Source organism: Cupressus sempervirens, chromosome 4, assembly GCF_028749045.1.
Source record: "Cupressus sempervirens isolate cs-2001-9-10 chromosome 4, ASM2874904v1, whole genome shotgun sequence".
Lineage (NCBI taxonomy): Eukaryota > Viridiplantae > Streptophyta > Pinopsida > Cupressales > Cupressaceae > Cupressus > Cupressus sempervirens.
Window position 1 is genome coordinate 777,141 of NC_143121.1, and position 72,089 is coordinate 849,229.

Sequence of the window (72,089 nt, forward strand, 5' to 3'; positions counted from 1 at the left end):
GATTTCTCAATCAACAAGTTGAAGATTCATCTATCTGCGAGATGCTCAAAGTATCCTCCCCACCTACAAGGAATTCATCTTAGAGAGGAGTTTCACTAGGAACCCACTCCCTCAAGATCCATGAATAGTGTTCATGGGGCCTAATTACTATGTGTGTACAAATGTTAATTCTAAAATGCAAATCTATCCAAAAGTAGTCAAAGAGCACAAGGTGGTATACTTAATGCTTTAACTAATGTGAAGTGAGTCCAAAGATGTGGAACATTTAATCCCTCACACAAGCCAAAACGAGTCCACAACTCAAAAACTAGTGAGTTTTAGAAAGCACAAAAGGGTTTCCTAGTGGAGCATTTAACGCTTCTTTCCTGTAGACCCCTCCCCTTTAACGTGGTGCTGATCTTGAAACCACAAGGTGAAATGAGGGGCCGATGGATTAGTGAGTCCAATAACCCAAGATAGCTAATTAGATCTATCACTAGTAACTAAGCCTGCTAGATGAAACTAATAGAGATCACAACCTTGTATCAAATTATGCATGTGTTGTAAAATAAGAACATGGAAGGAAACACACACAAGCTTGACATGAGAGATGTTCATTATAGGTCCAAATGAAGTGTTATCAGTAAAAGAGAATTAATTGGTAATCCTCGCAACGCGCTTAGTAGATGTTTTACCTATTTTTAGCAACTTTATCATGCTTTTTCAATTGTCTCGCAAACTGCTGTTATGTCGTTCCAAAAAATCAAAAAAATAGAAAAACCAAAAACAATGAGTAGTTAGTAGAAAAACAAAAAAAATATGAAAATCAATGCAAAAAATAGCATCTATCAGCAGAGTTTCGCACGAAATTCCTAACAGTCTACGTGAAGAAGTTTTACGACCTGCACAAAATTCTATTACGGCCCGCACGAAGAAACAGGTGTTGCAAGAAGTTTCGCGTGCTTAGGCACATTCTGGTGTGATACAGAAAGAATCTTCATGTGAAGATTTTGGATCCTCACACGAAAATGAAAAGTCTCACGTGAAGATTCTCGAATCTGTACAGAACACTATGGACAGAGAACAAAAAAAATGATTTAAAAAATGTAGAAAGAGGCTAGAAAAATTAATTTTCTATGCCCTACGGTGGGCGCCAGAAATGTATATATGAAAATGCAGCCTATGCTAACACACACACTTCAACATGGTCCTTATTTGCGGATTCATCCCGAGATGAACATTGGATTGTTCATCCAAAAATTAGTTGGCAAGTCGACCTATTGCCTTCTATCTAAAGGGAATTGCTTGTTAGATATCCTCAGATTTGAGGTGTTTAAGCAACCAGACCCTCTAAGAACTAAGAATTTAAGAAATGAAATTAATCTATATAATTGTGTAGATTAATCTACAATGAGAAATGCATTCTAATCTAAGAACAAGTAAAGGAAACTAGATTAATCATATGCATATTATGCTAAATGAAATTAAGCTAAGGATGCAAATGTATATAAAATATGAAAAAATGTGAGCAAATGTGAGTATGAATTGTAGCAGCAATTTGATGCAAATTCTCAATTCATCCTCCCTCAAAATGAAGAGATGAGGGTCTCTTAAATAGAGTTTCCTAGAATCCATCAACGGTTGAGATCAATTTCAAGCAACAGTCAGGATTAAAGGTGAAGTTCAATCATAAAGGAAAATTTCCAAATTAAAGGGAGTTAATTGATTTAATTTGAGTAGAATAATGAGTTAACTAATTTAATTCTTTTTTGATCAACAGTGAACTGGGAATTTCCTTTTTTGAACTGAAGAGAGATTTTGATGAGATATTTAATTTAATAGCTCAGGTTAACATGGAAGAAGTCGCTCAAGGTGTTGAGCAACCAAATACTATGTTAGAAAGCTTGTATGCTAAGGAATGGATTTATTTTCTCCTAGGATCATCCCATGCATAGACATGAATTCCCATATTTTCAAAGATACATACAACTTTTTCTAAGATGCAATTGTACTAGAGACTAATGACAATGAGTTATTCTTGTATTTCTACAACAATAGGTTTGAGAAACCACCAATCTGCAACCATTGGATCATAAACTTTTGTAAAGTTAATCATGCCATAGGTAATAGTGGATGTAGACCTGGTAAAATCCCTGATAAAGTCATATAATCCTACAACTCATGGATTTCAAAGGAAAGGTATGAATCTACTATGTACCTTGGACAAGGAGACATTCATAGAGGTCTTTGACCTTGGAGTACCAATGACAAGGCTCATTGAACAAGAGAAGATGAATGAGACATTCAAGAATCAAAATAATTTCTTCACTAGAAGGGTTATGTGAAAACATATCCCTAAGTCCAAGAAAAAGAAGTGCAATCTCCCTAAGAAGGTAGGAGACCTCATGTCTCTAGAATTCTTCAGCAGGTACTTCTAGTAGATTATCTTTGGAGTGGATAAAGTTATTGGATTGGATGGTATGATGAATGCTCCTAGCTATATATACATCATGACCCTAGGCATACAGGACCCACACCATAATGTAGGGTATGATTTTGTGAACCACATTATAAATGTAATGCATAATAAGATTATTGTTTTTTAGAGGGGAGAGATGGGAAATTTCAAATTGCACCACTACTCATTATTGATGCACATCATCCTCTACAAAAATATAGGGCATATTAGTCCTAATTTCATTGAAGGGATAGAGGAGAATGGAAAAAACTTACTGATGCAGCTTTAGACGAGGTTTTGGAAAAGGCTTTATCCCTATTCCAATGTTATTGCTTTCTATAATTATTTTATGTTTTCAATTTCTAATATGCTATCAAATATAACAAAAAGGGTTTCTAGGGGGGTTATAATGCTAATAAGACTTTCTACATGCCCTAATGAGAATAGGAGACTAGGCCATGATTGGGCTAGTTTTTTTCTTTTTGAAAAAAAATCTTTAATAAGAGTTTATGGATGCCCCCAACCCCCTCATGTATTTCCCAAGTACATCCCAAAGAGAATGGGGATTGCTGAATTTTTTTGGTAACTAATAATGATGAACAAGGAATTCATAGGTCCTATAATAAAGAAGAGTTATTTTGTCCCTAGAAATATCAAAATATTATATTTTTTCATAGGCAAACATGCTACTAAAGAAATAGATGGATTCATGAGTGAATTCTTATTGCATGTTGCTCTTGCTAAAACCTATGATCTTAATGACCTAGTTAGGAATTCCCTAAAGAAAATGAGGAAGTTCACTCTCCCAAGCAGCAAAACATTTTGGGAAGAGGATGTAGTAATGAATTGTTTAAATATAGAGGATTATAGAGATAGGACTCTCAAATGGAGAGAGATTATGAGGATAGAAGAGAAGATGAAGAGAATTGATCCCTCATTTAAGGGCTTCTACCATGAGGAGAGGTACTTGGATAGGTACACTAAATGCATCAGAAATTTTGATGCTATAATGTCTCAAGTACCTACTAATATAAGAGACAAAGTAGAGCCTCCATCCCCTAGGCATGATGATGATATTGAAATTGAGGTTGAAGATGATCAACTAAAGAGTTTGGCATGGGCCTAAGGTGGAAAAAAGAAACAAAAGTTGATAGAGGTCCCAAATAAATCAAGGGAGAAGGCACTATAGATCCTATTGAGGAGCGCAAAATGATTTGATGATATTAGGCACAATTTCCTAATAAGGCAAGCGAGCCAAAATGAATGAATCCCTAAAAAGACTGAGCTTCAAATAAGGATGTTGGATGAAAGGATAATCCAAGCTCAAGAGTTAATGAAGGATGGTGACTTTATGAATTCAGAGGAATTCAAGTCATTCCTATTTAAAATTAAATAGAATAAACTTACTCTTCAAATACAGCTAGAAGACTCCCAGGAAAAAAATGTTGAGTTCGTATAGAAATTGCAAGTGTATGACCCAAGTAATGAGACTCTCACTATGGATGAATCCAGAGAGCTCATAAAAAGAAGTGGGATGTCGCTCTTCCCTAGATGGGAGCTCAACTCATCCTTTATGCTTGACCAAATCAAAAGGCAAGATAAATCTATCTCATTTGAGGAGACAGATATTACAGGAGAGTTATAGGGGTTTGGATTCGATGTGGATTCCAAGATAATGGCAGTATGGAGTATGGTCCTTGAATCTGACAAGCCAACTCTAATAGAAGTAAGAGACTCACCCCAAGGAAATGTGATACTTTAGAATGTCACTATTACTTCAAATGACTAGATTCACAATTTGATGAACATTGGATCACTAATGGGGAAGAGTAAAATGGGTATGCTAGAAGAGCAATTATATCAAACTTATAGTATATCCATTGATGCAAGGAAGAAATACAAGGAGGAAGTCAAAAGAACATATGTATTGGACTAGAGAGTGGCTACCCTCGAGAATGAGGTAAGGACTCTAAGAAATGTAACCAGGCCTATCATAGAGGTCAAGGATCAAGAGACCCAAACTAAATTTATACAAAAAATATGGGTACAGATCAACAGATGGATTTGTATGAGCTAGAAGATGGAAAAGAAACAAAGATCAAAAAAATGAAGAGAATGATCTCACACAAAATAAGTGTTCTAAAATTGGATTCTCAAAATCTTCACAGTAGCTACATCACATTATAGGGAATAGAGTACCAATGTATAGAGGCATTATCCATTCTTTCTCGCTTATTTACTAAATGGGGCCCTTGCATACCATTTTTTGATAGGTTGGTCCCAATTTTTCCCCAAAAGAAATAATTTCCCAAAGAAACCATTATTTCCACAAGGAAAATGCTACATAAGGTAAGATATTTAAATGCACTCTTTTCTAGAAAGTTACAGGCAATAAGTAATAAAATGAAGGTCATTGGAAAACACCTGATTTTATACCTAAGATAATTGATGATGAGAATAAGATAAGGGATTGACAGGAGTGGTCAAAATCCTTTGATAATATTTTGAAATACAAGAGGTTTATTTGCCTACATTAATGGAGAAATAGATATAGCAATAGTTTTTGATATTGTTGATCTTCTATACAAGCTGGAGCAGATATGAATAAAACAGTTGCAGAGGTTCTAGCTCTAACTGATGCAAAATGGAATAAAGGCCTAAATGAAATGAATACAATTAGGGGAGACACCTAGCCAGATGAGGAATTAGATATTATCATCTAGAAGGTGATAGCTAATATAAAGGCAATTCCATTTGGATATAGTGACTAAACATGCATAAAAAAGTCAAAGAAAATCAAGAGGGAGGAAAAATACCTTATAGAGACACCTTATCTTTATGGGTTACCTATTGTGGGTGTGCTCTCATTACAAATTATAGAGTTGGTCCTAAACATCAGAACTAATAGCTATTCAAATTTTGGCTATCTCCAACATTCTTTTTGTAATTGTTTTGTCTCATATAAAAAAGTTTTTGTAACTGAATTTTGAACTTGTCTCCTCCCATCTAAAGCTTGTTGCAATCCTTATTCTATAAAAGGATTCTAAGATGTTGATTAAACATTAGAGATTGATTTTTTTGAACTAAGTTTTGTTCATGTTTTTATTTGGTCCATTCATACTATAATTTGGTTCCAAAATTGAACAGAAAGCTAACAGTTGTTGGTCTATTTGAGTTGTTTTTTAATAAAGGATGGTCATTGAATTGTATACAATTTCAAAGAAGTTAATACAAAATTCAAAAAGCTAATTGTTCATCCTAGATCTTGTCTCTTCTTTTATCTACATTCTATTATCTGAGATGTAATGGAAAAATTTATTAAATTTTAGTTGTAATTCATTTGAGTTATATTTCAATTTGCTTTTGCTAATAATCTAATGGGTTATGTAATTTCTTAATGTAAACTGGAAGAACTTTATGGTTTTCGTTGAAGATTTTTATAAGTATGTGAATTGGAATGAAAATTGATAATATTTTTACAAACTATTAAGATAAATCCAGAAGTAGATGTCTAATTCATGTTAGTTAATAGCCCAATAGATAAGGCACTGGTCATGCTTTGACTCTGATCTAGTTGGAATATCTTATATGGTACAAAATTAATATAAATTAATCATTTTAATATTTTGTTGTTTAAGTTGTAAATGTCAACATGTATTTGATTCATGGAGTTTAGGGTTTGATAAAATAGTCACTTATCATCTCTTTTGCTGTCTTAGAATTAGAAGAATTGAGGCTAAATCATCTATTATTTTGGAATTCATGTTGAAATTTTGAATTTAAAGTGAATAAGAATGAATTCTTAGGTAAATCCACCTGAATCCTATAGAATTCAAAGTGGAGAAGACATCAATGTCATGTTAGTTGGTCCTCTTATTTCGTTCCTCAAAATGCCCACTGTGGTCTCTAGCAAATTCCTAAGTATTTTGATCCTGTAAGATGTTAAAATTCTATCAAATCAAAAGCCTGTAGAACCTTCCTATAATTATTAAGTGCTTAATTATTTTGCAAAGATGAGAAATAATTATATATGAAAATATTATTAGTCCAAGGTTCATGTGGAAATTGAGAAAGGTTTTATGTACAAGGCAATCAGTAGATGAAGTATGAGGACATAAAGAAATCATTTCTTATAGTTTTTGCTAGTTTCAACTAGTTCTTCAATTAACTTGCTATGATTTCAACCCAATCAAGATATTGTTTCCCTTCCAAGACAATTTGAATGAAATCGAACATCCAGTCTTCAAAATAGTTTTCTTTGATTGAACCTCTAATTCTATGTAGCAAGACCACTAGATCATGAATATGAGGTTTCATATGATCTTTACTTAGGGATCTAGGAAGTCTTGAACCTCCTTTGTAGAAATTTTTAGTCCAATGTCAAGCTATTAATGAGAAATTCTTTTTAGAGTTATCATTGAACTTGATGAGGGAATAAGTTGGAGTGAAAGAAACAAAGGTTTCATTAGGAATTTTAAAAATAGAGGGAATGGTATCTCAATCTGCAAAGAGAAGAACACTTTCATAATTTGTCCTAATGTAACAGGACATTATGTCATAATATTCGGCACATTCTTGAACTAGTTCATGTTTTTTCATGACTTGGGGAAAAGTTGCAGCCTGTGGAATCCCACTATCTAAAATTTCTCTCATGAATTCAAGTTCTACATTTGACTAGACTTTATCATAAATTTTATCAATACTAACCCCGATTAGGTTAGTATCACCTATCACTGGACCCTTACAATCCATGCTTAAACAATTCCTGAAGAAATGCATAGATGATTTAATTTCTAAACTCAAGTGAGATATGCCAAAAACTTAATCAAACCCAAAAGGAAATCCTACAGGAAACCCAAACTTAGAAAATTATGAAAGAGTTACCTTTTTTTTATAGTCATGACTTACTGAGCTTCTGGCCTTCAACACTTCTTCACAGCTATTTTTTGCGAATGACAATAGATTGACTATTTATAACATATCAAAACCATAGAGGGTTTCAAGAATGATTAACATGAGTGGTAATATATAAGCCAAATTTATACAAATTCCAAAAAGGTACGATAAAGATTATGTAAATAAATACCATAAATGAATTTCTTTTCACATTTTTTCCATTTACTTTATCATGTTTTTCATGACATGCAAGTGACTTGCTTGATTTAGTGGACCTCTATTTGTTAATACTCACCATTTAATTAGTTTAAAACATATATTTGACCCACAATAATTTATTTTTTTCCCTTTCTCTAGGGTTCAGCCGCCGCTTTCACTTACCCCTTACATCAGAAAAATATTATTGGGCCTACCTCTTCTTTACCAAAACCAACTTTCAAAGCATTGAACTATTCTAAATCAATTTGAACTTGGTTTGAAATGGCTCAAAATGTACAAAATGGTTTAAGAGGTTCAAAGGTTTTGTTGGAGTTTTGAAAAACTACTAAGCAACAAAATACTCAATACCAAAATGATATCACTCACACAATCTAAGGATTAGCCAATTCCTATTAACAATTATGTGTGCAAACCATTAGGACCCAACTTAAACAAAACCAAAGTTGGTTTTCTACTCTTTAGGCTTTGCAAAACTAGGGTGGGTATACCTAGGGATGATTCAAGGCTGGGAAACACTGTATGAGAATTATTTTAGTTTCATTCTGATTCTCATCTCAAATCCTCAAATACATGCATAATTCTTGACAATTTGATAAACACATCCCATATAACAGATCTGGCCAAAATTCTTCTATAGATCTACACAATTTCTCAGCAATAGTGGCTAACTAAAGCTAAAACATTTCATGCAAACAAACACTAGCCAACTTTGAAGATCTACACGAAATAAAAGTAAAATTGATTATAATTCTGCATTTGAAAACCATTTATGACATATTTCTCTTCCAGCTGAATCAATTTGACCAGTGCCTAATCTATTAGGGCTCAGAGTCTACAACAAATCCTTAGATCTAATTTGTTGCCTTACAACAAATATTATCAGAATTTCTTATCAGAATTCATCATTCAAAAATTCCTCTTACTACTATAGCAACCTTATCAAATTCATCAAAGCTTTTACTTAATCCATTGAACTAATAGCAGTGATGAACAGATATACAACCTAACTGGATTGCATTCAATTACACAAGCCTATACTCATACAACATCAAGATAACCAAGTAATCAAAAGGAGACAAAATTCAGAAAGAACTGATATGGGGATAGCTCATAATTTGCATTCATTTTCTTTGAAAATTGTATACATTTGTAGTGAACTCTAAATTAACTTAAGAAGAAACACAGATATCATTCTATATTCATGTATTCTCAAGAACTAATAGAGAAAATAAATCACAAACTTGCTCAAATATTGGACCGAGAACAAACTAAGTATATCACCTAGAAACAATAGAAATCGGACCCTTCTCTAGCCCTAGCATCTCACTTATATAGTGTGCGATGCAACAAGCTTCAGGCTAAGAGAAATTAGCAGGTGTCCTTTACAAGAAAAATTTACATACACCTATCACAAGATGACAAAAATGTGGCTAAGAAAATATGTCCAAATCAAAACATTCATTTTGGTGTGTCCACTTCTATCACATCCTCTATTGTTGTTGATTTGGCTGCTATTCTAATCTCTCTTTGTATGCAACTGCCAAGCTAGCCAATGATGAAGATTGTTCTGATGATTGCACATTAATCTCCACCTGTGGGTTTTCACCATCTTTATCCTGTATGGTGGGAGTAACTTCTACCTTTTTCTCTTCTTTAGTTGTATTAGCATCCTGTGGTCCCAGGCCTACAACTGAAAGTGACTGATTATTCTTGTCTTCTTCTTCTAGTTGGGCCTGAGTAGTGATGATGTGAATGATTTGGATCTCCTCACCTTGCACCTCATCACTATCAGTTTCATCTTCATCAAACTATTCACCAGGAGCTATTTTTGCCATCCACTTGTCAAATAATGTATCATCTGGCCAATTGAATTGCAAAACATCCCTCTGTCTTTTTAATTTATAATCAGCCTCATTATCAATAGCAACAAATTCCTATTTTAAAGAATCAAAGAATATTTGGGCCTTCACCATTTCTTCTGTTGTGGTAGCCCACCATGCATGCCCTATTTCATTTATAACTTCATTCATTCTTAAATAGAATAAATCATCAAGTTCCTTTGCTCATTCATCTTTGTTTTTTAAATTATTTTTCTTATCTAGGGCACGAGGAAACAAACTAAATTTTTGGCTCTTGTATTTGTTCAAGTAGCCTATTATTATTCTCTATAAATTAATCCTTTTGTTGTCAAAATCAGAAAGATGAGAAACAATATCAAAGGTTTTTTCAATTTGATCATAAGAATTATTTATGACAGAGAAACACAAAAATGTCATTTCTTTCTCCCTTCTTACCCATTTATTCACGATAGGCTTTAAAGTGTCATCATTGGCTTCCAACTCCTCCCAGATACTGATCACTCTAGCCAAATGATCATGAATTAGTGGCCATTCAACTTTGTCCCCCAAATATGTGAGAGCTTTTCTTAGTTTATCTTCATATTTTGACTCCAACTCTACATGTAAGGCCCACAGTTTACCCTTTTCTTCTTCAAAATCCTCAGCAATGTAGTACTATGGCCTTTGGGGAGTATCTGGTATTTCTATGAGGGGGGTGGATCTGAAGGGTTCAACTGGGGGGCGAGGGTATGTTATTCTTAGCCTAGTGGATTTTCCCAATAGCTTGCTCTCAAGCTCAATTCTCTTTTTTACTTCTTTATTGTAGGCATCCACAACTACCTCATATTTATTCTATAACTCAAACATAGGCTATTCCTCCTTCTTAGCAATGGCCAAAAGAAACTTGGAAGAATCCACATTCCAATGTGCTACATGCACATGTGAGGTATCAGCAACTCTTCTCACAATCATGCTTCCCATCAATCTAAACTCATCTAGTTGTGATGATGCGGCTCTAGATCCTCTTCTCAATGATCAACTGACCAATGTAGCTTGATATTCAATGAATGCAATGCCATGGAAATCCCCTTTAATTTGATCTTGCAAAGTCATTTTATTTGAAACAGAACTAAAAACTAAGGCATCAGCAATATCCCAATTTGGTAACAATAAATGTTAGATGCCTTCACCATTTTCCTTCCATCCTCAGGGCTTATATTCTAAAATTGTTTTATCATCTCTTCTTTTGTTTGGTTCTGGATGGAAGCTTCATTCATTTTTGGATGCTCTATTTTTAAATTTTAATATTTTTCCTCAAAAATATTCATGTTTGCCCTCCATGCAAACTACTGAAAAGCCCTAGATTTCACAAAACTGTCATCAGCCAAAAATTGATGACTTTCCTATTCTAACATAGGGTCCAATTCCCTACCTCTATAGTCATCTAATATTAAGTCCAGACTTGGGAGGGGAGGTTCTAGAGGGTTACCTTCATCCAATTCTGCTTGAGTAATAAAAATGTCTCCCTGTGATCCCATCTACTCAATTTTCTCACCTGTGAGCTATTCTTCTCCAATCCTCAAAGGGGATTGAGTAGGTGAATATTCCTCAACTTGAGGTATCTCCTCTTTCATTACCTTCTACCACTTGGGACTAGGCTCATTAGGTCTCTCCTCTAGGGCTATACTGGTGGATCACATTATTTGCTTGCCCTTATCTATAGGAGCCCTTTTATTTTGAATTATAATGTAACCAGGCTTCTTCTGTACAATTATTTGACCAATTCCTATATTAGGAGTAAAATCCAATCTCCTCATGACCTCTTTGGCCTTATCAAGATAAGAATCAATAAAAAATTGTTTCTTCTCATTCATAGCTTCCATTATTTTAGGAAAGTTACTCATGAGCTTATTTATTCTATCAGCCTATGTATTAGCATTATCTAAAGGACTATATTTTTGATCAAAACAATGAATGAATTTTAGGACCCGAGAGTAAACTCTCCATTTTTTATTTTTTAGTTTATTGTTCCTGCAATGAGAATTCATTCCTTATAATGTCCTCTAGATAATATGAATCATGCTTGACCTATCCCAGCTTAATTCTACACCTCAAGGTCTGATAGAAAAATCCCTCAAAATCACAAAAATGGGGATGGGAGAAAGCCATCATATACTGATCCAAAATTTTATGCAAAAAGAGCCAACCTCGTTTGGTAATCACAAACTGATGGGCCACTATGCAAGTAGGGAAAATTGACCCTAGTTGCCTCTTCAACAGAAACATTTCTTCTACTCCTCCTAGTTACCACAAAACTTCAGCCATTCCTACTTTAAAAGGTACTTGGTAAGGCAAGACATGAGGATTCCCTTTAAAACCATAAATTCTAAAAATAGTAGAAACAGAGTAAGGGATGATATCTCCCCAATTGTGTGAAACTTTCAAAGTATGGGGGTTATCCATAGGCCTGATGAGACTCATTAGTACCTTAGGGTTTCTGAGATTATCACTCAATATGAGGCATCTCAATTTAGAAGCAAAATACCTATCAAATCTAACAAATCTAGCATTACTTGCATCCCAGGTCATATTTGTGCTCCACAACAAGACTGGCAGTATTTCCCCATTTTCTTCTCTATTCAATTCCATCTCATTACCAAAATATGTCAACCCCTTGAACAAAAACATATGCATTAATAAATAATAGTGGCCAAAAGTCTTCTCCACTTTGCCTTTCGCAATTCCAACTAAACCAATGTGAATTTCTTCAGCCAAAAAGGAGGCAAAATCAAAGATAACATCTACACTGAAAGAAGCAATTTGAACCATCACATACATAAGGCCAATGGGCATGAAATCTTGCTCATCTTCACCAAAAACACAGCACAGGGTCCTGTATATCTCTACAACTCAGGAACTGAAAAGACTGTTGGGTGATGCGACGCACTCCCCTGCCCACAGGTGGTTAATTATGTGGTGTTCCATGTTCACTAACAGTCATGGCTTTTGGTGCAACGGAAAATGGGCCCAACAAGTGGTATCAGAGCGAGGTTGTCTTTCAGTTATCCTCTGCAGGAAAGTCTCACGGTTAAGTGGGAGTCTCACAGTTGAGTGGGAGCGATGGCAGATGAGGGTAAGTTGAGGGTTGACAGTTTTAATGGGCAGAACTTCCATTTATGGAAGATGCAAATGGAAGACTATTTATATCTGAAGGATTTATGGAAGTCATTGGAAGGAAAAGCCAAGAATCAGGGAACTATGTCAGAGGCTGAATGGGATCTTTTGGACAGAAAGGCACTCGAAAGCATTCGGTTATGCTTGGCACCATCGGTGGCATTTAATATTACAAAAGCAAAGATGACAAAAGATTTGATGAAAACCCTAGCGACACTGTATGAAAATCCCTCCGCTTCAAATAAGGTATTTCTCATGAAGCGTTTATTTAATATGAAAATGGCAGAAGGTGGATCTGTTGCAGATCATTTAAATGAGTTTAATACTATTACTAGTCAATTATCTTCTGTGGGTATCAATTTTGATGAAGAAATTAGGGCTCTCTTGATTTTGTGTTCTTTGCCTGAAAGCTGGAATGGCTTGGTAATGGCGGTTAGTAATTCTATTCCTAGATCTAGTACCCTAAAATATGATGATGTGATCGGTGTTATTTTAAGTGAGGAAACTCGTAGAAAATCCTCAGGTGGATCTACATCAGGAAGTGCTTTAAATGCACAAAGCAGGGGCAGAATGACTGAAAGAGGAAGTAACTCTGGAAATCGTGGGAAATCAAGAGGAAAGTCAAAGGGGAGGAGGTCTCAATCGAGAGGACCAAATGATTGCTGGTACTGTGGGAAACTAGGGCACAAAAAGAAAGATTGCTGGACTCGAAAGAAAAATGAAGGAGATAAATTAGATGGAGACAAAGAGGAAAATGTGGTAAGTAACAAATCCGAAGAGGATGCTTTGCTTCTATCTTTAGAGAGTGTTGATGATTCATGGGTTTTAGATTCTGGTGCTTCTTTTCATGCTACACCTCATAGAGGTTATTTCATTGATTATGTCCAAGGGGATTTTGGGCTTGTTTATTTGCGGGATAATGAACCCTGTCAGATTGTTGGAAAGGGAAAAATTAAGATTAAGTTGCAGAATGGGAATCATTGGCTACTACATGAGGTAAGACATGTTCCAAAACTAAGTAGAAATTTAATTTCAGCAGGGCAACTCGGTGATGAGGGTTGTGTAGTTACTTTTAATGATAAAAATTGGAAGGTTTCAAAAGGTTCCCTTGTAGTAGAAAAAGGTGTGAAATTAGGAACCTTATATCTTTGTACAGGTCATATTGTTCCTTCTACTTTGATTGTTTCAGAGAAAAATGAATATTCAGGAACAATTACTGCAGTTGAGCAGGGAGAACAAATAGCTGTTGTAGATTCTAATACAGCGCTGTGGCACAATAGACTTGGGCACATGAGTGAGAAAGGTATGAAAGTACTTCATTCAAGGAAAGTTTTACCAGGTCTAAAATGTGTGAATATGGATTTCTGTGAAAGTTGTGTGTATGGAAAACAAAAGAGAGTGAGTTTTGTAAAGACAGGGAAGCAAAACAAAAAGGAGAAATTAGAGCTTGTGCATACAGATGTATGGGGACCGGCTCAGGTATCTTCCCTTGGTGGCTCTCATTATTATGTTACATTTATTGATGACACAACTAGAAAAGTATGGGTTTATTTCCTTAGATAGAAATCTGATGTATTTCAAACTTTTAAGAAATGGAAATGCTTGGTTGAAAATGAGACTGGTAAGAAATTAAAATGTCTCAAATCTGATAATGGTGGTGAGTATTGTAGTCATGAATTTGAAGATTATTGCTCCACTAATGGTATTCATAGACAAAAAATTGTTCCAAGGACTCCACAGGAAAATGGAGTGGTTGAACACATGAACAGGACTATAATGGAGCGCGCAAGGAGCATGAGGTTGCATGCTGGGTTGCCCTTACACATGTGGGTGGAGGCTGTCAATACTGCAGTATATTTGATTAATAGAGGTCCCTCTAATCCTTTGGGCTGTGGTATTCCAGAGGAAGCATGGACTAGTAAGAAGGTGAGTTATTCTTTTCTCAAGACCTTCGGTTGTGAAGCTTTTGCTCATATAGACTCTGAAAATAGAACCAAGCTAGAAGCTAAATCAAAGAAATGTGTCTTTGTTGGATATGGCATTAATGAATTTGGCTATAGGCTTTGGGATTTTGAAAATCATAAAATTATAAGAAGCCAGGATGTCATATTCAATGAAAAAGTGTTGTACAAAGATCTGTTGCAGCAACATGAGAAGAAAGAAGATGATTATGTAGTGCTGGATGATACTCCAAAAGTTGATGTTCCAGCCATTCCTCATGATGTGCAACAACTGCAACAAAAAATACCACACACACCAGTGAATGTTAGATGGTCAACAAGGCCAATTAGACCTCCACAAAGGTTTTCTCCCTCTTTGTATTCTATTTTACTTACTGATGCTGGTGAACCTGAAAGTTATGATGAAGCTATGCAGGTGGATACTAAGATTCAGTGGGAGTCTGCAATGAAAGATGAAATGGACTCTTTGCTGAAAAACAAGACATGGGATTTGTGCAAGTTGCCTGCAGGTAAAAAGGCTTTATAGAATAAATGGGTTTACAGGTTGAAAGAAGAGGAAGGAGGTAAGAAAAGATTTAAGGCCAGGTTAGTTGTAAAAGGATTTGCACAGAAAAAGGGAATTGATTTTGATGAGATATTTTCTCCTGTTGTTAAAATGACTTCTCTTCGTACTGTTTTAAGTCTTGTGGCTACTGAAGATTTGCATTTAGAGTAGATGGATGTTAAAACAGCCTTTCTTCATGGTGATTTGGATGAAGAAATATATATGGCTCAGCCACAGGGTTTTGAGGTCAAAGGTAAGGAGAACTTAGTGTGCAAATTGAAGAAAAGTTTATATGGCTTGAAACAAGCACCTCGGTAATGGTATCTAAAATTTGACAGTTTTATGCATGAGCATGGATATAATAGGTGTCATTCAGATTACTGTGTTTATTTTAAGAGGTTGGATGATGATAGCTACATTATTTTATGTTTATATGTTGATGATATGCTTGTAGCTGGGTCTAACATGGATCATATTAAGGGGCTGAAATGCCAATTAGCACATGCATTTGCTATGAAAGGTTTGGGGGCAGCAAAACAAATCCTTGGTATGAAGATTTGCAGAGATAGGAAGAACAGAACATTGACGCTGTCTCAAGCTGATTATGTTGAGAAGGTGTTGCAATGTTTCTCTATGGAGAATGTTAAATCTGTCAGCACACCTTTACCTGGTCATTTGAAATTGACTAAGGAGATGTGTCCCAAGACACAGGAAGAGGAGGATAAGATGTCAAAGGTACCCTATGCTTCAGCTATAGGAAGTTTGATGTATGCTATGGTATGCACTAGGCCGGATATTGCACATGCAGTGGGAGTCGTTAGCAAGTATATGAGTCATCCAAGTTTTGAGCATTGGAATGTTGTCAAGTGGATTCTCAGATATTTGAGAGGAACATCCAATAAGTTTTTACACTTTGGGGGCTCTACTACTGATTTACAGGGCTATGTTGACTCAGATTTGGCTGGGGATATTGATACCAGGCGGAGTACTACAGGTTATGTATTTACTGTTGGTGGGGCAGCCGTGAGCTGGGTTTCTAGGCTACAGAAGATTAATGCTCTCTCCACTACAGAGGCAGAGTATGTTGCTGCTACAGAGGCAGCCAAAGAGATGATATGGCTTCAATTCTTCTTGGAAGAATTGGGACATCCTCAGAAGGATAATTATTTGTTCACAGATAGTTAGAGTGCCATTCATCTTGCTAAGAATTCAGCTCTGCATTCTAAGACCAAACACATACAGTTGCGGTACCATTTCATTCGGTCAATTTTGGAGGATGGACAGTTAAAGCTGGAGAAGATACATACCAATGCAAATCCAGCAGATATGTTGACAAAGGTTGTAACAAGGGAGAAGCTGAACTCCTCTTCAGCTTCAGTTGGTCTTTTAGACTAACTTTGAATAAAAGAACAGCAGAGTCCAGGGTGGTTTGATCCAGTGGAAGCCCCATGCGATAGTTGTATTGCTACAGGATCAGTCTCCAAGTGGGAGATTGTTGTTTAGTGTGGAGCCTGATCAGTCCCCAAGTGGGAGATTGTTAGATTGTGGTGACTGATCAGGAAAGTACTGTACATACTTCATAAATAGTGGGGTTCGGGGCATCGCCCTGAAAAAAAAAAATTTGGAAGTAGCCGACATGGTAGCCGACATATTATGGCCGACATATGGCCGACATGTTATAACCCTAAAGTAGTTTAATACTTGTATAAAAAGGGCTTAGGGTTGGGTATTTTATATATGTGGTGATACGAAATTGGTTCTTGCGGTGGTATTGAGCTGTAAGGGATTACGGATTGTAATCAGGTTGTAATCATTGGATTGTAATAAGATCGAACTTTCTATTTGGTGGACGTAGCCCAGGGATTGGGTGAACCACGTTAAATCTTGGTGCCTTGTGTTCATTTCTGTGTGTTCTATTATTTTCTGTTATTGGTTATATTTGCATAGGCTACCACTTGTTAGGATAAACCACAAACAGAAATAAAAACTACATGAAAATATAACCAATAACAAAAAATAATAGAACACATAGAAATGAACACAAGGCACCAAGATTTAACGTGGTTCACCCAATCCCTGGGCTACGTCCACCAAACAGCAAGTCCGATCTTATTACAATCCAATGATTACAACCTGATTACAATCCGTAATCCCTTACAGCTCAATACCTCCGCAAGAACCAATTTCGTATCACCACATATATAAAAAGGGCTTAGGGTTGGGTATTTTATATATGTGGTGATACAAAATTGGTTCTTGCGGTGGTATTGAGCTGTAAGGGATTACGGATTGTAATCAGGTTGTAATCATTGGATTGTAATAAGATCAGACTTGATGTTTGGTGGACGTAGCCCAGGGATTGGGTGAACCACATTAAATCTTGGTGCCTTGTGTTCATTTCTGTGTGTTCTATTATTTTCTGTTATTGGTTATATTTTCATGTAGTTTTTATTTCTGTCCGTGGTTTATCCTAACAATTGGTATCAGAGCCTGGTTTTGGCCTGGTCATGGGTTCAAATCTCCCCGGTGCCTTCCCGACCCCCGTAAGCACCTGGTATGCACGTCGAGTGGGAGATTGTTGGGTGATGTGACTTTCTCCCCTGCCCACAGGTGGTTAATTATGTGGTATTCCATGTTCACTAATAGTCATGGCTTTTGGTGCAACGGCAAATGGGCCCAACAAAGACTCTTCTTAAAAGGTTCTCTAGAGGCTACAGTAATTACTGGCAGAGTTCCTATTGTACCAATATGTGTCCTCAGTGCACCTCCCCTAATTACATCTTTCTTTTCTTTGTATTCATTCTCTAATTCTGGAAAATTGATTGGCACATGGTAATCTTACAATGGTTCTAAGTAAAAAACCTCTCTAATTTCTTCAGGGCTAATTGAGATCAGAGGCACACCATCATTTCTTGTCACAACCCTAATAGCTTGGTCATAATTCTTGGCAATGGCTTCAAGTAAATCATAATCCATGAAAACACTTGGAACTACTAGCTTTCCTAAATCAAAATTCTAGATATTAGCATGCAGCGAAAACAACTTCCTTTCTAAAAACCACTTTTTAAACAAAACAAGGCCAATTTGAGTAGTTATTGCATCCCTAACCCAGTTCCCCTTGTCATATAAGCCATCAGCAATTTTAAGCCTAGAGTTTTGTAGATGCTCAAAAATGGTTTGCATATACAGTATCATCACTTCTTCATACTAATTTATCCCATTTTCTCATTCTACTAACTTTGATCTTTTGGCCAGATTGACCATATTTCGTCATTTGTATCCCCTTTCACATCAATTTCAAGTCAACTCAGAATCATATCAAATCAACTTGAAATCACCCCAAATCAACTCAGAATCGCTTGAAATCAATCCTAATCAACCCAAAATGTATCATACATCCCAAATCAATCATCATTTATCCGCTCTTAGGCATTGTTGTGGCTTTCAGTGCCTTGGAAACCTATCAACTTATCAATCTTATCAGTCTGACCTTAGTACTGTCATGGCTCTTAGTGCTAGGTTAAAATATCATTCATGTCATTCAATCTTTGACATTGTTGAGGCTTTCAATGTCAAATCATGGCATCATCAACCATTTTAATAATATTGACAATGTCCGTCAGTGTTATTATGATCGAACCTTATCAATCAATTTCAATCCTGTAGCATTTATAATGTCAGTTAAATGTTATATATCAATTAATTCATGTCATGTGTCCTTGGCATGTTATCAATTTTGATCTATCAATTAATTTGACCATGGCTTTGGTCTACCTTTTCATCATCTTATTCGATATCCATCATCGTCACATTTTTATCAAAAGATACGGTCGCATTCGTTTAATCAATTTGGCCAATCATCTACTAATTTTCTCTATAGGATTAAATAACCCATAATTTAATTCTATTATTCTCACTAATTATTCTTCCTGATTATCATCCTCAATTAATTAATTTTATTAATTAATTGATTCATTATCTGCAAACCATAGAAATTTACAATTTCCTAAGTTCCATTTTCCATCATTAATTCCATTTTCTACTAATTTTTATTTTGTGGAATAAAAGGATTTTTAATTCAAATATTCCATAAAATATTTCATCATCATGACACTTGGATGTGACACCTCATGGATTCTCCTTTGACACTTGGTTGAGATTTGTCATAATCAAATATTCTTATCTCTTACGCATGTCCCTATTTGGCTTATTCGTCATAGATTCTTGGCTTTAAGTGGGTTGAGGAATCTTATGACGCGTCATAGATTCTCTTCCAAATTTGACTCTCGTGTGTCATAGAATCTTACTTTTGGCATATTTTGTCATATGTGTCATAGGAATTATTATTACATCTTACGCATGTCCCTATTTGGCTTATTCATCATAGATTCTTGGCTTTAAGTGGGTTGAGGAATCTTATGACGCACCATAGATTCTCTTCCAAATTTGACTTGCATGTGTCATAGAATCTTACTTTTGGCATATTCTGTCATATGCGTCATAGGAATCTCTTGCCACATCACACATCTATGGGTGAAAAATTCAATGCTCTCACTCTGAGTGTTAATTATAAAATGGACACTCTTTCTCTCATTTTGGGTCCTTGAATCCTAGAATGCTTAAGTCTTGAGTCCTTGACTCTTTGAGTTTTTGAGTCTCTACTAATTTGCATTTTGCATCCTCACTCTCACAATAAAATCACACTTCAAGTATTCTCATGGCTTTATCCCTATCATAGGCTTTTGCTTCAATCTTGTGTGCACTATAGGCAAATTGGAGCTACAATCATTTGGAGAAGAAAGAAGGACATGGGAGCTACAAACGAAAAATGGAGTTTTTTATTATGTTTTTTTTCTTTTGTTTAGTTTGGCTTTCACGGTAGACTAGTGGGTGATAATGTATGATTATTGAGTTTGTGATTTGCTCATAGTATGTTATGCTTCTAACCCATTTTTTTGGTCCTACAGGTTTAAGGAAATTGACCTTTTAACTTGTGCAAGCTCTGTAGTGGATTCTAGGAGTAATTCTAACAAATCATCATGGACATTCCTATCCATATAATTAACTTGCCCATAAAATGCTTTCTTAGGAGGCATCTTGAACATAATAATAGGAATTGGAATGTCACAGAGGTTATATATGAGTACTTACTTGACTTGCTAGACTTATTTTTCTTCAAACTTTTGCAGTTTCTTTCGAATAGATGAGGAATCGCTTCACGTCTTTCCCAAGCTTAACACAATATGGTCAACAGGTTCTTGTGTTCAAAAAACATGAAATCTTTGTTTTCGTGGGACTGGAATGAATGAAAATCTTCTATATTATACTCTATTCCTCCCACATGTGAAGATTTCATTCATCATAAATGCACAGAATAGAAAGATAGAGTAGCATCTCACTTCCTTTTAAATTTGCGTCGTTGATCCTTAAAAAATCCTTCGATCTAGGAATGAAAACTAGGCTAACTCAACTTTCTTCTTAGCATGCTGGTAGTCAAACAATTAAACTTCCTCCATCTGTACCTTTTCTTCAATGTTGGCATTTCAAATTGGGCCCATGAATGACCAAGGACACGTGTCATCAACTCGCTAACTCGCTATACATAACTTTCAAGCACCTTTCTATAGTGAGCTAGCCATAAACACTAATTTTTCTTTGATCGTGTGGTAGATATTTGAAGCAACTTTTAAAAGAACAATGGTGGGTCCCTCAATTGCTAACTCACTATACATAACTTTCACACATCTTTCCATAGTGAGTTAACAAGCACTGTTGATCCATGCTTGATTTGACAATCAAAATTCTTTATATGTTTTATACATGGGGAGTGGGTCCAAGTACTGTTGTTGCTAAGCTGGCTCAACATGTTGGCACCCACATATATTTGTTAATCTCTTAATGACATCACATGTTCTTAGCCTTTTCATGTTCGTTACTTTCAGGCGGGTCGCTACATCATTACCAGAAAAAATACTAACTATTCGGCTAGCGATATAGCGAGCTCTGATGAATCTAGAATTTTTGACTTATAGATGCTTAGTAAGATGCCACTGTGTTATTTGATCTACACAAATTAGCTTTATCAAGTCACTCATTCGAGGCCCACCTTTGAGGATTTTCTATTACATCACCACTTTCTAACTAGTCGCTACATCACTATCGGTGAAATTACCAACTACCTGGCTAGCGATATAGCGACCTCCTGATAAACATCAAAACTGATGTCGGGAAATAAAACACAATTTGCACAAAAATAAAAGCAAAGCCTACACAATATTTTCTTCAGGATCCTCACAATCATTTTTTAATTTTTAAAAGAATGTTATCTTTTGCAATGATTGAGCCCTCGCTATGTCGCTACCAAAAAAGTGGTGTTATTTCGGCTAGCGATATAGCGACCTTTGACGGATTCTCAATTCTAGCGACAGAGAATAAAAAACACATTGATTGAAAACCTACCAATTAATGTTGGTGTCAAAGAAGGTAGTCATGCACATTTATAAGACTACAAGGGAATTTTTGTGATCACATCAATCTTTAAAAGAACACTACCTTTTGCAAAATCTGGGCATTCGCTATGTCGCCACCAACAAGTTGCATGGATTTTTTGATAGCGACTTAGCAAATTTATAGAGAAACTTGGATGCTAGTGACACCATTTATAGGTTTCTTCATGTGTGTTTATTCTTAAAACTGACAAGCATGGGACATAGCATGTGTCATAATGTATTCATGTTAACACAATTCTTGATGCCAGACTTCATTTTTCAGTATCACAGACACATTTATCTGATGGTTGCGAGCTCGCTAGGCATAACATTCGAGCATATTGCTATAGCAAATATACGACAACTGTAGATTCAAATAAGATCTGATGGTGGGATAAAACTTCTTTCACAAGAACTGAACAACGACCTTAAAATGGGCAAGAAAAGAATTTTCGCTTATCCTTTTTTCAAAACTTTCGCACCAGGGAATTTTTAAATGGAATGAGACAGGGTTTTAACAAAAAAATTCAAAGGCTAACAAATGGAAGATTTAGCTAGAAACCCTATTCACCATCAATGGATTTATTTTTGAATTTTATACCTGGACAAAGGAACTTTATTATGCGAAAATTCAGACCAACAGGTTTAGTGAATTCTTTGGTTTGAGGATATTATTTTAACGGCAAGATAGATTAGTTTAGAATATGAGGACTTTTAGAGCTAATGGTCCAAAAGAAAAAGACTTCTCTTTGAATAAAACACAAACTAATATATATAATGTAATGTCTCCTATTTTCTAGGTCATGACACAAAAAACACAATTCCATTTTACAATTTTTTTAATTTAAATTTATTGTGGTCATCATATATATATATATATATATATAACAAGAATGGGTTCACTAATCTATGTGGCAATAGTAATTGATTTATTTTCCTTATGAAGGAAGAAGTTGTGGCATCCTCCTTCCCTTAGAGAGTGCACCGTCCTCTATGCATATATATATATATATATATATATATATATATATAGAAAGTTACAAGTCTATTACTCAAATTTTAAGAATTTTAACAATGTAATCATTTGATTATTTTTATTCATAATAATCCATGTAATAAAATTCATGTCAACAATTTTGACTTACATCTACTTAATAATATCAAATTTCATTCCCTTAAATGAAACCTTTTTTTCATTTTAATGCATTCATATCCAAGAATTTTAATATAATAAGATCATAAATCTAACTTTCATTCTAAAAATAATAACACATACAATGTTTCAAATATGTACAATAAGAATACATTTTAGAGAAAACATACACACTCGAAGTAAGCATATCAAAAAATTAATCAATTCAAGAACATCCTTCTATGTGAGTGTTTGAATTCCATTACCATTCTATAAGTTTACAAGGTTAGACTACCTCTCTCCAACAATACTCCCTCTGTTCATTCATAGGAGCAACACAAAATATTAGTCCATCATAAATCAAATAAATTATCCAATGAAATATAAAATTAAATACTTCCTTATTTCAATTATTCTCAAAATTCAGTAACATATTACCTTAAAAATCACATGATGTCACATGCATACATGTGCTTACTTACCATACCTTTGCATTATATGGATTTGACCTCATTAGTAGGTACTTCATATCCACTTCCTACCATACTTATACATATACACTCACAATACTTTTAGCTCATTCCTAGTATCAATAGCTGAAAAAGACAAGTATGAAATTTATAAATATCAGGAATTGACATTTTCCTTTAAGCTCATCTTTAATCACACATTGATCATTAGTAACAAAATAATCAACCATATGTAGCATCTAACATGAGGAGTTTTCTAAGTAAGTGTCCAAACCAATAGGTCAATATCCTGTAAACATATTTCATCAATATTTGATTCATCATGAAATATAATGATGTACATACATAACATCATCAATTTTATTTCATTAACATTTAGTCATAATTATGCTCTAGATACTTACAAAAGTTGACATTTTATATCAAAATTCTTCATTTATTTCACAATTGATGGTATATATCTAACCAATATGACAAGAAGTTGAATAATAAAAAGTCACATAGTCAAATGTATCAAACAACATTGACCCAAAGATGTACCTCAAATAGATGATAAAACCAAATCCCAATTGCACATATCCACCAAAGGTCTAAATCGAATACATAATGACTAAGTCTATGTCAAACAACATATTGACCAATAATCCAATGCAGACAACTCAAGATGGCCAAATAATTGGTCAACATTATTTGATAGAGTTTACTAAGTCAAATGATTCATTGACTTCCTATAAAATAGGAATCACACAAGGTGGATCATGACATATATATAGCATGAATGCAAACTGATGAAAGTAGAGATATATAAATACCCATGGCTAGAGGCACACCTAACTATCCAATCACCTTGTTGAGTAACATAACAGAAGTAAACTATTGGTGTAAATACATATTTTCTATTTACACTTACTTAAGTTTACTTAGGTTAATGCATTATTTTATTATTTATTTTGTGATACACTTAGGAGTTTGTGTACCTTTTTGAGTTGTCATGTTGACAACACAAAAGTATGCAACTCTATTTCAACACATGATGTCTACAACACTAGAGTTTGTATCATTCATTGAGTTGTCATGTAGACAACACAAAAGTATGCAACTCTAATTTAGCACATGTTGTCTACAACACTGATTTATGTGTTACACCCTTGTAGGCTTATCCTCTCATCATTGCACTTACTTTTGTGCTTAATGGAGGATAACCCATATCTGGTGGACATGGGTCTAGTTGTATGACTTATCATGTAGCTAATTCTTAAGCATTCTAGATGCATCTCAGAGGCCTTTATATACATGCACTCCTAGTGTACTCTTAAAAGGCATATTGAATTGAATACATTGTTATTCTAATCATACTCCTTTTGGTCTATAGTTGTGCTTGTCTTTGAGTTCTTAGTTCTTGAGTGAATTTTTCCCTAAGGCAAATTCTTACATGGTATCAAAGCTATACCAAATTCTTACATGGTACTAGAGTTAGGAGATTTTCTCTTCACATAGTCATTCAAGAGCATTGTTGCTTCATCACCTTAGCCTAAATCTAGAGTACTATAGAAATTGGGAGCTTCTAGAGCCAAATTTGACCTCACCATTACATCCATAATGTTGATTTGGTGAAAATCAGCTATAAGTTCAGCTACCCTAGACCAAAGTCGATCGTGAGGTGAAAAATTTTACAAATCGACACCCGGAGGCCTCGATTTGCAAGATCAAGTATGGTCATTTTTACATCTGCAATTTAATTTTTCAAATCTAATTTTAATTATTTTGTATTTTTGTCACAATTTTATTGCAATTTTTCAGAAATATTTTTGCCCATTCGGGCTAGCAAAGAATTTTTTTTGCTCGGTCAAGCTAGCAAAGAAATTTCTTTTGCAAAACTGGGTAGTCACACCCTAGCTCTACAACGTGGGGTATTCTTTTTGGTGTAGGGAATATTCCCTTTTATCTAGAATATTCCATCATTTATTTAGTAGTTTTTCATTCAAATCTAGCAAGTACCCTTTAATCGAGCGCAATAGCATTTCAGACGTCGGTGACTTTCCAAACTAACATCGACATTTAAATTTTTCAATCATAACTTTTGGCAGTAGATAGCGACCTACCCAACCACTAGCAGGCTCCATTTGGTTACCTTCTGCAAGTCTTATCTTTTAAATTGTCACAAGCAAAGTTTTCCCATGCATGTGGGGTAAAGAATTAAAACTTTGATCGTGCATTTAAGTTTTCGGCCCACATTTCATACTCTCTGGTGACAATTACATGACTTGTCTAGTGCTCCGACAAAAATCTTGAATTCTATAAACATTAAAGGACTTCATTTTCACTAATAGTTCTCTGGCTACATTGAAGTTTTTGGCACCAGACTATAGTGTATCTAATTTTTTGGTTGGGTTTTCTCCAGTTACCTCCCACTAAATAGAGTCCTCACCAGTTGTGCCATGTGTCTGACATGCAGAACCACCTTAACTGCACACATTATAGTGCAACTTAGTGAAGACATGCCACATGGTGAAGATAGATGCAGACACCTCATTGCTAGTAGAGCAGCACTAATGCACCCGGTCCACATGACCTCGCCAGCATGTACATTCAGTCATCTACTATTCCCACGTTAGCAACACAAGTGGACATACACATTAGCATAAGGCTACCACATCACCCTAACACATCTACCAAATTTGTACAATTTTGTATAGCTGACATCATCATTATGTTAGCACCACATCAGTAGGGGTGGAGTTGTCATTAACATCGGCATTTTATGAGGTTAAATTTGACAACCATCTAACCATCATTTTCTAGTTATTTTCCAACTGCTGCGACGACCATTTGACCATCAAATTTAAGCTAGCATTTTTCCTTCCAAACCCCTCTTCAATTTTTTTTTTGATTTGGTAGCCTAACTTTGTGAGCCCACAACTCAGTCATCCATACTCCAATTTAGGTGTGCTTTTTTTTGAAATTGGGTAGAATTTCCTAAACTTTCTAGTGGTGGTGTTATTTTCTGGTTTTGGTTCAAGGATTTTTTTAGAAATTGTATTTTTTGGCAATTATACATGTTCAATCCTACATTTTGCAACTTCAAACGCTCCGTACAGGCACATCTAGTCACTTTTTCAAGTTCCATTTTTTTGAAAGTGTGTTACTTTTTGTCTCCTTTCCAAATCTATAGTCAAATTCTAGGCTTGTGTTCACAAAAATATCATTTTTAGAATTAGGGCTTTTTCTACATTGTAATACTTTGATTACTTTTTAAAATTGTTGTACATCTGAGCTACAATGCTTAGTTCTAGATTTTGGCCTCAAATGGCAATTGTAAAAGCAAAATCAGAAAGTTCACTTTGTACATTTTGACAAATGGCCTATTGTACATGTACTACATATGAACTATCAAAAGAATCTTTTTTGGAGGGGTTTTTTGATTGATTGAAAAGGAGGGGGGGGTGTGTTTTGTTCTTGTGTCCTCTTTTCATTTTCTACATCATGAGTTCACCTAAATGTCCACTTCTAACTTCACATAATTATTCTAGATGGAAAGATATTGCATGGAGTATATTAATGGAAAAAAGTTATATTATTTATGTTGATGGTACAATTACAAAACCTACTAATGCTAAAGAACTCATTGATTGAAAAAAATAATACCAATAGGCTTTAGGAATTATCAAGAGTTGTGTACATAGAGATCTCTTCTTCCACATTGCCAGTTTCATGGAATCCAAACCTGCTTGGGACAAACTTGAATCATTGTATGGTAAGGTGGATGAGGAAAAGGGATTTCAAATTGAGGATGATCTACTTCTCTTAGATCGAAAGAACTTTGACACAATTCAAGATTACATCAACAAAGCTAATGAGTATAGGGAACTACTTAAAGATTGTGGAAATCCCATGAAGGATGAAAAGTTTATTCATCACATCTTGAAAAGGCTACCTTCAGAGTATGCTTCCTTTGTTTCAAGTTATAATACTCAGAAGTTGACCATGGGAACTACTTACCAGAAGCCTACATTTTATTCTTTTGTAGAGATTTTGATTGTTGAATAATATCACTTCATAGATTTGGGACTTCTCACAACATCAAAGACCAAAGCATTGGTGGCTAGTTATGAGAACCAGTCAAGTCAAGGAGGGAAAAGAAACAACAACAAGAAGCAGTGGAAGTAGAAATCACAATCTAAGACACAACAATATTCCTCACAACAAGGTGTTTCTTCTTCTAATAAGAAGGGAAGTAATGAAAAGAAAGATAAAAAATTCTGTGCATATTGCAAAAAGCCAAATCATGATGAGCATCATTGCAAGACTAAAATAATCGATGAGTTGGAAAACCTACTCAAGAAGAACAAAATTCAAGTGCTAGACACTACCAAGGATTCAACTCCAACCTCTTAAAAGGGAAAAGGGCAAGCACTTATGGCAATCTCAAGTTCTTCTTTGGAATGGATACTTGACTCAAGTGCCTCCTATCATATGGGTTCTTCAAAGGGAGACTTTTCTTCATTGAAGTAGTCACAGGTACTGCACATCTTTATGGGAGATGATACCAAATGGAAGTTTAAGGAAAAGGACATGTGGAAATGGAAAATGGGGAATTCAAAGATGTTCTCTATTTTCCAAACCTTAGCTCCAATCTCCTATTAGTTTACCAAATCACTCACCTTGGAGATGGTCATAAGGTTGAGTTCCTTCTAGATTCAATGATGGTGCGCAGTCTTAGAGATAATTCATTGGTTGTAGTGGGGAAAGTCAATCATCAAAAGAGGCTTTATTCCTTCTCCCACTTTGTGCCTAAGTCTTCTTCTCAAGCCTTTTTGACTCACTCAAATTCACAAATCAAATTATGGCATAAGCGGTTTGGTCATCTTGCCTTCTGCCATCTTCAGCAACTTTTCTTCGAACACATGGTTAAAGGTCTACCTAACATCAACTTTTCTAAGGTTGAGTGTTCATCATGTTCAGTGGATATGCATCTCAAGGTGAAGTATGATAAAGGGAAGTCTTCAAGAGCACCAGTTGTTCTCCAGTCGGTTCACATGGTTTTAGCAAGTCCTTTTGCAGTGACTTTAGTCAACCAAGGCCGCTACATCCTTACCTTTGTTGATGACTTTTCACGATTCATATGGTTCTACTTCCTTCATCATAAGAATGAAGTGGTTGATAAGCTTCAAGCCTTTAAGACTCATATTGAACACAAATCTAGGAAAGCCATTAAGGTTCTACAAATGGACAATGAAAGCAGATATGTGAATAGAAGACTTAAAGACTTTTTCAAACTAGAGGGAATTGATCTTCAAAATTCACCAGCATTTAGTCCACACAAGATAGATGTTGTAGCTATGAGGATTAGGACTCTCAAGACCATGGAAAGTTTCATAATAAATGCCAAGTCTCTTGATCCAACACTTGAAGTTGAAGCCATTAGTAGTGCCACTCACATACTTAAAAGGTCTCCTCATAATACCTTAGATGGGAAGACTCCTTTTGATGCATGGTGTGATAGAAAACTAGTTGTGAGTCACTTCAAAGTCTTCAGTTGTCCAACATAGGCAAACCTATCTTCTATGGGATGCAAGGCACCAACACCTAGGCCTTATACTTTCATCAGTTATGAAGACAATGTGAAGGCATACGGATTTATGGATCCAAAGACACATGAGATTTTTGTGGAGAAGGATGTAAACTTTGAGGAAAATTCACCCAGCTTATCCTTTACTCTTCTTTGCACTTCATATACTATGGAAACTGATAGTGACACTAGCGATAGTGCTTCAACAGATTAAGACACATGGGGTTCTATTTGACAGTTGCAGTGAGGGATCACAACATCAACATAGTCCACATGCATACATTGCCATAGTGAAAGGTCCAACACATCATGGTACATGTTGTCTTCTAGCTCTAGCTTCAGTTGATGACTACATGGTAGATATTTTAGGTTTGTTCATGGAGTCACACACAGTAGACTTGGGAAATAGCCTTGATGATTTAAATTTTCTCTTTGATGAAGATGATCCTTCTACAATTGTTGTGAGGGCTCACTCTGACCCTCATGTTCATTCTCTACATGATCAATCTTTACAGGTTGGTGTGATTGTGGATCCTTATGAATAGTAATTGTCGGAGGTCTCTTTATTAGTTGAGGAGATAGTTGGCTCATTGGAACAGGTTCAACAGACATCCTTGCTAGATCTACATTCATTATTTTCAACATAGTTAGAAGGGGCAACCATCAACATCAGCATAGGGATACTTGAGCAAGTTTTAGGGCCACCATACATCTTCAATAGTGTACCTTTGGCATTGTTTCTTCCAAAGGGGAGGAACATCATTTTGTATTCTTAGACTAGCTTCTTCATTGGAGTAGCAATCATTGACAGGCATTCTTCATTTGGTGGGTGGGGGGGGGGGGGGGGGACAACCTTGTCTCTCTTCCTCTTCTTTCTTAATGGGGGGGACTTTTTCCTCTTATGAGGTCTTGTTCTTCTCATTCTTCACTTTTGTATATACTAGATGTATGTTGTAATGGGGGGGTCTTGATTACTCCATCCATCCATGCATCTTATTTTTTTATCTCTCTTTTTGGGGGAGGGTTTTCCCACAAGGTTTTCCATCTTTCTCTACTTTATGAGAGATTTCATTTCATTATGTGCATGGGTACCCAACATGTCCTAGTAGCTGGGATCCATTATGCATTTCATCCTAGTTTTCATAGCTTAAGAGAATTCCCCTAAGTTGCACTTAAGGGGGGGTGTTGGTGTAAATATGTACTTACTATTTACACTTACTTAAGTTTAATTAGGTTAATGCATTATTTTATTATTTATTTTGTGAGACACTTGGGAGTTTGTGTACCCTTTTTAGTTGTTATGTTGATAACACATAAGTACGCAACTCTATTTCACATGGTGTCTACAACATTAGAGTTTGCATCATTCATTGAGTTGTCATGTAGACAACATAGAAGTACGCAACTCTAATTAGCATATGTCTACAACATTGATTTGTGTGTTACACCCTTGTAGGCTTATCCTTTCATCATCACAATTACTTCCATGCTTAATGGAGGATAACCCATATCTGGTGGACATGTGCCTTGTTATATGACTTATCATGTAGCTAATTCTTAGGCATTCTAGATGCATCTCAAAGGCCTTTATATATAGGCAGTCCTAGTGTACTCTTAAAAGGCATATTGAATTGAATACATTGTTATTCTGATCATACTCCTTCTGGTCTATAGTTGTGCTTGTGTTTGAATTCTTAATTCTTGGGTGAATTTTTCCCTAAGGGAAATTCTTACATGGTATCAAAGCTATACCAAATTCTTACATAAACAATAAAGAGAATGGAACCAAGGAGAGAAGAAACAACAACACTTTATTGATTCATCCAATTATCAGCATACATTCCTAGTTGTTAGACCTTTTGAATTACAACCAAATACAAAATACAACTTTAATATCTACAATCTAGCTTCAATTCACTATTCAGTAGCTCTTCTCTGAAACCTCTAGGTTGTTACCTAACCTAAACCTAAACATTTCTATTTATACTTGCCAAAATGGATTATAGGAGAATCTAGATCATTACATAATAGAAAGGTCGACCTTAAAATGGTCTGTAGTGTTAGTAAATAGATTTGTCTTCTTTGAAAATCCTTCACAAATAACTCTTAAATGTCCAAACTAAAAGACAAACTTTGAAACCAACAGTTGAGTCACTTGGAATTATTTTGTCAAATGCTCTCTAAATTTTCAAATGAAGATACAGCTCCCTCCTTTTGATTTATAGTAAATAATTTTTTGATATGCCTTTAACCAAAAGGCAAAGAAGGAACACTAACATCCATTCATCAACATGATATGAATGAAAACTTTGATTTAAATAATTTAAGAAGAAAATCAAATATATAGTGCACGGGCTCTATAATCAATCTTACCATTTATAGAGAAACAAAAGGGATATTTGATATTCATTGCATATATGGTGGGTAAAACCTTAAGATTTCATGACACAAAAGACCCTTGATAAATGAGCAAGATAATATTTTGAACATGTCTAGAATAACCACAAAATCATTTCCAACCAGAGAAACATAAATTCAAACCATAGGATCTAAAAGTAAATTTCCCTTCATTCCAAATATGTAAACTAAACAACCATATGATCATTTTATCCTTGCACCATAAACAAGTTTGCAAGTAAAATGTCATTCCTTTCCTTCGTTTCTCTATTACAAATTTGAAAACTAAAAATGTCTTCCCTTTCCTTCAAAAATGCACAGGCATGTGAAACTAGAGAAGAACCCTGATACAATAGATTTTCCCATTTTTAAAGAATTTGCACCTGAGTAGTTCCCAACTACCCATAGCTCTTTTTTATTAAAATTCATTTCCCAAGAGCTTTTACCTGTACAATTTTTCCACAATGGATTCATGTTACAATAATAATTAATTCTTTTAAAGAATCAATTATCTCAAATTCTTTTCTTTTTACTTATCTTACCCCCATCAATTCACCCAAATTTCTTGTTTTTATATTACAATAATGATAATTAATTCTTGGTAGAATTAATTATATGAGAAATTAGTGTGACCTCAAAATGATTCAATATTTAATTATTTTGTATTTAAATTGAATGATATTTAATTCTTTAAAGAATCAAATATAATATAAATGCAAGATAATTTGTAAATTTTAAAAGTTGATAATATCTCACATTGTTGAGTGAAGAGGGGATACTTAGGGTTTTGAAACCCTAGGTAACTGTGGCTCTATTGGGGGTTGCATTCTGTGTTGGGATGCAAAGAACTCCTGAATCTTTGGCATGTTGTCTAGTGCTTTATCCATTGTGTTATAAAATCATTGATCAACATGCTTATCTACTTAGAGGAACTTGATCTATCATTTTCTCACTTGGCATAATCATTTTATCATATTTAACATTCTAAATAAAATACTATCTTCTTCTTTTGATGCTATTAGAATACTATATTAACCTCATGTTAATAATACCAATCCCCTAGAATTGATTGTTGCATGTACTTGACATCAAGGACTCACCTTGACCTGGGAAATCACAACCATGTCCTTGACCAACCATATATTTGCAGCTCCTTTTCCTTTGAGTACTTTTAGACTTTGGATTCTTTATTGTTCCATCCACACTGAGAATGAGATGAGCAACTTTTGTGGCATTGTTAATTGCATTTAACTTACAAGTGCAGGTTCCTACACAATTTAGCAAGAGAATCATCTATACGCCCTATATTTATATCAAAACCATAAGATGCCTCCTCACAAGAAAGGAATTCATGGTTGTGTCTAAATTTATTTAGCACTTTTGTCTCATCAACCCAACATTGTCACAAAGTTGACATAGAGTAACCTCGGGGACTTTTGCATAGGAATAGATAAACAACTATGACTTCACTATTATGGTTCCTATAGATTGTCTTAAATACTTACTAATTTCCATATCAATAGCACTACTTCCATATACAATAGTAGATATCTTCAAATCCTTTTGAACTATCATGATGGTATCATGCAAGGTTATTTCTAATTCATCAATGAACTGATATGTCCCATTCAAGGACAATATTATTTGAAGAAGTTTGGATAGATTCCCTTGTTATAGTAGCAACACATTGTAGATCCTCCTCTATTACATGATGGACACAGAACACATATTGATCAGAAGAATATTAAGTTTCCACATCACTAATTGTTAATAGAGACAAGATAATTTTTGGCCCACTCTTCACACATTTATCCAATTCATCATACATTATATTCGACTTTGCATCTACAATTGACTGATACTTTGTTAGATCTAACAACCTACCATTTACATTCCTTTTCCTAATTTAAGCTCCAACTCAATGTTCAATGCAAGTAGTTTGGGATGCAAACATTTCTTTGATTGTTGCTCAAAGCCATCATATGAAAAATTCCTTTTTCAAAAGTTGTGCCCTTAAATAAATATGAGTCACGCATGTTACCTCCCAATAACTTTTTAATGTTTATCATATTTAATTTATTCTTCTTGACCAATTAAAATTGTAACATCAATAACTATCTTGGGAAGGAATTCCTTTTCTTCTCTTTTGGAATATGTATGAACTAATCTATCTTTTAGATTTCCAAACCATTTATTCCCTTGCAATAATAATATATGATATCATTTAATTTCTACCTGCTAAAGGTAATGAGAGATTATGATGTGTCATTGTCAAAGTTAGAGAGACGTGACAACTAAAGCATTTTCCACATCAAACACACTCTCAAAATTCTTGCAAATGTGTGGTTTTATGAATGACTACACTAATAGATTATTATCTCCAACTATTTTCTCTTAGATTCCTACCATCACATCTCTATGTACCTTACATCTCAATGTTCTCATATGTTATATCCCTTGTTATGCTAGAACCCCCCTTCCATGTCTTGATTTTTAATCCATTCATTGTTAATATAAACTTGTTTCTATTTGCATAAAGCAAATGGACATTTGCATTCAAGTTTCCTCTTCCAAGACTTCTAATACTTATTGTGTTTCCTAGACCATATATGATACCACTAATCCTGATATTAGAAGATATGTCACCTATCCCGATACAATCATCAGTTGTCTTAAACTAGTTCCAACTGCAATATGCAATCTTTCTGCTTGAGTATTGTGGTAACTTTGTGATTAGAATCTATTGGTGGTGCCATGATATTAATTCTCCCAATAAAAAATTTCTATTTTAGGTGCCATCTTCTCCACTACATGCTACCAATATCTTTGAAAATTACATCAAAAGCATCAACCCTAAATTGTCATGAAGTATTTTGTTTTCCCTTTTACTTTTTACTTATTATTTTAGGGATCCTTTTTTTATCGTGCCACCATAACTACCTTTCAATATAATAGAGGCTTTTTTAACTTTGTTAAAAGACTTTAGCAGCATGCCATATCTAATAGTAGATTTCATTCATATCTTTCTTGGCTTCGACCATCACTGTATGTTGGAAATCTACTAGTATATAAAGGCAGTAAACTATATACAATGGTGTATGCACTTGTTGCAAATTTCTTGCAAAGCAGTTTCTAAAATGAGTTTGGCATCCAAAATCTATAAAATCACAGGAACTTAGTTCAATTAATATCAAATCTTGGTGAGCCTCTATCTTTGAGTTATTCCTTTTGAACTATATCTACCAACATAATATGAAATTATAGATACTGTGAATTGGAATATTAGGGAAGTCTCAAGAAATGTCCATTGTTATCACAAATGGTAGATAGAAGGACTAATCTCTTGAATTGGTGGTGCATTTCCATATGCATGGGACATCTCTATATTTGGATGCAATAATTATATTATTGATCATATCATTTCAACCATGTGTACAATCATGTGTGCTTCAACAATAAGGCTTGCTTCAAAAGTATTGCTTGTGCATCTGCAATGATCAATTTATCTTGAAAGATTAATAGTCTCCACATTACACTTTAATGATATCTTATCACCACCACATTCAAATTTTCTTTAAGTCTATGCATGCTATAGTTATAAATACCCGATAAAGAAGGAATAGTTGCTCCATATTTTCTCTTTGACCCATTTTCATATACTCTCAAATGAAAAGGTAGGATAGTTGCCAAGTGTTGGTGAAATCTAACTCTTGATTTAATACAAAAGGCTCAAGGTGTCCAACCAATAGGAATACTCCTTTTTCTCAATAATTAATTTTTTGACTATGATTTGTCTACCCATTTTTTCTTATTGCAGGATCCAAACTCTTAAAAGTGTAAAATATTGAACTGGGCCCATGGAAATAAAGGATCCACATATTTACCAACTTCAAAATGATAAATGCAACTCTAGGATACGGGCTTCTCATGTCATTATATTTCTAGATATGGCTCTTGGGAATATAATGACATTGTAAAAAATGTTATCTTGAGACTTGATACATTGAAACTAGATGAGCGTAGGATGTTGCCAATCAATTCAACAAGGCCTTTATTTCTTGGAAAAATTTAGAATATGGATTAACTCAAGGAAAGAGGAAGGTTCAAGGCTGATATAACCCTTATTGAAAGGAAACAACAAACTAAACTAAACATAAACAAACCAAGCCAAAATTGCAAAATGGGGCAGTTATTTACAATAAAAGGCAAAGGGGAAGAAAATGTTAAATGTGACCATTTACAAGTTAAAGAAAATATGAGCCCTTTTTAAGTAAATTTTGATAGAATGGAAGTGGATTTTGCAAAAAGTAAACTAAAAACAACCAAAGTGTAGGGTTTTTCTCATTAAAAGGGCAAATTAAGGGTGGAAAAATAAACACATATTCAAGAGTTTTCTCATGGATAACATGAATTTCTTCACAATGAAATGTGAAACCAACCTCTTGCATAGAATTTTTCACAACTACATCTAAAATTCCAACAAACTCTTCCATACCTTGATCCTGTGACTACTCCATTGGTTCCTCCAAAGGTGACATTGAGGAGAGAATTGTAGGGTGCTGAAAAGCAAGTGGATCATTTTCTTACTCTTGGCTATCATTTGGTTCCCCTTCAACATCGTTTTCTTGCACAAATTCCATTCCACCAATTTCTTTTTCTTCAAACATTTTCTCTACCTTTTTTGGCTCTTCCACAAGAGATCTTGTTTAGATGAGGATAGCACCAAAAAGACTTTAAAAATGCTACTTGTTTTTCCAAATCCCCTCCAACTTCTTGGATTGGATTTTCTTTAAATTGAGGTATAAAGATAATGACATCCACATAATTTTCATTTCTTATAGGAGTCTAATCCTTTAAAATATCTATATATTTTTGAAATACTTTAAGGTATTCAACTTCAATAGAGCCACCAACCTCCATCCTTGGGGAGGTACCTAAAAATTTTTACAAATCAACTACACAAGGCACTCTAATAATTACCCAATAGAGTCACCAAAAATCTATTATTAAACAGATTTTTCTTCTTTGAAAATCCTTCACAAATAACTCTTACATGCCCAAACTAAAAGACAAACTCTAAAACCAATAGTTGAGTCACTTGAAATTATTTTGTCAAGTGCTCTCTGAATTTTGAAATGAAGGTACAACTCCCTCCTTTTGATTTATAGTAAATAATTTTCTTATATGCATTTAACTAGAAGGAAAAGAAGGAACACTAACATCCATTCATCAACATGATATGAATGCAAACTTTGATTTAAATAACTTAAGAAGAAAATAAAATACATAGCGTGTGGGATAACTAATCAATCTACCCATTTATAGAGAAACAAAAGGGATATTTGATATTCATTGCATATATGGTGCATAAAACCTCAAGATTTCATGACACACATTACCCTTGATAAATGAGCAAGATAATATTTTGAACATGGCTAGAACAACCACAAGATCATTTCCAACCAGAGAAACATAAATTCAAACCATAGGATCTAAAAGTAAATTTTCCTTCATTCTAAATATGTAAACAAAACAACCATATGATCATTTTATCCTTGCATCATAAACAAGTTTGCAAGTAAAATGCAATGCCTTTCCTTCCTTTCTATGTTACAAATTTGAAAACTAAAAATGGCTTCCCTTTCCTTCACAAATGCACGAGCATGTGAAATTGGAGAAGAACCCTGTTACAATAGATTTTCCCCTTTTTAAAGAATTTTCACCCAAGTGGTTCCCAAGTACCCATAACTCTTTTTTATTAAAATTCATTTCCCAAGCATTTCTGCGCGTATAAATTTTCCACAAAGGCCCCATGTTACAATAATAATTAATTATCTTAAAGAATCAATTATTTCAAAAAAAAAAAAATTTAACTTATCTTACCCCCATTAATTCACCCTATTTACGTATTTTTATATTACAATAATGATAATTAATTCTTAGTAGAATTAATTATATCATAAATTAGTGTGACCTACAAATGATTCAATATTTAGTTATTTTGCATTTAAATTGAATGATAATTAATTCTTTCAAGAATTAATATAATAAAATGCAAGATAGTTTGTAAATTTTAAAATTTGATAATCTCTCACATTGTTGAGTGAAGAGAGGATACTTAGGGTTTTATAACCCTAGGTAACTTGCACACATCTAAAGACAAGATCCAAACATTAAATTTGTGATCCAAATTAATTGCATAAGTTGGCTCAAACTAAGAACCAATCACAAAGAGACTCGATCAAAGAAGGAACTGAGCATCAGTAAATATCAGGCTCACTCGACCAGCATTGTATAGCTCGGCCAATACTAGAAATTTATAGTAACTCAGCCATCACTACCTACAATAACGCAGCCATCACTAGCTATAGTAACTCAACCAATACTAGCTACAATAACTCGACCATCACTAGCTACAATAACTCAAACATTACTAGCTACAGTAACTCGATCATCACTAAACAACTCGCTAGCAATAGAAACTTGGAAACCACTAGCACATGAGTCCAACTGGCTGAATGAACAAATATGAGTATGATAGAAAGACAACCCAGGATGCTCCTACATTAGACAACTGGGGTTGAAATAAATGATTCCCTTGAGTCATTGAGATGTCACAACCTGAGTTGATTCATACTTAGATTGAGAAATCCATATAGCATCTTCAACTGGTCTATTCTTCCATTTCACCAAATATTCATAGTAATATTTTCCTCTTATGCTTTTAACAGCTCTCTAATCCAATATTTGTTCAACCTCTTCAATCTACTTCTTAGGATAATCATCAAATATAACAACTTCATCATCTAATTCATGATACTTATGTAAATCAGCAATGTTGAATATAGGATATATATCCATGTCATTAGGTACCTCAACTTTATAAGTATTACCATTATCAAACTTTCTCAAGATCTTACAAGGTCCAAACTTCTTCATTTTCAGCTTACTATATGTTCCAATAGGAAATCTTCCTCTCTTCAAATGAATGATCACCTTATCACCAACTTCAAAACATGATGTCTTCTAGACTTATTGGCATTCTCTTTCTACTTTTGATTAATTTGTCTAACTTCAACTTCACTTCGTCAAGCAAATACTTCAACAAGAAAATTCAACACTTTTCTTATCTTCACAAATAACATCCCTCAAATCTGATACTCCTCTAGGCTACATTCCAATTACAATCTCAAATGTGTTTTTTGTGTACTCCTATTCACAGAATTATTATATGCAAACTCAGCTTGTGCCAATATCATATCCCAATTATTTGGCTTAACCCCAAATGAACGTCTCAAAAAATTACCCAAGCTTTTATTTACAACCTTTGTTTATCCATCTATCTATGGATGGAATATAGAACTAAACTTCAACTTGAAGTTTCCATCTTCTTCCACAAAGTCCTCCAAAAGTAACTAACAAACTTACTGTCTCTGTCAAAAATAATACTTTTTGGTAATCCATGCAATCTAGAAATCTCCATGAAGAAAATATCAACAACATGCACAACATCTGATGTCTTCTTACATGGTATGAAATGTGTCATTTTAGAAAATCTACCTACAACAAAAAATACCCTCTTATTGTCTTAGGTAATCCAAGAACAAAATCCATACTGATGTCACTCCGCGGTTTCTCAGGAACAAAAGTAGGTGTATACAATATAGTATTCTAACTTAATTCTTTTTCAACTTGAAAAATTCCACAACTCCTTACAAACTTCTAGAAATCCTTATACATCTATTACCAATAATACTTATCCTTAAGAAAACTCAATGTCTTATCAATTCCAAAATGTCTAGCCAAACCACAATAATGTTTTTCCGTAATCAAATTAACTCTCATAGAAATTCTTGGTATACACAACTAAATTCATTTGAGAAAGATACATTATTGAATTAAATGATCTTCATACTTACTCATTTGACTTGATAGATTTGGTTCTCTAGAGTCTCTCCATTGCTCAGACAAATCAGGACCAGTATCATACAATTCCTTCATTTCATCAAAACCAAGAAATTCAACCTTCATCTTTATCAAAAAGGAACATTTTTTATGTATTGCATCAACAACTCAATTAGTAACTCCACTCTTATGCTTGATCACAAATATTTAACTTTCCAAGCAATCAAACCACTTCATATGTCTTTGATTCAACTTATGCTGACTTCCCAAATACTGTAAAGTTTTATGATTAGTATACAATACAAACTCCTTAGTAATCAAATAATATATCCAATTCTTGAAGGCTTGAAAAATAGCATAAAAATCTTGATCATACACAAAATACTTCCTTCTAGCATCATTCAACTTCTTACTTCAACAATTTTACTTTCTTGGCTCAACAAGTCTCCTATTGCAATACCATGTGCATCACATTCCACTTGAAATACCTTATTGAAATTAGCTAAGGCCAATACAGGTAATTCAATAAGCTTTTGTTTCAAAGTCTCGAAACTCTTATCAACCCCATGTGTTCACTTAAAATCCTTTTTATCTGCTCTCATTGTCTAAGTCATAGCATTACAAACAAAACTAAAATTCTTTATAAAATTTTTTTAGAAACTAGCCAAACCATGAAATGATCTTACCTCACCCACATTCTCAAGTTTAGTTCATTCAAAAATTGTTTTAACCTTCTTAGGATCCATTCTCAAACCATCAACTAAAATCACAAATCCCAAATACACAATTTCCTCTTGCATAAAGGAATACTTTTCAAATTAATCAGTTGTTTCTCCTCTTTCAATCTCTTCAATACCTCTCTAACATGCTCAAGATGTTCTTCCTTAGTCTTACTAAATATCACAATATCATCAAAATAAACAATCACAAACTTACCCAAAAATTCCTTGACAACTTCACTCATCAACCTCATGAAAGTACTAGGTGCATTAGTCAAACCAAAAGGCATAACCAACCATTCATACAAACCATCTTTTGTGTTGAAATAGTCTTCCTCATTGGCATAGGAAACATGTTTTCCATTGTGATCTTGTTAATATCTCTAGAATCAATACACATTCTCCATTCTCCATTCCTTTTAGGTGTTAATACAATAGGTACAACTCATAGACTCAAACTTTATCTAATCAAACCTTTCTACAACAACTCTTGCACTTGTCAATTAAGTTCTTCATTCTTGGTAGGTATCAATCTATATGGTGATTTTTTTGATAAACTAGCTTCAAAAATCAAGTACATGCAATGATGTATACTTCTTAGTGGAGGTAAACCATTAGGTATATCCTTAGCAAAAATCTCATTGTACTCAATCATCAACCTTTCAATTTCTACTGCTACTCAATCGCTACTACCACAACTCAGTCCCTTAGGAATTACACAAAAATACACTTGGTTCTTCTTCATTCCCTTTTCAATTTTTTTCCCATTGACCACACAATTAACCTCATCTAGAATTCCAATCAAAGGAAACAAAACTTACTTTCTTCCATTCACCCAAAGAGTATATTGATTCAATCTTCTATCATGCCTATCATATTGTCAAGGTCTGCCCAATAGAATATGACAACAATCCATAGGCATAACATCACACAAACCTTCATCAAAGTAACTTCCACTCCTCAAATTCACCATACATTGTTCACTTACCAATTTCTTATACTCATCCCTTATCTATGAAACATGATAGGGTTTAGGAGGCTTCAGGCTGTACAACTGCAACTCTATAACTAGCTCCTCTAATGCCAAATTTGTTGAACTTCCACTGTCAATGATCACTTTGCAACATTTTCTAGACATCTTACATCTAGTCTTGAAAAGACTTCTCCTTAAGACAGGTTCCTCATCAATTTTCTTATTACATAAAGTTCTTCTCACCATCATAATTTCTCCCAACCTTGGGTCCACTTAGTGAACCTTCAACGTCTCCTTGAATCACAACATTTTGGTTATCTTTTTATTCTCATTAGAGTATCTACATTTAAAATATATATGCCCTTCTTTGCCACATTTGAAATAATTACCATGAAAAATACCTCTAGAATAATAATTACCTTTTCCTTGATAAGAACTAGTACCTCCTCAATAATAATTACCACATTTCCATATGGTCCATCCTTTTTCATCATTTTTCCATTCATATTTACCCTTATCTTGCATAGAATTGTTAAATCTATCACCTTCTCCATAAGATCTACCCCTGCCTCTCTGGAATCTACCACCTCTACTTCTTTGTCTTTGTCCATGCTTCTTTGTCAAGATCTCCTCATCTTTCAAGGCATATTGATATTCTTCTTCCACACTTTCCAATTTGATAAAACCTATCTCATCTTGAATTCTTGATCTCAATCCATTTAGATACCTTGCAACTTTCTCAACCTCATTATCCACATGTCTAGATTTGATGTCCAATCTATAGAATTCCTTAGTACACTCTTTCACAATCATGTCCTTTTGTCTCATATTTTGCATTTTTCTCAACAAGCTAACTTTGTAATCAGCATGAAGGAACTTCTTCTTCACCTTGTTCACCATTTTTAGCCAGAACTTGATCTTCTCTTTTTCTCTTTTTTCTATTAGTTTTCAAATTCTCCCACCATAGTGAGGCATGACCTTTTAACCTTGTGACTACAATCTTCACCTTTCTATTATCAGGAGTACCTTCAAACTCAAAGAACTTCTCCATATCAAAGATCCAATCCAACACAACATTGGTGTCCAATTTTCCATCATAAGGAACAACTTTCACAATAGGCTTTGAATGTGCCCGAGAAAATACTCTCAACAATATTTCCTCATTGTGATCTTCCTCAAGTTCTAGATTAGGGTTTGGTTGACATTTCTTCATCATCAAGATGTGCTCCTCTCCTCTAGGTTGACTCCACCACATCTAGTCTAGTTGTAATTTGTCTCAACATATCCATAATATCAGTGTTAGCATTTCCTCTACCTCTAACCACCTTTACAAATAGGTTCCTACAAGATCATAACCCTCTACAAGTTGTAGTTCAAATCAATAGATTTTCCACCCTATAAATAAATTAAACTTAGAGTTCTACATGTTCCAATATCCACAAGGATGAACCTCAAGCTCTGATACCACTTGGATGCAAGGAGAGAGATTTGAATAGCTAGGGACAAAGGCACACCTAACTATCCAATCACCTTGCTAAGTAACACAACAAAAGAAAACAAAAAAGAGAACAACACCAAGAAGAGAAGAAACAAAACTACTTTACTGATTCATCCAATTATTAACATACATTCCTAGCTATTAGGCCTTCTAGGTTATTTCTAGATACAAAATACAACTTTAAGATCCACAATCTAGCTTCAATTCTCTATTCAACAACTCTTCTCTGAACCCTCTAAGTTTTTACCTAGCCTAAACCTAAACACCACAATTTATACTTACCAAAATGGCTTATAGGAGATTCTAGATCATTACATAATAGAAAGGCCAACCTTAAAATGGTATGCATACATTCCAACGCAAGATCCAAAAATTAAATTTGTGGTCCAAATTAATTACATAAGTTAGCTCAAACTAAGATCCAATCATAGACAGACTCGATCAAAGAAGGAACTAAGCATCAGTAATTATCAAGCTCACTCGAAACATGAAAGAACACTTGGCCAAGACTAGATAGCTCATCCAATACTGGAAATCTATAGTAACTCATCCATCACTAGCTAAAGTAACTTGACCATCACTAGCTATAGTAACTCGACTAACATTAGCTATTGCAACTCATCCATCACTAGCTATAGTAACTCATCCATCACTGAACATGTCAATAACAACAACAACTTGGAAATCACTAGCACCTAGCTCCAATAGATAGAATGAACAAAGATTATCAGGACAGCAAGATAACCTAAGATGCTCCTACATTACAAACTATTTTTAAAAAGTAGATAAAAATGAATTATACAATACCTTTTTTCACTCTCATGGGAAGACTACATTTCCATACATTTGCTAAATAGGCCAAAATTCAATTCAAGTCAAAGTCAAAAGTTGAATCCACATAGTTGAATCGACATGTAAATAAAATATCTTTCAATTAATTATGCAATTTCATTTTGGTTTTTCAACCTACATGTTGAAATGATAGGTACAATATTAATTACATCTCAAAAGCCAATTATTGACCAAAATATCGCACACAACATGTCATCACATGATTATGCCACAAATGAATATACTCAAGAAGTTGACCTACACTCCAAAATTCATTTTATCTTATGATTACATCAAACATAAATTTAAGTGTCATACCTTAATGAGAATCATAGAAAATGTCGATCTACATGTCATACATGGAATGATAAATGCATCATACAAGTATAATACCATATGTCATGTGATCCACTTAAATTTAGTGAATCGTCTAGGTATGCCACTAGTTACGTGGTTATCTATTAAAAGACCCACTTTGTTCATTATTGTGACTTAGGCCCTCAAGTCCATCTTGTCACCACAATATTTCAAGGAAATTTTTTGTCAAATAATGTTACATATTAACAATAATATTCATAGTTTTATTTAAGTGTTCTTAACAAACATATTTTCACATGTTGTGATGAATGATGTACTCATCATTTAATCATCACATAAGATATGGTTGAAGTGCTTTCATGTCTAACCATGAAGCCTTACACTCCCTCGGGATTCTACCTACCTTGTATATCCAACACTGCAATTCCCAAATAATACAAAGGGCAATTCCTTGGAATCCTACCTAATACATAGAATTTACAATAGTGGAATGCCCATACAATACCAAAGGCAGGAGGTATCAAGTGCAGCTATAAAACATACTACTTTCCACATATGTCCAAGTAGCCATGATCATGGATGTGGTAGGGAAATATAATATGGGAAAGCATATCAAATAAACATATGCACATACGTTTGGCCAAAGAATTTTAGTACCAACATCACACTGGTAGGTAGAGTGAAAAAGAAAAGCATCACTTCTACCCCTCCTTGTTTGTCCACATTTAGCACCCACACAAGAAGGTAAGATTTCCAATTTTCATATATAAAATGATAGAATTTTAATGCAAAAGGAAGAATGAAATATTCTTTACAATCTAGTCCCTTATACATCCTATCAATGTTTCATGTTGAACATAATGGATGACATCACATCATCATAAAACACACACACCCTGGCCACCTCAAGATCCAATGGATCTTGAGATTGAGATTCAAAATTTCCAATTAAAAGTCCCAAAAGAAGGGACAAAATAAATAAAAATAAAAGTGAACAAGAGTGATAGAAGATAAAGAACCAAGAAAATAGGTGGCTAGGTGGTCACAAAGAACATATAAAATTTGCAAGTTATCCCTTTATTGGTGTTTTAAAATGTTACGCTTCAAATTATCCCAATGAGAACAGAATACATCTAAGGGCAGCTACTTCCCATCTACAACATACCCTTTTAGACACCGGGCCAACTATAAGGCTACACCCTTCTTCTACTTTAGGTTTTGCAAAACCTAGGCGAGTGAATCTCAAATTCTTTATATGATATCAGTGTTAAAAGCATGCAACTGAATCTAAAAGAAGCAAATAAAACCCTTATTTCTCCTATACTTATGCAATAACAAAGATGTGCAATAGAAAATTGCAACTCTATGAAATCCACAAGCTGAGTGAGGGCATCCTTTTAGCTTTTAAATGGAAATGGAAATAGACGATTATAAATTTGATTTTAGTAGATCCCCAAATATGCAACAGTAAGAACAAATTGATCATGTAGTTGATCAATGCCTTATCTATTGGGCAGTTCCATAAATCACACACATACATCTATAATACCAGTGACATATTTCATACATCAAGATATTAGATCTATCATATCACATTTTGAATCAGAAATCAGTGCTCATAAAGACCTCATACTCATGTAGTATCCTTCTCAAATAACAATCAACACTGTCAAATATATCAAGCATTTACTTGGCTCTTTGTTCCAACAACAGAACATATGAGACATACAACCTTAAGGGGATGCAAACTGGTCTAAGTTCTTTGTCCCTAAACCACAAAATATTGCAAATTACAAATATAGGAGATGAGAATCAAAATGAAACTAAGAAGTTTTTTGTTCATTGTATTCATTTCTTTGAAACTATACATTCAAGATGTATACAAATAACTCATAGAACCACTAAATAGACCAGAACTATCTGTATTAACTTTATTTACTGTTATTCATACATGAGAGAATGCTAAAGAAAATGGTGGAATCACAACTCTGGATCCAACCTTGTGGTATCACAGACAAATTGGAACCAACCCCTAGTATCACAGTATTGAAAAATGTCAAAAATTGGAACCCTTACAATGAGAGAAAGAGAAAGATATAGGAAAGGAATGAAATCCTGGATCTGATCTAGAAATGACATGTGTCCACTTGAATCTCCATTCCCTATTGTTTTAAAGCCTCTCTCTCTTCTATCTACAAGTGAAATCACAAAGGAACCTCGTCATTGTATCTCAACAAACTTAAAATATCTAATCCTTAATGATGAAAAACCCTTGTTCTACTAAAATATCATATATGCATTTGAAATGTTAATAAATGATTAATTAAAATTGATCTAGAGGTGAACCATCCCTAATTGAATCCTTATTACCTCTGGCATTCCCCTGGTTCACCACTTTGCCAAAAATTAGATCTAAATTGCCTTAACTGAAATAAGGTTGAAAAATAGGCACCTGGTACAAAACCCTAAATAACTCAAACCAATGGCTTCATGTGCAAAAAAAAAAACCTCAAAAATAGAAAATTCCCTTTCTCCCAGTTCCAATGGTATATGATAGTGTTATGTTGGCGCATCAAAGATTCCCAAAAAATTAGTTTGAAAACAAGCTCCTGGATTGGTTTTCAGGTCTGCATCTCATTTTGAATATTTGATTTTAGCCTAAGGTTAAAATTTTAGGTTATAACTCTACTTTTATTTTAAATGGTTTGTACATGCCTTTGTGAAGAAATTAATAAAATATTTGATTTTCTGCACTTTTTGAATTTTTCCTTCAATTATCTCTCTGAGTCAAACCTATTTGATTTTTTATGACATGTGTCACCACACCATTGGTTAGGCTCTGTACTGTCACTACCACCTCACCTATCTATTGGGCACCCTACCACCTCATCACCACATGGTGCTTCCTAATTGGCTCGTTGGACTGCTCACCAGGTTCTGACACAGTACGATGTGTCATCATTTTATTCATCGTCACATTCCTGCATTTCTTAACCTCTAAGCATCTTCATTTTGCAAGAATGTGATAGCTGTCAGATTTTCCACATGTTGTGATCTGGTGCACTAACTTTCTCAGTGCCACATCATCATCTCATGTTACATGTCACCTTGTTACTTTGTCACTTTGGTTATCTTCCTCACATATTTGTCTTGTGACATAGCGACATCTATTGGATATGACACATGTCACAATCTTGTGCCTCTCATCTTGGACCTGCCATGTCACTATTGACCTCAAACTTCATGCCATGTATCTTCTCACAATTGGTCCATTTGGATGTTGATGTCATCACTTGCCTCTTTTTTATTCAAACTTCATGCCATGTATCTGCTTACAATTGGTCCATTTGGATACTGATGTCATCACTTGTCTCTTTTTGATTCGTCCAGTCATTCAAAATTTATTCCTTGTTTGTTGAGCTAGCCTAACAAACCCCACTTGCGAGCTTTGTGGCTTACAAAATCCAATGTCTTTAAGACACTTAATGAAGTATTCATTGAAGTATTTAAAATGAAAAATAAACTCCCCCAACATTTTAGAGCTTCTTCACTGCTTTCCAGTGATAAGTGGATAGCTCTGCAAAGGGATTGAGCAACCGTGGCTTTCCCTCTGACTTGATTTTTTTAACTCTTTGTATTCATGTTTTGAATTGAACCTTGTCTACTATTTTAAACTATAATAATGGAAATCAAATGATGGGAAGTTTGAAAATATGGAAATTGGGCCTCTTAGACAATCTCTTTTCCTTTAACCCTTTTCACATGGGAAGAGATTCAATAGCCATCGAGAGTTCTAATGATCGATACGATATCTTTATAGAGCTTAAACATTTTAAAAAATTATGTCTCCTATGGACTTTCCCAAAACCCTCCATTTTCTAGCTTCCACCCAAATGTTACTTCCCTTTACAAAACATTGGCTCATGGGTTCCCTTGCTTCTTTAGTTGTATTCGCTTCAACACTTCACCGCTTCTTAATAAAAACTTCTCTTTGCCTTCAAAGATTCCTATGAGAAAGGCTTACTTAAATTGTACATGAAGTAAACTACCACTTTGGAACCAAATTCTTGTGTATGGTCCCCTTGACTCTCACTGTAGCCTTCTAAAGCAAAGCTCCTCTGCAAAAACCTTGCCTCCTCCTTGTATTAGAGTACAACCAATTCATTCAAAACATCACCATCTTCCCTAGTTCATTGGCAACTGGCATAGTAAAAGTCCCTTGTACTACAATTCTAATGCTTCTAATTCACATTTCTCTGCTCATAAGATGGGCTATGTGAATCACTTCATCTCCCAGGCGTAATTCCATACAGAGCTTTCCACAATTTAGAAACAATGAAAGGCATTTGGGAAACATCACAAAGATGGAGGATATTTTAATCTTGTAGGGGATTGATTTTACTAAGAATTCTCTTATCTACATTTCATATTACATCTTATGCTTGTTAATGTGGAGATAGGTTTATCTTATAGTCATCTCCAATTGAAGAAAATGCAACCCATTTTTTAGAAACTCACGTATTGTACACACTCTGCATGTTCTTTTTTTTTTAAATGCAATGGCTTAACCTGTCTCTGGCTAAAGAATCAGCTCCACATCATAGTACAACTACCTCAGGATCATAGATAACCTTTCCCAAATCCAATGCTATTTCAAAACTTGAAAACATGAAGAAAAAATGTCTCCACAATTGTGAAAAGAAATAATCAAAGACCCTAAAATTATGTAAAAATCCCTCCTCCACACCATTTCCATGATGGACATCAACATCATCACCCAAGACACGCTTGCGATACTTACAAAAACTCTAGAATGGATGGAACAGTGTCATTTATATAGCCAAATCCAAATGCCTCACACTATCTTGGATGAATATGATCTCTGACCCAAACAATAACAATATAACATTTTTCACTATTAAGAATAGCAACACATCCATTTTATTTTTGATGATTATGTTCATATGCAAAAACATCAACATGAAAAGAATCGTTATAATATCTTTTAAAACACCTTCAATTCCTAATGTCCTACCAATTTGATGAAATCAATCGGACCCTAAAGCGGGTCTGGCTTTAAAAAAAAATTGAAACAACTGACATATTAAATTGATCCACTAAGCTCACCTCATATATTGAAATCATTTTGAAACATTGATTCAACTCTCAAAAGTCACTTTTAATCATTTCATGCAAACTGATAAATTCGTGCTGAGAGGTCCTCTGACTAGCCTTAAAAACTAACTTAAACATCTAACTGAGCTTTGAGACCTGGCATTTACATTCTTTGATGCAAATAATTCCAGCCTACAAAATCTCACCTCATGAAAATCACTCAATCAAAAGATATTGACCATCAAATTTTCCTTCTTAAAATTGTCTGCAAGCAAACATATCAGAAAACCATAAAATGCATTTGGTTTTGGCTTTGAAAATAGGTCAAATTGACACTTGGGGGCATGAAAACTGGGGCATTGGTTAACTATCATGAGTAGATTATAAATCTATGATTTGGTCTCATGACGAATAATAGGCACATTTGGAAAGCGGTCAAAGTGGGCTACTTAGATTTGCAGGATTGGGAACAATGGCAAAATATTGATTTGTGCAAATAGAATGGACCTGGAAAATTGTGCAGATGGATTCGTCAAGACTTACAAACTGGCACACTTAAAGAATTTTTAGAGTATAATATAGAGGTATAGTCCATTTTATCTCACCTATGATGGATTCAAAATTATGACATCTTGAATAGGGGTACCGATCAATCTACATTTCTTGACACCAGTAAAACTTTACAAATTGCATTTGGAATCCCATTTGAAAACTGATCAAACAGATTCATCATAAGCTCAAATCTGAAACACAACAATTCTTTGACCTTCAAAATGGAATGCAAAAGGAATTTTCTCATTTTGGTCAACTAGGTCAAAGTTATAATTGGTCAAACAGGGCCTCCTAGAATTTTGAACAATTAGCATTAGCATGAAGACAGTAAACAACTAACTTCGGGGGATTCAAAACCTAGTCAAAACATATTGAAACAACTTGAAAATAAAAAATTAGGTTCTCTTATATGCGTAATAAATACCTCTTAGGCCTCAAAAGGATAGTCAGGCACACATGCATTAAATGTGCTCATAGGGCTTGATTTTTAGAATGGTACTCAAAATCAGGGCTTCAATTTTGAGTAGCAACACCCTTCATCACTTTAAAATTTATAAAAACTAAAAGATCACATGATCAAATCAAAATTAATTTACATAAAACACAACAACTTACTAGTCACCACAAGGAGTAGAATTATTGTGACACCTTGTGTCCAAGGAGTGCTAAGAATATGACCAAACTTCAAAAATATGCATCACATCTTATTAATTAAATATTTTCTTTTACAATTTCATATCCTAAATGCAAAATACAATATGCAATGACTTTACAAACAAAATCCCTTGTTCTTCCTTCATACCAAACTAGATTATTCCAAGAACAATGTAAGACATATTTCCATTGTTATCACAAGTCAAGTACATAACCTTATAGACATTCCTAACCATCAATTTACTACCTCAATGGATAATATAAATTTAAACCCTTGTTGCCTCACAATAATCAAATGCTTTATTTTTAAATCTAAAATGCATATAGTGTAGATACAAAACTCATGAAATCCTTCCCACGTGAGGTACTCAAATTACCACTGAATCCAGGAAAGCTCCATTTTGACCATCTTCAAATGAATGTAAGTTCAATCCAAGATCAAACATACTTAAGGAGCATGTTGGTGTTTGAAAATGTTACCTGTTTCCAATTATCCCCATGAGAACCTGACATATCTAGGGGCAACTAACTCCCATTGTAAACATATCATTTCAGACACAGGGCCAACTATAAGGCATGACCCTTCTTCTTCTTTAGGCTTTGCAAAACCTAGGCGGGTGGACCTACAGATTCTTTATATGGTACCAGTTGTCAAAGCATACACTGAATCTATTATGAAGTAGATAAAACCCTTATTTCTCCTAATAACTCATGAAATAACATAAATCTACAGTAGCTAAATGCAGATCTAGGAACCTCATAAGCTGAGTGAGGGCATTCTATGATAACTCTTCAACATGAAAGGGGAAAAGCGTTTGATTAATGATGTTGAGTTTCAACAAATCCTCAAAAATGCATCAGTATAACCAGTGATCCTATAACTGATCAGTGCCTAATCCATTGGGCAATTCCATGAATTCAAAACATACATCTATGACATCAGGACGTATCTCATATACCCAGACATCAGATCTATCCAACCACCTTGTGATTCAGACATCAGTGCTCATTCAGGTCTCATTCTCATGAAATATCCTTCTCAAACAACCAATAACCTTGTTTAAACATATCGAGCATTTACTTGGCCCTTTGGTCCAACAGCAAAATACATCAAACATACAACTTGAAAGGGATGCAAATGGGTCTCAAATCTTTGTTCCAAAACCACATAAGACTTACAGATTGCTGAGATATGAGATAAGAACCAGAACAAAACTAGTGAAATTGTTGCTCATATGTATTCATTTCCTTGAAACTATACATTCAGATGCATAAAATTAAAACATGAAACAACCTAATATCTCAGAACTATCTATATTATCTTTACAACTGTTGTTCACATGAGAGTTCTACTGAAGAAAATGTGTGGTATCACAGTATGGGAACATATCAAAATACTGGAACCAATGGTCTCACAGTGCAAAAATTGGAATCCCTAATGGTATCACAGCAATGAACTTCTTCTTCCCAGAAATTGGAACCCATTGGTTTCTCAGTAACAAAAATTGGAACTAGAACCCTTCACATGGAAGAAAGAAAGAATAATATAGAAGAGAAAGAATTTTCGGATCTGATCTTTACTTGACAAGTGTGCACTTGAAATTCAATCTTCTAGCAACTGAAAACTTCGTCCTTCCTTCTCCATCTTGATCTGATTTGATTTCATCATTGCCTTGTAACTAATTTGCAAAATATCTCTACCTAATGATGAAATTCTTTGAATCACCAAAATATCTGATTTGCCTCAATGAAATACTGATGAAATTGAGATTCAATCTGATTAGAAAATGGTTAATATTGCCTCAAATATCATTTTCACTTCCTTTTAACCGTATTCAGGTCATTTCCATGCTAGAAAACAACTCTGAATATTGACACCTGAATTTGGTTGCAATCTGGGAACCTGAAAGAAAACCTCCTGTAGCTTGAACCAGCTACTACCTGTGCAAAAACTGACTCTAGAATCGGATAGTTCATCTTTTTTCGATTTCAGCGATATATTGGAGTCCATGTTTTGCTTACAGAAAACCCTTAGAATCTTATTTTGAAAAATGCCCCTCTGTTATAACTATCAGGTCTACAACCCATTCAGTTTTAAATTTTTTGAAAAATTTAAAATTTTCTAAAGTTAAAACTTTAGAAAAATGCCCTTTTGAAAATTAAAATTTCTAACGTACATTTTTGCTTGAGAAAGAAATTTAAAAAAATATATTATGACTTTCATATTTTTCCTTGGCTTTTAAATTTGAGGTCAAACCTCTCTTGACCAAGCACCACGTGTCATTTGTTGATTGGTCGACCTCTCAAACTCAGTACCACATCATCACTGGGCGGGCCCATGCCACATGGCAAAATCCCACTTTCCTGCATTACTTAAATCCCTACAACTTCATATTGCGGGGATGCACAGAGCGTCGGATCTTGCCACGTGGAAAAATCTTGTGCCTCCATTTAAACTGCTCGTTCTTGCCATGTCATCATTCGCAGGACCCACCATGCCACGTGGCACTCAAGCACATTCCCATATTGTTTAACATCCTCGTAACTCTATTTTTCGGGCGTGTGCTAACCCTTGGATCATGACACTTAGCGCAATCTGGTGCTTCTATTGCCACATCAGCGCACTCGTTTCTTTGTGTAAAATTTAGCACTAGCTCAAAATTTGACGTTATCTGGCCAACTACGGGCCCCACCTCCTGAACTACGGCTTCTCAAAAGCCTCTGCCTTGAATTCACAATATTTGTTGTGTTCATTTCTATTTGAAGTGTTAAAAACATATTTTCCCAGCCAATGTGGGATAATGGCCTGTGACGGCTTTTCCCTTCGTTCTGCGCTTGCTTGCATATTGGCATGCATGCGAAGTGTTCTTTAGCTCTGTCAGCCTATTTTAAAACAAATTCTTTTACATTTAAGACACGAAAATGCCTCCTCTGCTACTAGACATCCTTTCCATGTACGTGGGGTCTTTGACACTTTGCATGGTCCTACCTTTAATGTCAACTTCTTATATGTTGCTCTCGCAGAACGCACATACTGTCTTGAACCTAGAGGTGGTCATCGGTTTGAGTCACATCCCCATCGCTCTGAAAAACTTTCACTTTCTCTACTAACCTTTGGCAAAAAAAAAAAGCAAGAACAGGGCAACATAGCAATGAGAAATAATTCTCCTACTGTTTCAATCAGGCTGGATGGAAGGCTTACGTTAGCTTCCTTAAAGCATCAACTTTGAACATGCCACCCTCTTTGTAATGTTGATCTTCTTACTGACATCTTCCATGTTATTTTTACCTATGGCTTTGAATTCTAACTTAATGCATGGGTTGCGCTTTGTTGATGGCTTCTCCCTTTTTGATTTCCTTGGCATCTTGTTGGACACCAAAATGTACATGCACAAACTCATTATAAAATTGTTTTGCACAATTATCCAAAGTGGTCTTGCATTTGGCTGAGCTTCGAATCCACCTTCTCCCTTGCTTTCACTGTCGTAGGTCTGTGACTATTCGAATGCACTTTTGGCTTGGGCGGCTTCATCTGCAGCTTCTCCTTTTCACTTCATTTTTCTCCATTTCATGGATGCCCTTTATTCTGCCTTGACTGCTCCTCCTCATGCATGGAGCTTCCTTTTAATTGCTAGATCTTTGCACCATTAATTTGCGTAGGGCTTTTCTTAACAGGGCGTGATCTGTCTCTAAAAGGTGTGGGATCTGCTCTCTGATTGGTGATCTTTGATTCAACGTTGACTGGCTTAGATCTTTGCTATTCCTTTTGAATAATGCTCTATCCCATCTCTTTAAATTGGCTCCTTATTCCTCATTAGTTCATTGCATAAGAAGCTCAATGATTTGTGGTAAAAATGTTCCATGCAGGCCATCTTCAATGCCCTTAGAAAGAAAATTGTAGTACCATCCTACCTCAAGAAGTTTGTATATAGAAACCTTGCAGCCTTGAACCCAATATCAAATCCACAAAAGGATTCAATGACTATGGCAATGAGAAAAGCCTTGAGGTGCTCATGAGGATACTTTAAGTTAACCTTTTAGGATTTAGAAATTGCATTTTACTTGAGGGCAGTAGTTTCCTTAAAGCATCGACTGTTGTCACCATTCCCATTACTTGGCTCCTCATACCAAGAAGCCAATATGTCTATATCTAGTGTATTAGGGCTGATCATGACCATCTGTTTCAGGTACAGATGATGATGCATGTTGTAAAAAACCACATGATATAGAAGATTTGTCTACTTTCAAGCTTGAAAAGCTTGTGTATGAAATCAGTTGGGCCCCAAAGTGGGACCGACTAAAAAAATTTCACTTCCGAACAACTGATACTCCAGACTGACCAAATGAACACCTTGAACTGATTTGAATCAAGTTCGATCAATAATTTGAACTTTAAAACTCATTTTGACTCTTATCTGCAGACTGTCACTTTTGAGTCAGGGGGTCTGTTGACTGGCCTTAAAAACTAACCAAATCACCTGATCAAGCTCTGAAATCTGACACACTGAATCTTTGTTCTAGACTCTTGCATCCCGTCAAATCTTGTCTCATGAAAAATCCCAAGTCAAAAGATATTGACTGTCAAAGTTGCCCCTCCAAATTTACCTACAAACAAACACGTCAGAAAACCATAAACTGGGTTTGGATTTGGCTTGGAAAACTGGGCAAATGGGTACATGGGGAAATTAAAACTGAAACACTAGTTCTCTGTCATGAGGACATTATGGATCTACAATTTAGGCTCATGACGAATAACTGGATGAATTTGGCAAGCGTCTGAAGTTGGCTACGTGGATTTTTAGGACAAGAGACAATGACAACATAACAATTTTTACGAATGGAATTGACTTGGTAAAGTGTGAAGTCGGATTCATCAAGTTCTACAAACTGGCACACTTGTAGTATTTTCAGAGGACAACACAGTGGTATGATCCATTCAATCTTATTAATCACGGGTTAGGAGTTATAATGTCACGAACAGGGGTCCTAAAAAATTTGCAAATGCTGACACCAGTAAAAAGTCATAAATTGCATTTGGAATCGCATTTGAAAACTGATCAAACGGATTCGTCAAGACTTAAAAATTGAAACAAGACCAGTCTCTGATGTCTATAGTGCAACGCAAAAGGAATTGTAGTATTTGGGTCAACTGGTCAAATGTTATAACACGTCAAACAGGGCTTCCCAGAATTATGTGCAAAGTGCAAAAGCATGAAAACAGTAACTGACCAATTTTAAGGGATTCAAAACCTAGTCAAACAGATTCAAAATGACTCAATATCTGAAACATAGGTTATCAGGTATGGATACTAGATACTCTCAAAGGGGTAAGTCATGACGCATTTCTAGGTGCAAGATATTTAGGTGCAAACACAACCTCCTATTGCTGTCCAACACTTAAGTGAAAATGCAAAATTGATACTAGCTCAAAACAGAACTTTGCCAAATGACTTGAAATGACAATTGAACTTCATGGAATGCATAAACAGGCTGAATGGAGGGTGTTAGAAACATTGAACACCATTTAGGCCTCATACTGATAGCCAGGTACGTACGCATTTTAAAAGCGTTTAAGGGCTTGATTTTTCAATGGGGCTCAAAAATTGACCATGCAATTTTTAGTCCCAACAGAGCATCTAATAATTCTATGTTGAAAGTAATAATTACTAAGAGACACAAAATGTAACCTAGTTTCATAAACTGAGTTAGTTGACTTATAATTGTGTGTCCAGCATACTAAACTCAAGTTCTAAGTGTGGAACCAAGAGCTTAGATACCATAAGTAAAGACTTCCCTTGCAAAACCAATGCTACATTAGCATTCTCTGTAGAACACAAAAAATTCAATGCGTCAAGGTCTTTTAAATATCAACTAGTCAACATGAATTATCAATTATCATTAAATTTAAAAGAAATACAAATACTAGATACTAGAATACCATGATTGTATGAACAAGATGATCAATCTCAAAGGAACTCCAGAACCTACTCATGAAACATAAGGGCAAGAATATTGTAGGAGTAGTTTACCACCCTACCACAAAGCTGTTAAGATTCCCTATAATATTTCCTGATATGAAAGAAACCCATCCTAGCAAATAAGAAGACTAAACAAGCAAAACTATGAGCAGTAATGGAGTGTTTACAAAAGTAGTGTTAAGAATACACACATTTCAAAAACCATATCTTAACAATATAATATGAACAACTTTTCCTTAGTTATTAATCTCTTGACATGCTCTCATATTAAACACCTCAAAATATAGCATGACTAAATCCAACAGGGAGTTACATGCATGCCTATTAATAAACATGGACAACAACCCCAAGAGACATTAACTTACAACAATCAATCCCATAATTTAACTAGAACCCTTTTATTAACCACATCTACTATGTTTATAAACAAAGAGTTCTTTTTTTTCAAATCAAGTAGTAGAAAATTTACATTCAAAGGATTATATATATCTTGATCAATTATAGTCTTATGCAACCTTAATGAAGTTTCAAAAGAGCCCCTTTAAGAGTAGTCATAACTTACTCAGTGTTATCGACTTCAAGGGAAAAATATAAAAGAGAAACTCACATTACAGTCATATATAAACAACACACCCTTTCTTTAGCTAGATTGAACATAAGTCTTGTTGGTATCTCTAACTATTGTTGTCTATTGGTATCAGAGGAAAAGGGAAAGAGTCTAGAAAACTCTTTAGAAATGTTTAAATAGATAGATCTAGAACCCTATTTTTATTATCATGAGAGAGAAACAATCATGAAGGAGAAAGACATAAAGTGAACAAGATATTTGTGCGATCATAGAGAAGATCAAGGTGATAGTGCAAACATTGTAGAGGAAGCAAAAGAGTTTAGTTATAAAGAACTGAGGAACCAACCTTATGAAGAAGTGAAAGATAGTAAAACTATATCATATCAAAGATCATATCATATTGAAGAGAGGAGATCCAAAATAAGCTTATCAAAGAAAATGGAGGGTCTAGTAATGAATATTTTTAAATAGATTAAGTCAAGGATATGTTCAATCTAAGATTGGTTTTGACTATTGTTGGCGCTCAAAATTGCCTTCCCGATTTTGAGCACCATAAAAAAAATCAAGCCCTTAAACGCTTTTTAAATGCATATGTGCCTGGTTGTACTCGGCTATCCATTTGAGACCCCTAAGGTGTTTAATGCTTCTAGCACCTTTCATTCAGCATGCCTAAGCGTTTCATGAAGTTAAATTGAGTTTTTGAGTTATTTGGCAAAGTTCTGTTTTGAGCTAGTATCAATTTTGCATTTTCACCGAAGTGTCAAACAGCGATAGGAGGCTTTGTTTGTAAATGAATATCTCGCACCCATAAATATTTTGTGATTCACCGCTTTGGGAGTATCTAATATCCATACCTGAGAACCTATGTTTCAGATTTTGAGTCATTTCAAGTCCGTTTGAATAGGTTTTGAATCCCTCAAAGTTGGTCAGTTACTGTTTTCATGCTTTTGCACTTTGCACACATTTCTGGGAAGCCCTATTTGACGTGCTATAACTTTGACCCAGTTGAATAAAATGGTAAATTTCTTGTTGCATTGCATGGTAGATGTCAGAGACTTCCTATGTTTAAATTTTTAAGTCTTGACGAATCCGTTTGATCAGTTTTCAAACGCGATTCCAAACGCAATTTATGACTTTTTACTGGTGTCAGCATTTGCAGATTTATCAGTACCCCTGTTCGTGGCGTTATCACTCTTAATCCATGATTGGTGAGATCGAATGGATTGCACCCCTATGTTGTCCTCTGAAAATACTACAAGTGTGCTTGTTTCCAAATCTTTACGAATCCATTTGCACACTTTTCCAGGCCAATGCCGTTTGCTAAAATCACCTTTCAGTCAATGTTCCTAGTTGCAAAATTTTGAGTAGCCTATTTTGAACGTCCGCCATTTTGAGCCCCGTGATTTTTCGTGAGCCCAAATCACATTTTCATAATGTCCTCATGACAAACAATGAGCGTCCCAATTTTTGTTTCCCCATGTGCTCATTTGCCTAGTTTTCCGAACCAAATCCAAACCTAGTTTATGGTTTTCTGACATGTTTGTTTGCAGGTAAATCTAGAGGGTCAACTTTGATAGTCAATATCTTTTGACTGGGGATTCTTCATGAGACGAGATCTGACAGGATGCAAGAGTCTAGAACAAAGATTTAGTGTGTCAGATTTCAGAGCTTGATCAGGTGATTTGGTCAGTTTTTAAGGCCAGTCAACAGACCCCCTGACTCAAAAGTGACATTCTGCAGATAAGAGTCAAAATGAGTTTTAAAGTTCAAATTATTGATCGAACTTGATTCAAATCAGTTCGAGGTGTTTATTTGGTCAGTCTGGAGTATCAGTTGTTCAAAAACAAAAAAAATTTAGTCGGACCTACATTGAGGCCCGACTAGTATCATACTAATAGACATTGGGGTATTAAAGTTTCCATGAAGGGATTTTAATGGTGTCATCATTACATGTTTTGGTGTGAAAATATTTTCTTTTCCCTCAAGATTAAAATGGCATAATGGATCAATACACAAATGCCTCTATGGTGCATTCCTTCTTCAAATTTAAAAGGAAAGGTTTAAATAATTTAAAGGGCTTATATAGTTTTAACTATATAATGTTTTAAAAACTCTCCATTCTAAACAACCAAATAGAGCACACATTTATGGAGAGAACACATGCATGTAAAAGCAAAACACCAGTTTCAAAGGAGCAATCGGCAGTAAGCATGAAAGCTTCAATGAAAATCAGACAAATTTTAAGCTCGTGTGAAGTTAACAAGAAAGCCGCAGTAAGAAACAAATGAAATGCCAACCAAATCACGTCCTAGCAAGCCGCTCCAAATAGATAAGCCACACAGGTAGTTAAAAGAAGCTTCATGTTCAAAAATGGAGAGTCGTCCATGGCACAAGGAACTCACGAAATGTACAGTGAGCACACACATTTTAAAAGACACCAAAGATAGCATCAGAACTCACGGCAACCAGTGGTATGAAAGGACAAGTTTGCAAGAAAATGAAGCCTCCCACCAAATGAAGCAGAGGCCATAGTTTTTGAGAGAAAAGAAAATGACTTTCATGTTTCATCAAAAGGCTAAATGGGAGTAGCCGTCCAAGCATTATAAAAAAGAAGCACTTCCCCTAAATAAATAAAAAACGCAGTCAATAGCAACATAAAGGAGCCTTAGGGACAGTTTAAGGTAGGAACATTAACATCGCAAAGGAGCATCTCACGCCCACAACATAGTAAAGGCAGAGCATACAGATTTGAAAACCCACGATAAAGGGAGGGTGGCCTTCTAAACCAAGAAACAAGGGAGCCATTTGAAGGCTTAAGAATGCTTAGCCACACAACTAAACACACATTCTAAAAGCTGCAGTCAAAACGCTTTATCCCACATTGGGTGGGTGACGAAATATGTTATATTTTAAATACTATTGCACAAGGAATGGTTAACATCTTAAGACAATGGCTTTTAAAGCCAAGCTCGCATGTGGGGAAACTAAAGATAGCTGGCAGGTCGCTAAAGCCAAATTTTGGAAAGAATTTCAAACATGATGACATGGCGCAAAAAAGTCCAGCAGCGCCCAGATGTTGACAAGTGTCCCGATCGAAGGGTTGTCGTTTCCTCGCCATACGAAAATGCTCGCCAGTTAACTATAGCGAGATAGCGAGGCTGATATGGCAAGGGTGAGGTGGAGATGATGTGGCAGCGAGCAAGATGATGATGTGGCGCCCAGCTGTGCAAAGCTCAAACTAGTTAAAAGATGACATGTGGCAAGTGGTCAAAGGAAGTTTGACCCAGGTAGAAAAATATGGAGAAATTTTTAAAATTTTAATATTTTACTTTATCTCCTTCAAATTGACGTGCAAGTTTTTTTTTTAAATAAAGTTTGAACTTTTGATATAGTTTTAACTTTTGAAAGTTTATATATTTGTGAAATATTGTCATAGAGACATGAGCAGAGGCTTGAACTTCAGAGGGCTATATCTGGGTCAAATTTTGTCTAAAACTAGCACTTCAATATACCGTTGGAATCGAGAAACTCTGAATTTTCCGAATATGAAGTTCATTTTTGCACAGACTACCACTAGTACATGCTACAGGTCATTTTTATGAAATTTGAGGTTTTGACAACAAAAAAAGAAGAGCTCATCACTAATTTTCAATTTTGGTTATGAGGCAGATGTAAAGGCCTTTTGAACCCTGAGTGTGGTAAAAATAAGCTAGAAAGGATCATATTGCAATCTGAAAGGCCCTTTGTAACTGATTTGTTACTTTTACTTGGTAAATTCATTTTAACATCAGAGTCAGTTATCCTTTTTCATCATTACATTTTGAGTTTTTTATGCCTCTGAGGGCCAAGGTGAAAGGTTTTGATTTGCCAATCAAGGAGAGAGGAAAGAAAGGTGTTTTCTGATCTTCTCGGGAGTGAATTTCAAGTGGACAGCTGTCAGTTGTATAACAGATCTGGGAATTCATTTCCCTCCTATATCTTGCTTTCTTTCTGTCATTGTAAGGTTTCCAATTTTTGCACTGAGAGACCATTCTTCAGCATTTTCTTCTTGTATCGAACAGCATTTTGAGTTTTATTCAAATAGTTCATGTCTGTTAGGTGATTTATGAAGTATTTTGTACATCTCTCATGTATTTGATTTCAAAGAAAGCAAATAAAGAGTAGCAATGGTTTCAAATTCAACCTGAATCTTGTCTCCTTTTTGTGGATCTGTAATATTTTCTAGTTTATGATCAAAGACCATAGATTAGGTTGCATCTCATTTAGTGATGTATGTGATTGAAATACATTGCTTATGGAACCAAGATCCATGTAACCGCTTGGTGTTTATCACAGGGTTTACTGATTTCATGATGGGATTTTCTCAATATGAGATTCATTTTGATGCAGATGTCAATTCACAAGGTGAAAGATATATCAGGGATCTTAATGTAGAGATACATTTGAGGTTTCCAGGAGATGTATGGTTATGATTCATTTAATTGCCCAACAGATAAGGCACTGGTCAGAGATAGGATCATTAAGTTCTGTTGCTCATACTTGGGTCTTGCTAATATCAATCTATTAAATCATTTTCATTTTATTGTTGAAAGGTATTCAAAGTATAACCTGCACTTAGCTTTCCAGTTTCATGAGTCATGTCCTTAGCTATTTCATGCTTGTGATCTCCTGGTTAAGCATAGAAGGATTAGGGGTTTCATCTGCTTTTATAGATCCTGAATATGGTTATTGCATTGGTCACATAGTCAGATCTAAAGAGGTTCACCCACCTAGGTTTTGCAGAGCCTGAAGTGTAGAAGGAGTATAGCCTTATAGTTGGCCTGGTGTCTGAATGGATGTGTTGATAATGGGAGTTAGCTGCCCCTAGATATGTTTTGTTCTCATCAAGGTAATTGGAAATGGGTAACATTTTCAAACACCAACAACTATTTCATGTCATTACACTTAAGATGTTCTACTAAGTTCATGTCGAGCTAGTAACACATTTTGAGTAAAATATGTATAGATTCCAAGTAAACAGTTGATGTTGAGTAAGTTCAAGTGTTGAGCCAAATAGAACTACAACAGGTACTGAGTGATCTTCAAGTGTCAAGCAATCTTCAGGTGTCAAGTGAAGTTCAAGTGCCGAGTAAAGTATAGGTGTCGAGTCACTGTAGAAGTCAAATGGAATAGAATTGCTATAAGAGCCGAGTGAGACATTTTTTCTATATGAGTCCAACATCAGAGGTAACAAGTGTTGAGTAACATAGATTGGACATAGTTGTCTTTAATTGCACAAACACCTATGTAAACCATTTTTGAGCCGACATAGAAGAATCTCAAAGGATATTAAAGATAAGAATGAATCTTTTACATTACCTATGCAATCAACATGTAGCCAAAAAGAAAAATGGAGAAGGCATGCAACCAATAAGAAAAGTGCAAGGAATGAGTGGGAAATAAAGATTTAATATGGATTGTAGATTCATATCTAACTCTAAGTCTTTGAAATCTTTAAAAGGAGAACGAAACCTCATTGTATGTGTGGATGAATGAAGTGTATGGGTGAACTATAGGGAAGTTCAAAGGCAAGTGTGTAAAGACTTAGAAGAACAGAGCATCATTGCAGTATTCAATTGATCAAGAATAGAGTATCAGAATATCAAAGAGTGACATATCAGATCAAGTAAGGACGTGGTCAATCAGAGTAGAACAAGGATCTAGAATTAGCAATTGGAGATTGCAAAGCTATCAGGTCAAAGACTTTCTAATACTCTCTAGCAATTGTATTAGATAATGGAAATCTTATGGACTTAGATTGGCCTAGTAGCCATTTGTAAATCCTTTAATAGGGTAGCATTCCAAGTGAATGTACAAAAGTCCTTTAACCAAACCTACTTTTAGTAGGGTAGTGAAATCCTTTAACTAGGTCACTTTTTATAGAGTGTAATGTCTTTAACAGGACAAGCCTTTCATAGGGTAGACCATTGGAAGTGGTCAAACATTGTAACCTTGAATAGTTACACATTTCTACAATGATATTTTGTGGGTTTCATCCCCACCCCAGTTTTACCTTCTCATTTTTGAGGGTTTATGGGTTACCAAATTTGTGTGTTGTCTATTTTCATGCATGTCTTTATTTTCAAGTTCATTAGATAGATTGGATGCATGTGAATGGTTTTAGTTAAAATAATTTAAAAGGGTAAAAGTTAGTTACTTCTGATTCATAACCCCCCCCCCCCCCCCTCAGAAGTAAATCTTCCCACCTGTTAATTCAAACAATTGGTATCAGCACCAAGTTCTAACAAGAAGGGGCTTTATAGCTTGGAGAAAAGATCTAGAAATGGAAGTCTACAAACTTGGGAAGATCATAGAGAATCAGGCAATTAACATAAACTTGCTTTACATGCTTTGGAAGAAGCTAGAGGAGAATTGAGAAAATCCTTAAAAAGAAGAAAAGAGATTGCCATAGCTGAGAATGACACATAGTACAAGGGGATTGACACCTCAAATCTATTTTCAAATGGAGATTCCAAAGAATTTGATGCAGCAATAGTAGACCTGATGGAAAAGAATAGAGCTCAAGCAAAAGAAATTAGAATACTCAAGCTTGAACAAGAACCACAAGCCATAATGCTTTGTGAGGTAACTGAACAGAAGAAAAGAGCCATTGAAGACAAGGCTATGATGGAAGATGACAAGAGAAATCTTACCAATAGACTGGAGGAAAAGATAATTGAGTTTGAAATAATTTCTAGCATGCAGCTAGATACCTTAAGCTAGATGATGAATGCACATCATGAGCTGAATATGAAGGATATTGAGATCTCTACACTAAAGATATAGAATGATCGACTATAAAATGACTTGAAAAGAGAGAAGGAGATTTCAGAAAACTTTAACAAACCCAATGAGGCCATCAAGTACTTTGAGCAGCTACTAAAGTCACCAAGGGCTAGCAATGACACTTCAAGATTGCGATACATTAGCACTGAACAAGGAGAGTCCTCCAAGTCTACAGAAGAAAGGAGTAACAAAGGTAAGAACACTAAACCTACGTGTCATTTATGTGGTAAAAGGGGGCATACTTCTAATATATGCAGGAGCAAAAATTCCCATCAGTGTGATAAGCCTAAGAATGCAAGCTATTGTCACAAGTGCAAAAAGCAAGGACATCAAGCATATAACTACAGGATTAATACTATGAAGACACCAAGATTTGAAGGTCACTACTACAATTGCAATCATTATGGACATAGAGCATTTGAGTGTAGATCAAAGCCTATGTGGACATCAAATCAAGCAACAAGAGAAGGTAATCATGGTCATCACTATAATTGGGACTATAACACTAAGTATAGTTGTCATTACTGTCAGGAATATGGACACATTCTTGAAAATTGCATAAGGACACATTTCAAAGAAAACTACATCAGATGGTTAAGTCAAACCACATGTTTCAGTTGCTTGAAGACTAGTCATATTAGCAAGAATTGTCCAACAAATTCAAAGGCACCCAAGTCAGAAGTCAACAAAGGAAAAGAGAAAGTAGATGTTGAACACATCAGAGGACAAATGTACAAGACTTGGAAGAAGAAAGATGAGGTTAGCACATCAAATGAAGGGATCATTTCACCTAATAGGTCAAGTGATCACATTTCATCAAACTAAGTAGATAGAAGGCATGAGGGACTGATTTTCAAAGTTTCATCATGCATCAATCCTAGAAAAAAATAGTACTAAAAAGAAGAGATCAACATGATTAGAGATGCAAAGTTGAAATTCAAAGTTTTCACCAGTACTGTTGAGTCATCCTTAGATGTCGAGTGAATGTCACTATATGCCAAGCTACTAGTAGGATCTGAGTGATTGGTCACAGCCGAGTTGGCAACGGATGTTGAGTAAAGAGGAAATCTAGTTGGAGTTGAGTCAATGGAAGCTGAGTTATGCTAAAATCTTTAAGGATCCAAGCATACAACTATATATGCACTAAGAATTTAATGTTATGTTTTGAAGAGTATAAGGTTTCTTTTTCGATCATTTCTTGTCATTTTGAATGCAGAGCAAGAACGAGAAGAGCACAGAAGTGATTGACAAATAGCAATTGAAGCTTTTGCATAGATTTCAACAAAGATCAGGCACCATTTTCATCGATCTAAGGTATTCCTCAAGTGCCGAGTTGCGCAATTATAAAGTTTAATGTCTTTTGAAACCCTAGATTTTCAATATGGATTCCAATTCTAAAAACCCTAAGGAAAAGGAAGGTTTTGAGGTTCAGTTAGTTAGCAATGAGGTTAAACAACAAGATTTTAGGCTAATTCCAAAAGTTTCATATAAGAACGACCTTGTCAGTGTACTATCCATTATTTCGCCCAAAGTTGTGATGGTGCAAGATGTTAGGAAATGTTACAACCACATTGTAGGAGCAATAGGAGACATGGAGATTCATCAAGCATCTGATAAACTATGTGAAAATAGAGTGTTAAAGGAAGAGTTTCAAATAGTTGAAAGAAAGGGCTTAACTCGTGCCCTAGTTTTCCCCATAGTTTTCAAAACATAATGGATAAGAATTGGTCTAAGAAGAATACATAAAGTTTATTTATGGTTAGAAGGAGGACCTATCAAAATAATGAAGAGAATTGTGCATAGGATTACAAGTTTTCCAACCCTAGATTGGTACAAGACCCTGTGAAGTGATTCTAAAGAAGCTATTGAAAAGAACACTGAGGCAAAATGGAACAAAAGGGGCATGACTATTGATACTATCATATATCCCCTTCTGGACTTTGCAGTAAGAGTTGTATCTCACAAATTCTATCAATCAAGTAGATTGAATAGTGTTCTGTGCATTGTTGTGGAGGTGGCCTACAAAATTGTCAAGAAAGATCATACATATGATCTAGTAGAATTGCTATTATAGTAGATCATGGAGAATCTAGGAGCAATAAGAAGATCAAAAGTTGCTCAGTGTAAGTTTGGATCAGTCCTGATCTGTATATTTTTCTATTTTATGGAAGAATTTCTCTCTTTTGGAAAAATAGATTGGAAATCAAACAAGTCAGCTATTACTCAAATCAATGAGTACGTTGAGAAAATGGGAGATAATTTTGAATCTCTAATGACTAGTTACTTTGAGGATTTCAAGAAATCCATGAATCAAAGACTAAGGATACCAGTTTCTCTAGTGGAATAGCACATCAATGATATTTTTTTCTTAGTTGATATTGATTACACTTATATCCAAGTAGCAATTCCAAGGGTTAGATAGATAAGACCATTAGGATATGAGATAAATATTGATGAAGCATCAGCAAAAATCACAACATTGTTGTAGAGGAAATTAGCAAGGATGCACCACATTTTGAAACATATGATGTGGTGAGATCCAAGGTAGACATGGATTTAAAGACTACCTCCACTTTAAAGAAGAAAGACAAGCTTGTAAAGAAGCTGAAAGCAAAGTTTGGAGAAGGCACTGCAGAAGAAGTAGAAGAAGAAGGTGATGAAGCTAAGGAATATGATTATGATGATGAAGAGGAAAATCAACCTCTTGCATTGACACAAGGCTTAGGTGAGGATGAAGAAAAGGAAGAAGGTGTTGAGAAAGAAGAAGGCAAGGAAGCACTAGCTCAAGCTGAGTCCAAGAAGAGAAAGGCAAAAACTCAGCCTACAGCCCAGCCTAAAGCAAAGAAGGTCACAAAGACAAGCTGATCCAAGCCAACTATACCAGTAACAAGAGCCACCACAAGAGCCTCAACTCAAAAGGCCAAGGAGCAAGACAAATAGAAGAAGAAGGCTACTAAGTAGACTGGCCCTGTGTAGAAGAAGCCAAGGAGAAAATATGTTGAACAACTAGAGTTAGATGATGAGGGAAGGACAAAATCTGAAGATATCAGCCAATTTAGAGTGGTAAGCCATGCTCCTAAGTCAAATATTGATAAAATATGTGATAATGTTAGAAAGAATGCAGATTTTTTTGAATTGAAAAATATTGATTTTAATAAATTAAGTAGAGAAGATCAGAATAAAATTGAAGAATCAGTATATGCCATGATGGCATAATTCAAGAACACTCCTCTTGAATTAAAGAATACAATGCCCAAGGAGTTATATGAAATTGTTTAAAATAAGTGGCATTATTGTTTTAAAATGGAAAAAGAGATAAGAGAATCCACATTGACACAAGTAATGCCAGAATTGAGTAAAGGTCAAATAACTAAGGCAAATAAGAAACATGGGAGCAAGTTTGCACCAAAATATAGAGCATTCAGCATCTTGCAGAATAAAGTTAAAGTTGTCAATAAATCAACAAGAATATGCAAGTTGATATATGGCTTGACTACTATCAAGGATGGATAAGAAGATCCCTTTGAGGGACAGAACATTGAAAATGATAAAGATGCAAATAAGGCTAAGGCCAGTAAGAAAGAAGAAGAAAGAGAACAAGAAAAGGATGAAGGAGAAAAAGAGCCAGAAAAAGAAATAGTGGAGGAGGAAACAGAAAAATAAAATGAAATGGCAACAGCTGAAGAGGAGCAACAAACTGAATAGAATGTACAAGATACAAAATTTCCACCTCCTATTCCTCCACATATAGAACCTATAGCTACATTCATTGTAAAGGATCTTCCTAACACTTTAGCTCAAAACATCAACCCTTTAACTACAGAGGATCTCAAGAAGATCCTTCACCAATCAACACTACAAGCACAACTTTGCACAAATCTAGTATTGGTGAGTGTTGATGAGCTATAGAAAGTTGTAGCAAAAATAAAAAGGGAGAAGGAAACCTCACAAGAACTATCAACACAACCTCCCACTTCTACAGCAGATCAACCTAAAGAGCAAGAGGTACAAGAAAAAATTGCTAAGGTTGACTTTACAATAAAGATGACAACTATTGTCGAGGAGACAACAAAGAAATCAATAGGACAAGATGTTACTATAGCACAAACCCTAGGTGCACCTCCTCAAATTGTCATCATTGATCAAGGTAGTAGAGGAGAGGAGAAAAAAGTAGAGAAAACCCCTAAGGAGTAGGAGGCAATAGAAACATTGGTTAACTTGCCTAGCTTAAGGACTTCTTAGAAGAAGCTAATCACTGATGCAATGCCATTGCAAATTTAAATACCAGGCTCGAGCACTACCAAGTTTTCAAGGGTACTTCACTATGGAGACCCTACTCTTGATGAAGAAATCATCATACCAAGCTATGAGTCAAGAACAATGAACCTGCAATAGGTAACTGAAGTGTAAGAGCCACTAGAAAGAAGAAAGAGACAAGAGATACTCAAAAATGAGTATAAGTAGAAGAAATTACTAGTGGATATCAAAGAAATGTTTCTTGATGCCTTCAGCTTGCAGATACCTGATGAAACCAAGCCTATATTGGAACAACTGACAGATATTGTAGAACAGGTGACTAATGAAGACTAGGAAACCAATGTGAAACTCATGGAATGGTCTGAGAAGAAATTTCAAGGAAAAATGAATGAGAAGATATCAAGTGAAATAGTACTATCATAGGTTGAATTGGAAAAAAAGATTGAAAAAGTGAAAAAGGTACTTGAGAATGTATTCTCATTGTTAAAAAAATTGTGTGATTTCTCATATTTCACACAGGAGACAAGTCAAAGAACAATGAGCTTGGAGAGAAATCTAAAGATTTATAGCACTCAGCTACCAAAAGATCTAGCTCAGAGTGAGAAGAATTTTACCCAAATTCTTCACACACAAAAGGAACTAGTTATGTTGATAGCAGAGGAAGCCAACATCAAGAACAATTTTTTCTAATTCAATCTTCCATAACCCAACATTTGGATGTACTCCATAAATAATAAGCCTATGCTGAGAATGTACTAAAGAAAGACCCAAATATTTCTAATTTGGAAGGACTTGTTCATCTTGCAACAAATATAGCTATCCAACATAAATCATTGGAAATTGTTTTGGATAATTGGGATGCATCTCTCAAGATGATTATAGAGGTCAATAAAACATTTTTGGTGAAATATGCTCTTAATCCTTAGAACCCTTTGACATAAGTATCAAAAAGGGGAAGATATAGTTAAGGGGTAGAAATAATTAAGAGGGAGATATAATGTTTTGAGGGAGTTGTAAATAAGAATGGAAGGTAACATAGATATAGAGTACACGAAGTAGAAACAGGGCACATAGATACAAAAACAAAGGCAAAAAGTATTAGATACATTAGCATTAGACACATACGGCACAATAATTTTGGTTATAGGAAAGGTAATGGCATAATAGCTCAATGGGAGTTACAAAACTTTAAAGGTATATATATAGTTTTTTTAGAATTTTGAGAAGTTTTGAAGTTTTTTATATATGCCAAATTGTATGCATATTTTACTCGAGGAGATTAGACTTTGATATACTGCTAAGTTTTTTTGATACTCATGTCAAAGGGGGAGATTCTTGAATCTAAAACTGGTTTTGACTATTTCATGTCAACACACTTAAGATGTTTTACTAATTTCATGCTGAGCTAGTAACAAATGCTAAGTAAAATATGTATAGATGTCGAGTAAATAGTTGATGCCAAGTAAGTTCAAGTGCCAAGCCAAAATGAACTACAATAGATACTGAGTGATCTTCAGGTGGCAAACAATCTTCAGGTGTCGAGTGAAGTTCAAGTGCCAAGAAAAGTATAGGTGTTGAGTCACTGTAGAATTCAAGTCGAATAGAATTGCTATATGAGCCAAGTGAGCCAATTTTTCTATATGAGCTGAGCATCAAAGGTAACAAGTGTTGAGTAACACAGATTGGACATAGTTGTTTGTAATTGCACAAACACCTATGTAAACCATTTTTGAGCCAACATAGAAGAATCTTGAAGGATATTAAAGATAAGAATGAATCTTTTGCATTACCTATGCAATCAGCATGTAGCCAATAAGAAAAATGGAGAAGGCATGCAACCAATAAGAAAAGCGCAAAGAATGAGCAGGAAATAAATATTTAATATGGATCATAGATTCATACCTAACCCTAAGTCTTCAAAATATTTAAAAGGAGAACGAAACCTCATTGGATGTATAGATAAATGAAGTGTATGGGTGAACTATAGTGAAATTTAGAGGCATGTGTGTAAAGACTTAGAAGAATAGAGCAGCATTACAGTATTCAGTTGATCAAGAATAGAGTATCAGAATACCAAAGAGTGATATTGTGTGCTAGAAAATGTGACCTATTAGGAGCATGGGTTAACAAACAAACATTAGCTAAAAACTTTGAAAGCGTATCAAAGATTCATCAACATGAAAAGAACAAACATTAACCAATGCTTGCTTGGGTTTTGCAACCCTGAGCAGCTAACAAACCCAATCTTCTAGCCACCTCTACAGCTCAACAAGGGAACCCATAAGATGCCTTGTTGGTGTGTTAAGATGGGGGGGTATGTTTGGTGTGCTCTCCTAAACACAAAAATGGAGTGAATCTCTTAAGTGGATGTGCAAGTGTGAGTGAAAATGCAATATGAACCTAGGCTAGATGAAATGAAGAACACCTCAAGAAATGGCTATGGAAAAAGCCATACTTGAAGGTATTCGAGGATGAAACTATGGAATGCAACTAAGAAACTAATGAGATGTGCAAGCTAAACTAAGATGTAAATGAAATGGAGATGCTAATACATGAAGAAACTAGACTAACAATGCATGAAGCACACTAAACCAGCTACCAAATGGTTAGTATGATCCTAGAAATCTCTATGAAAATTAAACTAAAATGAAAACCCTAGCATGAAAACTCAAGACTCAAAATGGCATGGTAACAATGCAATAATGGGAGATGCAAATGCTTGAGACAAGCCCTCCATTTATAGGCTTGAGGGAGGGCTTGGTGAGGTGACATCCATGTAGATGCCACATAAGGTGACATGCAGGCCATGCAAATGGTCAAGAATTCAAATTTTTCTCACACATGTGTGAGCAAACTTGAGAAGAAGAGTGGGAGACAAGAGTGCAAAGGGGAGTGTGTAGGCATGCACATGTGTGAGCACACTCTTAGGCTAATGAGGGGGATTAGAGAGATGATTAGGAATGATTAAGTAGGATTAGAGAAGAAGTAGGCTTAAGAGGATGAAAATGATGGTTATAGGCTAGGATCTAGGTTAGGCTTAAGATTAAATTAAATATAATTTAATTTAATCATGGGTTTAGAAGAATTGATAGGATGTGAGGGTTAAATTTTTAAAAAAAAATTTAAAAATGGGAAACATGGAGGATCATGTGTTGAATTAATTTAACACATTAAGGTTAGAAGTATTTAAATTAGATTTAAATACTTAAGAGAATGAACTCATTTAATTAATTAATTTAATTAAATAAGTAGAAAAATATGAGCAATACAATTAATTAATTAATAATTAATTACAATGTCACATGAAATATTAATAAATTAATATAGTCTTTAGGGATGATTTTAAGCATCTACATTTTTCCCCTCTTTGATGTGATGTTGAGACGACATCGTATCAAAGAAAAGAAAATATAGGTTGCCCGAGAGAAGGATAGGAGTCCTAGGAGTTGTGTCAAAGCAACGACAAGGGAGGAGGGTGCCCCCTCAAGGAAATGGGGTGAAAATGAATATATTTTGCCCCATTTTCTTGAAAATAGACACAAGAAGGAAAAGGGAAAGAGAAAAGGCTTAAAAGATGACCTTGCATGACTTGTTGGTAAGCTTGACATGAAGCGGGGTGAAGTGGATAATGATTAATATAAATGCAACTTAACTACATGAATGCATGAGATTCAATTGTGTTCATATGGAGAGCACACCTTAATTTGGTTTTTCAAGAGAAGTTATGTATCAAATGCTATACTAGCATAGATGACAATAATCCTTTGCATGGACTAGACTCTCAACACAATAGATATAGGTTTCAGAGTCATGATGGATCAAATGAGATATACACACTAGAGAGGTTTGCGCACACCCAAAGTATTGTTAGGGATCTTGGTGGAAAGTGTGCTAACTCGTTGCCCCTAGTGAGCAATGCATAATCATAACTCAAAAATTGATAGAGATGTGCTAAAGAATCATGAAAATAGATCATATTACAAAATGATACATGTAATTAGGTTAAGCCATTCAAATGATACCAAGATATTGAAGATCAAGGCACACATGGAGAGGCTATCACAGACACACAAAGATAAAATCATCAAAAAGACTTTATGACCAAGTAGTCATTCAATTCCCAGTTCTTGCCATGAACTTGATTCTGATAGTAAAATTTGTTAAGCCTATATAGGAAGGATTCATCCTGTAAGGAAAAATTGATTGTTTGATTGAATTGTATTGAAATGTTTGTGATTTTTTGCTAGCAATAGTGTGAAAGGAACAATGTTCTCAAATCGTGTAGTCTTAGTGTGAATTTGTGTAAGTTTGTTTGCAATCACTATATGATAAGCTCAGTTTGATGGGTTGAAGCTCAGTGTCATGAGATAAATAGAATAATTTGGATAATATATGATAAGATGATGGATGAATTGAATTGGAATGGAAGGGGGATGTAAGAGAGAAAATGATAAAGTTCTCTAGAGGAAAATGTGTTGAATGGAAGACTAGAAATTTGATCAAGGTATATGCAAATAGATGGAAAAATGAAGGAATTGATTATGGAAATGATTTGAATGAAATTATTAGAAGAAGGGAATATGATGAGATTAGAGGAGAAATGAATTGATTGAATGGATTGGAAGAGGTAAAAATTGATGAAAGGTGGAATGGATTAGAACCAATGACAAGGGATAACCAAGGGATGGTAAATGGATGGGAAGGGTGGAGATATTTGAATGGAGGAATAATATGGAGGACCAAAGGATATGGTATTGGACAATGGGTAGCC

At 34.9% G+C, this 72,089-nt stretch overlaps 1 pseudogene; it reads right to left on the bottom strand.

Moving 5' to 3' along the window:
* Window positions 1-896: 896 nt before the first annotated feature.
* Window positions 897-52,543, bottom strand: LOC149559625 (T-complex protein 1 subunit eta-like; annotated as a pseudogene).
* Between the last annotated feature and the right edge of the window lie 19,546 nt (window positions 52,544-72,089).